Below are 72,089 nucleotides of genomic sequence, written 5' to 3'. Positions count from 1 at the left end.
ATCTTTTACCTCAGTATTACTATACAGATCCCTGTGCATTAGGTTGGATTCAATTATTTATTCCATTTTTTATTCAAACCTGTTGTGATCTACTCCCAAAGCTGAGTTGTTTAGTGTGACTGACGCATTGGCTTAGGAAAGCACATATGTTTTTGAAGGCTGTTGACACCTTTTTCCAGTCAAGACACCAAAATCTTACACTGTTATTTTTAGTTGTGTAAAAAACACTGTTTTGTTTGGGAGTCAAATGAAGAAAACAAACACCCCTGTATGATGGCAGAGTTTAACAATGCAGAGCAACAGCCACAGAGCAGGCCAAAGTGGCACCTGCCTGGTGTCCTTTAAGTATCCATTCTCTAACACTGGCTGGTGTGTTGTAGTGGGTTAACATTTCACACACACAATGTCGATTCAAACTTTCTATTTCTCTGAAAAGGGAGAGGGGGGAGTGAGGGAGGGGAGAGTGAGGGAGTGAGAGAGATTTATGTTGTGTAGACTGTTGGTGGACTATAGACATGGGGTGCAGATTCAGTTGAAGCGGGGACTGGGAGAGGAGAGTGTTTTAGAGGTGGCGAAAGAGTGTGTAAACACTGCTTGCTTAGGAATGTAGCACTACTCCCCCCTTCACACTCAACTATTAGACTGTGTGTTTGTGCATTTTTGTTTGTGTGTGCGCCAGTGCACACTCGGCCTGACCACCATAACATCAGTTCCTGATAAGTTGTGTTCTGTCTACCTGTGTGACATAGCAGCTGTTGTGACTTCCTGGTTGTCAGGTGGCTGCTGCCCCCTGGTGGTTGCCTGTCAGAGGAGCAGACTGGAGGCACCCTGAGGGCCCCGACTCCAGCATCACAGACAGGTAGGTGTTACATCGCTATACTGGCTCATTCTAATGAGATCCAGTGTCTACCAGTATCTGTATGTCACAGATGGGTAGAGGTCTGTTGATAAACTGATGGTTCTTATGACTCAGGTTGAAGTTGTGTGTTTGGTTCCTGCTTGAGCCAAATGTACAAAGTATATAGTATGTGTTGCTATACTACTAAATTACCATGTATTATGATGTTATTATTAACCATAACCTGGTTGTGCTAGCAGGCTGGACCACCCTGTGCTGCATGTGTCATGGCAAGACGCTGTGGCCTACTGCTCCTGGGCCCACAAGAGACTACCCACAGAGGCTGAGTGGGAGTACGCCTGCAGAGGGGGCCTACAGGAGAGGTAGTGTAATGTGTGTGTGAGGTAACAACCCCACTACTAATATATATAGATTAAGTATATTTAAGCAGTACGGCATAAAGCCTGAGGGGGTGTGGTGTATGGCCAATATACCACGACTAAAGGCTGTTCTTACTCATGGCGCAACACGTAGTGCATGGATACAGCTATGAGTCATGGTATATTGGCCATATACCACAAAACCCTGAGGTGCCTTATTGCTATTATAAAATAGTTACCAATGTAATTTTTAAAATGTTTACTTTTATTTAAGTAGGCAAGTCAGTTAAGAACAAATTATTATTTTCAATGACGGCCTAGGAACAGTGGGTTAACTGCCTTGTTCAGGGGCAGAACGACAGATTTTTACCTTGTCAGCTAGGGGATTCGATCTAGCAACATTTCGGTCACTAGTCCAACGCTCTAACCACTAGGTTACCTGCCGCCCCACTAATTAAAACAGTACAAATATTTGTTTTGTCATACGTGGTATACAATCAGGTATACCACAGTTGTCAGCCAATCCGTATTCAGGGCTCAAACCACACAGATTATAATATGTTATATGCCATTATTCCTACAATACACCTTTTAATCCTTGCACAGTTCTAGTAGTGCCTATCTTTATCCACTGCCCTGATCCTATGTTCCTCTATTTTAGACTTTACCCGTGGGGGAACAAACTGAAACCTAAAGGACAGCACTACGCCAACCTCTGGCAGGGAAAGTTCCCCACACACAACTCAGAAGAGGACGGGTACACTAAAACCTCACCAGTAAGAGATGGGGAGACACAGTTACTGAGAGAGACCAAGACAGAGAATGAGAAAGAATGAGACTTAAATACAGTATGTAAAATTGACTGAAAGACTATGACTTGACTAAAAGACTGTGAAAACAAAGTGCTCAGGGGAGTCTGTTTACTCCCATGTTAGGGAGGCAGGGTGGCCCTTACCCACAATCCATTGTGATGAAACAGGAAGTTGATCTCTGATTCAGCCACTGATTACCAACAGGAACTGTGTGTCATTGGAGATTAGAGAGATAATCAAGTTAAGAATGTCACAACACCAGCGGCTCACGGCTGCTCTAGATCACATGAATAACATTGAGAACATTCATGAATTGCATAGTAATAGTGAAATTATACAATTTGATATGATTTGTCTCACTTCAATGGCTGCTGAGATTTATCAGCTCCATTCTTTTACAGGTCTTTCAGGGTTACACTTTCTATGATGTATACATTACCGTTAAAAACGTAGAAATGTCCTTGTTTTTGAAAGAAAATAACATTTTTTGTCCATTAAAATAACATCAAATTGATCAGAAATACAGTGTAGACATTGTTACTGTTGTAAATGACTATTGTAGCTGGAAATGGCTGATTTCTTTTTATGGAATATCTACATAAGTCGCTCTGGATAAGAGCGTCTGCTAAATGACTTAAATGTAATGTAAATGTACAGAGGCCCATTATCAGCAACCATCACTCCTGTGTTCCAATGCCACGTTGTGTTAGCTAATCCAAGTTTATCATTTTAAAAGGCTAATTGATCATTAGAAAACCCTTTTGCAATTATGTTAGCACGGCTGAAAACTGTTGTTCTGATTAAAGAAGGCAATAAAACTGGCCTTTAGACTAGTTGAGTATCTGGAGCATCAGCATTTGTGGGTTCGATTAAGGGCTCTCTGTACGCCTATGTAGGTATTCCATTAAAAAATATGCCGTTTCCAGCTAGAATAGTCATTTACAACATTAACAATGTCTACACTGTATTTCTGATCAATTCAGATTTGATTTGTTTTGCTTTTCTTTCAAAAATAAGGACATTTCTTAGTGACCCCAAACTTTTTGTTTTTACACATGCAAAAAAACATACTGTGTTGCATGTCTGGAGAAGTGTTTTATTCTAAAATGTTCAAATGTGATGTTTAATTATCCGTTTATAGCTCTTTTTAATATGCTTCCCATGCAACAGTTGCAACGCTATTTCAATAATTTGGGACTCCTTATTGGTGTAGAATGTGAAATTATCTTTCTCATATCTTTCTATGTCTGCAGGTGAAGTCATTTCCTGCAAATGGCTATGGCCTGTATAACATGGTAGGGAATGCATGGGAGTGGACATCTGACTGGTGGACTGTACACCACACCACAGATGAACGGCACAACCCGGTAATACACACACACTTTTTATGTCACATTTGTGAGGATTTCCTCTTGATGTTTTGATATTTTCTCTCCTCCCTTTTGCAGGCAGGTCCACCATCAGGCACAGACCGAGTGAAGAAAGGAGGCTCCTACATGTGCCATAAGGTAACCTTCATGCAATTACTATTTCTATGGCCACAAGCACTGTTCATCACACAAACTGTTCACACCCCTTTTGATGGCGGAGAGAACATTTAGCAGGTTTAAAGCTCATTTTCTTGCAATTCTATACATTTTCCCATGTCTAATGTGTATTCATGTGATATTTGAGTGATCTATGGGCTAAAAAACATTAGCTGACATGGGCTAGTTGATTTGTACATTTCTGACAAGTTATACATTTTTCTCGAAGGTATCCAATGACTGACATGACAAGAGGAAAACTAATGGTGCACTAACCAATTTCAAAATTGCAACTACAGAAGTCAAACACACACCTACATACCAGAGCCTAGCCGGTCTCTGAAAAAAGCAGTGGTACCCAAACTGTGGGGCGTGCCCCCCTTGCCGACCCCTCGCACCTCCCACAGTTTGGGAACCACTGCTTTAGCCTACTGCAATCAAGTACAGTGGGATACAACCATCCCAGCTCTGCAGATTTTGCTGCAAAGAGACCGAGCCTTTAAATAAATTGTTTTGGTACTTTCAATATGTAGCTTGTTTTTGGTTGCAGGTTAATGAATGGCTGAAGAATTACAACATTTATCTAGAGTAACTCTTCAAATAGCACTGCTGGGTGATTTAAAAAAAAGTCATAGTCAATCGATCAATAATATAATAATACTCATATCAAAAATGTTTCTTTAATTTACAATATGTAAAAACTATGAGAATAGAAAGGTTGTGAAATATCGAAGCATAGTTGAAAAACTTATGGCAAATTGAAATCAAAACTAGATGGTCTTCTGAGATGGGAGTGGGAATTACATTACTGTTGTAAAATATACTGTGTCTGTAAAATGTATATAGTATGTATAATCTGGAAGTAGAAGCCTAAGTGTTGTCCATTTGTTTACTCCAATTAGGGGAGGGGTGGTAGGGTTAAGGGAAATTATAAAGAAAATATATACAAAAAAAAGTTTATATTTACAAAAAAAATGCATGGGAGATTGGAAATGATGCAGACAATTACATTGATGGAAACCATCATCTATTTGCAATATTAAAGCTGATCTACCCACACACAAAAAAGTTCAGTGGGCCTTTCTGTTTGGAGGGGTGTGTTGTCTGTGTGTGGGTGGTTCAGAGACCGGCTCTGGTGTGTAGGTGTGTGTTTGACTTCTATGCCCATGTAGAAGAGTCTTTCAGCTTGAATTATACAACGTACTGTTGTAATTAGTAACAAAAGGGAGCTGTATACAATCTCCACCCGCTTAACAGCAAAGGGGGGAATGATTTAAGGGGAAAAACATACTTCTACTTTTCCTGGTACAGTTGCTAGGTGATCCTCTGGGAGGCCCAATATGCTGTCTTCTACAGTAAACTGAGCTATTAGCCCCGCCTCCTCTGGTTTCCTTGGTGTTGCGATTGACAGCATGCAAAACGATTCCCAAGCACCAACCTGGGTTTGTTTCATCTGAGGGGGTCATGTGAAGGAGGAAATGATTTCAATCTAACGGACTTTGTGATTGTAAAACAAATGTTGGCCCTGTTTAAATACTTCAAAATACAGTACCAGTCAAAAGTTTGGACACACCTTCTCATTCAAAGGTTTTTCTTAATTTGGACTATTTTCTACATTGTATAATAACAGTGAAGACATCAAAACTATGAAATAGCACATATGGAATCATGTAGTAACAAAAAAGTGCTAAACAAATCTAAATATATTTTATAATTTAGATTCTTTAAACAGCCACCATTTTCCTTGATGACAGCTTTGCACACTTTTGGCATTCTCTCAACCAGCTTCACCTGGAATGTTTTTCCAACAGTCTTGAAGGAGTTCCCACATATGCTGGGCACTTGTTGGCTGCTTTTTCTTCACTCTGCCGGTCCAACTCATCCCAAACCATCTCAATTGGGTTGAGGTTGGGTGATTTTGGAGTCCAGGTCATCTGATGCAGCACTCCATCACTCTCCTTCTTAGTCAAATAGCCCTTACACAGCCTGGAGGTGTGTTGAGACATTGTCCTGTTGAAAAACAAATGATAGTCCCACCAAGCGCAAACCATATGGTATGGGGTATCGCTGCAGAGTGCTGTGGTAGCCATGCTGGTTAAGTGTGCCTTGAATTCTAAATAAATCACAGACCATGCCACCAGCAAAGCACCATCACACCTCCTCCTCCATGCTTCAAAGAGATCATCCTGCGTCTCACAAAGACACGGTGGTTGGAACCAAAATCTCAAATATGGACTCATCAGACCAAAGGACAAATTTCCACTGGTCTAATGTCCATTGCTCGTGTTTCTTGGCCCAAGCAAGTCTCTTCTTCTTATTGCTGTCCTTTAGTAGTGGTTTCTTTGCAGCAATTCAACCATGGTCTTCACACAGTCTTGAGATGTGTCTGTTACTTGAACTCTGTTAAGCATTTATTTGGGTTGCAATTTCTGAGGCTGGCAACTCTAATGGACTTATTCTCTGCAGCAGAGGTAACTCTGGGTCTTCCTTTCCTGTGGCGGTCCTCGTGAGAGCCCGTTTCATCATAGCGCTTGATGTTTTTTGCGACTGCACTTGAAGAAACTTTCAAAGTTCTTGACATTTTCCGGATTGACTGTCCTTCATGTCTTAAAGTAATTATGGACTGTCGTTTCTTTTTGCTTATTTGAGCTGTTCTTAAATACCACCCCTACCTTGTCACAACACAACTGATTGGGTCAAACGCAATAACTTCTTGACGCACCCATCCCGTTAGTGGGATCATTTTCTTCAACATCTGCTGAATTGCAGATCGTCAAATTCAAATTAAATTACTAAAAATATAAATTTTTCATGAAATCACAAGTGCAATATAGCAAAACACAGCTTAGCTTGTTGTTAATCCACCTGGCGTGTCAGATTTCAAAAAGCTTTTCGGTGAAAGCATACCAAACGTTTATGTAAGGACATCTCTCTCCGCAGACAAAACATTACAAACAGCTAGCAGCAAATTAGATTGGTCACGAAAGTCAGAAAAGCAATAAAATGAATCGCTTACCTTTGATGATCTTCAGATGTTTGCACTCACGAGACTCCCAGTTACACAATAAATGTTCCTTGATCCATAAAGATTATTTTTATATCCAAAATACCTCCATTTGGTTGGCGCGTTATGTTCAGAAATCCACAGGCTCGAGCGGTCACGACGAGGCAGACGAAAATTCCAAATAGTATCTGTAAAGTTCGTAGAAACATGTCAAACATTTTTTATAATCAATCCTCAGGTTCTTTTTACAATATATAATCGATAATATTTCAACCGAACTGTATCTTCTTCAATAGGAGAGAGAGGGAAAATGTCTACTCCACTCTGTTGGCGCATGCAAAACGTTGCTGGCACCCAGCTATGCACTGACGCGATGTGATCTTTCTCGCTCATTTTTCAAAATAAAAGCCTGAAACTATGTCTGAAGACTGTTCACACCACGTGGAAGCCATAGGAAAAGGAATCTGTTTGATATCCCTTTAAATGTAATGAAGACATGCAATGGAACAGAGAGCTTTCTGGAAAAACAGCATTTTCCTCAGGTTTTCGCCTGCAATATAAGTTCTGTTATACTCACATACAATATTTTGACAGTTTGGGAAACTTTTGAGTGTTTTCTATCCTAACCTGACAATTATATGCATATTCTAGATTCTGGGCCTGAGAAATAGGCAGTTTCATTTGGGTACGTTTTTCATCCAAACATCAAAATACTGCCCCCTACACTCAACAAGTTAAGAAGGGAAGAAAATCCACAAATGAACTTTTAACAAGGCACACCTGTAAATTGAAATACATTCCAGATAACTACCTCATGAAACCTCATGAAACTGGTTGAGAGAATGCTATTACATTGATGGAAACCATCATCTATTTGCAATATTAAAGCTGATCTACCCACACACAAAAAAGTTCAGTGGGCCTTTCTGTATGGAGGGGTGTGTTGTCTGTGTGTGGGTGGTTCAGAGACCGGCTCTGGTGTGTAGGTGTGTGTTTGACTTCTATGCCCATGTAGAAGAGTCTTTCAGCTTGAATTATACAACGTACTGTTGTAATTAGTAACAAAAGGGAGCTGTATACAATCTCCACCCGCTTAACAGCAAAGGGGGGAATGATTTAAGGGGAAAAACATACTTCTACTTTTCCTGGTACAGTTGCTAGGTGATCCTCTGGGAGGCCCAATATGCTGTCTTCTACAGTAAACTGAGCTATTAGCCCCGCCTCCTCTGGTTTCCTTGGTGTTGCGATTGACAGCATGCAAAACGATTCCCAAGCACCAACCTGGGTTTGTTTCATCTGAGGGGGTCATGTGAAGGAGGAAATGATTTCAATCTAACGGACTTTGTGATTGTAAAACAAATGTTGGCCCTGTTTAAATACTTCAAAATACAGTACCAGTCAAAAGTTTGGACACACCTTCTCATTCAAAGGTTTTTCTTAATTTGGACTATTTTCTACATTGTATAATAACAGTGAAGACATCAAAACTATGAAATAGCACATATGGAATCATGTAGTAACAAAAAAAGTGCTAAACAAATCTAAATATATTTTATAATTTAGATTCTTTAAACAGCCACCATTTTCCTTGATGACAGCTTTGCACACTTTTGGCATTCTCTCAACCAGCTTCACCTGGAATGTTTTTCCAACAGTCTTGAAGGAGTTCCCACATATGCTGGGCACTTGTTGGCTGCTTTTTCTTCACTCTGCCGGTCCAACTCATCCCAAACCATCTCAATTGGGTTGAGGTTGGGTGATTTTGGAGTCCAGGTCATCTGATGCAGCACTCCATCACTCTCCTTCTTAGTCAAATAGCCCTTACACAGCCTGGAGGTGTGTTGAGACATTGTCCTGTTGAAAAACAAATGATAGTCCCACCAAGCGCAAACCATATGGTATGGGGTATCGCTGCAGAGTGCTGTGGTAGCCATGCTGGTTAAGTGTGCCTTGAATTCTAAATAAATCACAGACCATGCCACCAGCAAAGCACCATCACACCTCCTCCTCCATGCTTCAAAGAGATCATCCTGCGTCTCACAAAGACACGGTGGTTGGAACCAAAAATCTCAAATATGGACTCATCAGACCAAAGGACAAATTTCCACTGGTCTAATGTCCATTGCTCGTGTTTCTTGGCCCAAGCAAGTCTCTTCTTCTTATTGCTGTCCTTTAGTAGTGGTTTCTTTGCAGCAATTCAACCATGGTCTTCACACAGTCTTGAGATGTGTCTGTTACTTGAACTCTGTTAAGCATTTATTTGGGTTGCAATTTCTGAGGCTGGCAACTCTAATGGACTTATTCTCTGCAGCAGAGGTAACTCTGGGTCTTCCTTTCCTGTGGCGGTCCTCGTGAGAGCCCGTTTCATCATAGCGCTTGATGTTTTTTGCGACTGCACTTGAAGAAACTTTCAAAGTTCTTGACATTTTCCGGATTGACTGTCCTTCATGTCTTAAAGTAATTATGGACTGTCGTTTCTTTTTGCTTATTTGAGCTGTTCTTAAATACCACCCCTACCTTGTCACAACACAACTGATTGGGTCAAACGCAATAACTTCTTGACGCACCCATCCCGTTAGTGGGATCATTTTCTTCAACATCTGCTGAATTGCAGATCGCCAAATTCAAATTAAATTACTAAAAATATAAATTTTTCATGAAATCACAAGTGCAATATAGCAAAACACAGCTTAGCTTGTTGTTAATCCACCTGGCGTGTCAGATTTCAAAAAAGCTTTTCGGTGAAAGCATACCAAACGTTTATGTAAGGACATCTCTCTCCGCAGACAAAACATTACAAACAGCTAGCAGCAAATTAGATTGGTCACGAAAGTCAGAAAAGCAATAAAATGAATCGCTTACCTTTGATGATCTTCAGATGTTTGCACTCACGAGACTCCCAGTTACACAATAAATGTTCCTTGATCCATAAAGATTATTTTTATATCCAAAATACCTCCATTTGGTTGGCGCGTTATGTTCAGAAATCCACAGGCTCGAGCGGTCACGACGAGGCAGACGAAAATTCCAAATAGTATCTGTAAAGTTCGTAGAAACATGTCAAACATTTTTTATAATCAATCCTCAGGTTCTTTTTACAATATATAATCGATAATATTTCAACCGAACTGTATCTTCTTCAATAGGAGAGAGAGGGAAAATGTCTACTCCACTCTGTTGGCGCATGCAAAACGTTGCTGGCACCCAGCTATGCACTGACGCGATGTGATCTTTCTCGCTCATTTTTCAAAATAAAAGCCTGAAACTATGTCTGAAGACTGTTCACACCACGTGGAAGCCATAGGAAAAGGAATCTGTTTGATATCCCTTTAAATGTAATGAAGACATGCAATGGAACAGAGAGCTTTCTGGAAAAACAGCATTTTCCTCAGGTTTTCGCCTGCAATATAAGTTCTGTTATACTCACATACAATATTTTGACAGTTTGGGAAACTTTTGAGTGTTTTCTATCCTAACCTGACAATTATATGCATATTCTAGATTCTGGGCCTGAGAAATAGGCAGTTTCATTTGGGTACGTTTTTCATCCAAACATCAAAATACTGCCCCCTACACTCAACAAGTTAAGAAGGGAAGAAAATCCACAAATGAACTTTTAACAAGGCACACCTGTAAATTGAAATACATTCCAGATAACTACCTCATGAAACTGGTTGAGAGAATGCTAAGTGTGCGCAAAGCTGTCATCAAGGCAAAGGGTGGCTACTTTGAAGAATCTCAAATGTAAAATATATTTTGATTTGTGTAACATTTTTTTGGTTACTACATGATTCCATATGAGTTATTTCATAGTTATGATTTCTTCACTATTATTCTACAATGTAGAAAATAGTAAAAAATAAAATAAATAAACTCTCGAATGGGTAGGTGTGTCCAAACTTTTGATTGGTACTGTACATCCTTCCCATCCTACATTCTATATTCTATGGAGTAATAGCTGATTTGCCGTAACTCTGGATTGGTGAAAGCTAAAGGAAACCCTACTTTCCAAAATGAGCACTTTTAAAAATATATATTCTTTGTGTCTTGGATGCTTTCAGTCTAATGCACATTGCTACCAATCTAATGTACATTGACGTATGATTTTCTGTTTCTCTCCCTCTATCTCTATACCACTCCAGTCATACTGTTACAGGTACAGGTGTGCAGCACGGAGTCAGAACACCCCTGACAGCTCTGCCTCTAACCTAGGGTTCCGCTGTGTCTCCCAGGAGCAGCCGTAACCTTTCACCCTTGACCCTGACATGGGTAGTCTGACTTTTCCTTTTTTGTACCATTCCCCATTGGCTCTCGTCTAGGGTACTAACTCTGCCTACCTTGCCCGCCAGGCGAAACAAATCGAGTGCACCTCTTCATACAGCCAGTGATGTCAGTGTTGTTCATGAAATGCAGGATTACCGCGTGACATGTGGAGATTTATGGAATATATTTTTTTGTAAAATATTTAAAAAATGTCTATGTGAATGAATAAATATTCAAAGGGAACATGTGTGAGGTGACTTTGTTTTGGTATGAAGACATTTCACAGATTGATTTAGTAGAAGTTATTATGTAAACTTTAGCCAAGTCTTCTGTTCTTGCTATGAAATAAAGACAAAAACTCACATATTTCCTATGCTCTTTATATCCAATGAACAGAATATCTGGTACAATTATAAATAAAATGAACCAAATGCATTTAACATTATTTGTCAAAAATCTCAATATTACCTATAAATTGCCATCAACTATTGTGAAAATACACTGTTGTTTATTATGCTCTCATTACGTAGTCACTCTGTTAGACAGTAGAAATTTGCCACTATTTAAATAGGCACAGACACAACCATTGAGAACTATCTGTGATCAATGGAATAGAACATCCTCTTTTAATTTGTTTATTTTTATTTCAGAATGAAATGGGATTAATTTATATTTAATTCCATGTACACATGTGATATGCAGATGCAAAACTCTCCAATAGTGTGTGATTGCGGCCCGCAATTCGGCGTGCTCCTGAATGTGGGCATTCACATTCAGGCCCCCCTTCGAGCATCCCATTGGTTCCTGCAAGAACGCCCTCAAGCATCGCATTGGTTCCTGCATGAACACTTCCACTTGAGCGCGCCATCTTCATGCTTGTGTGAGACTTTTGATATTTTGGATTTCCCTTGATTGTCTAAGCAATTAAAATGTGGGTCAAAAGGGAAATAGTATTATCCATGTTTTTCAGGGGTGAAGGACACTATCTACCTGTGTCCTAGCTTGCTAGCTACCGATGTCGCTCCCGCCTGCTGTGTACCGGAGACCTAGCTAGCTAGCACACAGTGTCCTTCGCTTCCGCCTGCCGAACACCTGCCCTCTGCATTAACACAAGTGTGGGAAAGCAGTGCCCGACAGGCACCCGCGCGAAGATATTACGAGAATTTTGTTCTCAATGTTCTTAAACTGAACTTCAATTAAACTACTCAGTCAGCAACCCAGAGTTTGTAAGATTCTGGTTGAATGAAACAGACAGAGTCCCAGCTTAAAATAGTCTAAATGTTTATTCACGAGAGCTCTAAAAATCATACAATGCACATGGCCTTTTTTACCTCACATTTGGTCATGACATACACTTTATAAATGCCCCTCTCATCTAACTCTGTCACAATGTTCAACTTCGATAGCTCCTTCGGTTTAACTGGGTTCCTGTATCTACATGTCTGCAACTGACTGGTCGAGCTCTAAACAGGAAACCTCTGCGGTTACCCAGTGCCTGACTGACTTCTCTTCTCGGGACACAGTCTAGTCTATAAGGTCAAATCCTTACAGACATGTTCCATCCTAGAATTGTTCATATTTCTCTAATCTACCTTGAATACACACACACACATGTTAAATGTCCCTTTCTATTATTTGGCGTTCACTCAATAAATGAATGCTTTTGTACAAGTCTTCTCTAACTGGTCAGTGCTTATCATATTCTTCAACATGTTTCTTAATCTACCACAAGCCTAATGGCTCTTTCCCTCTGGGTGAGGAGACCCCCTTCCTCTTCTCAGTTTCACAGATGTCACAATACATTGAGTGGTTGTTTTAACTTTTAGCCCTTAACTTATATAGTTTCTATATCAGAACACTGTCTACTGATGTCCTAGCTAGCTACGTATCCCGCCTCCCGCCTGATGTGTACCGGATTCCAGTGTCCTTCGCTCCCGCCTGCCCTCACCATTGTTAACAAAACTGCGGGAAAGTAGTGCCCGACATGCAGTCCCGAAAGACACTAGCTGTGTTCGAATTCTCATTCTAACCATACTATTTGTGATGTAATTTGAGTATGTAGTATGCTTATCGGTCATAGTATGGATATAGTTAGTATGCCAAAAGTTCCCAGATGTCGTACTAAATTCGCCTAAATATGGAGTATTTCAATAAATCAATAATTGGGTGTGTTTGTTAATTTAGTCTGGAGTGCCAGAGTGTGCTCTTGGCATTCGTAAATTCTGAGCATTTTGCTCTCGGAGCGTTCAGAGAGCTCTGGCCGAGGAGTAGGGTTGATCCGAGCGTTCTGACCTCACAACGGCAGTCAAGCACCCTAGCTAACAGGCTAACGTTGGCTACAATGTGTCTGTGTCTTTTTGTTGGGGGAGGACGTGGTGGGGTCTGGGCTGGGCTGGCAATTGCTAAAAGGAATTGGCAGTTATGGTTGGTCGGGGCTGTGCCCAGAGTTGGTGCTGGTGTTGTAGCTTGGACCGGGAATTGTGCTGGGACCGGGGGAAAAAGGAACCAGGTACCGGGATTTGGGGCTGCTGCAAGTGCTGGGTCGGGATCTGGGTCTATAGAGGGGAGGAAGGATAACAGGAGGAGCAAGCAGACACACAAAGGAGCCCTAGACCGAGATGTCAATGGTGGTACTTCCCTGTGGTCCGCTCGCTCCGAGTGAAGGTTTGGTGTTGTGTCTCCACACCTCGTATGGTGGGTTGATGCTGGAAACTGGGATCTGGACTGGTGCTGAGTGCAGAGGGTAGAGGAGAGGAGCCCTAGACCCGGAGATCATTTGTGGCATTTCCCTTTGGTCCCGCGAGGCTGGAAATGAAGACAGGAGGACGGGTCTGGGGTTTGTCTTGGTCGGCTGGAAGGATAGTGATCCTCCACCTCAGGGTCGTTCGCTCCACAGTTTGTTGCTGGTAGACCCTGATGTACTTTTTCTCCCACAGGACCTGCTTGATGGTACCGATGATCCTCCACCAGGTGGACCGTTCAGGATGTTCTTCGCTGTCAAGTGAGTTATGGTCAGCATCCTGTTGAGGGAGACAGAGGGAACAAACGGGGCCCAGACCCGACTGGCCATAGTGCACTCAGCAAACAGGTGGTAGATGTTTTCAGTATCAGTACATCCATGGGGGCAGCTCTCTGTATGTGCTATGTGCCGTCTATACATTAATTTCCTAGTGGGGAAGCAACTATGAACAGCTATCCATGAGATGTCTTTCTGTAAGTTTGTAATGCCATGGTGATTGATGTTTAACCATACCTGTTGTGGGTCCACGGCTGAGCTGGTTCAAAGGTGTGCGATGGTGTCCTTGGAGCGGATGTGGGTCATGATGTCCTTGTACTTCCAGGATGCCAGACCAGCCGAGGGCAGACCTGACCTGCAGGCAAGATATCTCCACGTCTTGTACACCTGTGGGGGGTCCCAGGGTACAGTGTGGTCGATGGTTCCGAGGATGCGGGTAGCAAAGTACTGTTTGAAGTAGATGGCTTTTCTGTCTGTCTTGTGGATGTTGGTGACCAAATTGGATAGTCCCTGTGCCCTAATGATGTTGAGGATGTCTGGGACCCCCTTCCCACCGTTCTCAACTGCATTGTAAAGTGTGCTGCGCTTGAGTCACCATCTGTCTCCCCCAGAGAAAGGTGAACATCATGCATTCTATCTTCTTGCTGATGGCTCTGTCTGGGGGAAACACCCTGCCTAGGTACAGGAGAATGGGGAGAACGATTGCCTTCAAGAGCAGGATCGTACCCGTCATTGTGAGGGATCATGCGCTTCATTCACAGTCTTGGACATGGCGGATGGTCTCCTCTCAGCTGACGGAGCCATCTCCATCCCTCTGGAAGGTGACCCCAAGCAGCTTGATGGTGTCTGTTTTGACAGGGAAAGAGGTGGTGAGAGTCTCATACCAGTAAAATAAAATAAAATGTTATTTGTCACATTCACATGGTTAGCAGATGTTAATGCGAGTGTAGCGAAATGCTTGTGCTTCTAGTTCCGACAATGCAGTAATAGCCAATGAGTAATCTAACCTAACAATTCCAAAACTACTACCTTATACACACAACTGTAAAGGGATAAAGAATTTGTACATAAAGATATATGAATGAGTACAGAATGGCATAGGCAAGATACAGTAGATGGTATCGAGTACAGTATATACAGTGGGGCAAAAAGTATTTAGTCAGCCACCAATTGTGCAAGTTCTCCCACTTAAAAAGATGAGAGAGGCCTGTAATGTTCATCATAGGTACACTTCAACTATGACAGACAAAATGAGAAATAAAAATCCAGAAAATCACATTGTAGGATTTTTTTATGAATTTATTTGCAAATTATGGTGGAAAATAAGTATTTGGTCACCTACAAACATGCAAGATTTCTGGCTCTCAGAGACCTGTAACTTCTTCTTTCAGAGGCTCCTTTGTCCTCCACTCGTTACCTGTATTAATGGCACATGTTTGAACTTGTTATCACTATAAAAGACACCTGTCCACAACCTCAGTCACACTCCAAACTCCACTATGGCCAAGACCAAAGAGCTGTCAAAGGACACCAGAAACAAAATTGTAGACCTGCACCAGGCTGGGAAGACTGAATCTGCAATAGGTAAGCAGCTTGGTTTGAGAGGGGTCTGGTTGAAGTTATTTATTCCAAAGCTGATCTGACCTATTTGGATAACAAGTTACTAGCTAGACATTTTACGATTTTGGGTGTGTTTGTAAATTCAGTGCCAGAGTGCACTCTGAGAGATCGTAAATCCAGAGCGTTGTCAGATTGTCCGTTCGTGAATTCAGAGCATTTCGCCACAATTGACCTCCGGGTCTAGGGCTTCCTTGAGTGGGCGCTTTCTCCTCAGGTTGTCCTTCCTCCCCTCTGCAGATGCAGCACCAGTCCCAGCACCAGACCACCAGACGAGGCGCAGAGGAGAGACCAAAAATCACACCTTCACCCTAGAGCTAGCATGCCACAGGGAAGTACCACTATTGACCTCTGGGCCTAAGGCTCCCTTGTGATTCTGCTTGCTCCTCAGGTTGTCTTTCTTCCCCTCTACAGATCCCAGCCCAACAACAGTTCCCAGTTCCTGTTCTCTCCCAGGCCCACAGTCCCAGCACCAGACCCAGCACCAAACGCTGGTTTTCCAGCCCTGGTCCCAACACAATTTCCAACCCGGCCCCAACACCAACCCAGGTTTTCCCGGTCCCAGCCCCAACACCAGCACCAACCCTGGACAAAACACCGACCAGACACAACTGCCATCTTCATCCAGCAAATGCCAGCTCAGACCGCCCACTTAACACAGCGACATACACTCCACCAACCACTCCACCAGACCAACCATGACTGACTGACCGACTGATTGACGCTGATGATTATTACATTATTTGAACAAATGCATTTGGTTTATTTTATTTATTTTTTTGGTAATTGTTTGTTGATTTTTGATTTGATTAACTTAAGTTGGATTGATAATTTATTGTTTTAATTGTTTATTATTTTTGAAGATAAACTTTAGTTAATTTTAACATTTTAACATGTATTGACTTGGAATAACCAAATAAATATTCCTTAAAATTAAACTATGCCAATACAATACGTATAGCATAAGCCTTCACTTTGGTGGTCTAGTTTTACGCTAACACAGTGGTATTAGAAAACTCCTGGCTTACAGGCCAAAATCAGGGTTGAAAGTCACAATATGATGTTGCAAGCCACAAGTGATGAGTAATTCCTATTGGAATCCAGCAAGAGTGAGGATTTCAAACAGTTTGAATTTTTTGTCACCCGTATCCTGCATTCAGAATGACTGTCAGTGTTAGGAAAGGTGAAAAGAAGACTACCGACACCAGTTAAACTGGAACAAACATTTCAGTAACTGGTGCAATAAATCAAACTAACTGATTGGATTTAGTTTAGAAAAATATGTTATTTATCTTCATCTTGCATAAGATTAATCTATCAATCAATGTACATTCAAAAACATAGATATTAAAAACATTCAAAAATAAATCTACCCGCAGTAGAGTATAATGTGAAATATGACTGATTGGCGTGGTTTTGATGGGACTGTTTTACTTTCCACAGGGTAAAATAATAACTCTGGTTATTAACACCAACACTTTTACACCACTGAGGGTTAGTTTCACTCTTACAGAATGAATGTAACTCTTGAATCGACACTAGACATTTTACACTGAAAAAATCAACACTGGCCAATTTGCTGTGCAGGAAATATTTCTGAATATTTATATAACTCAATAACCAAACCAATTAAACCACATGTTTGTGTTGCTTTTAGTGATGTTTTCTTTTATCATTTCGTGACAGAGAGCTGAGGTCATTCAGAACATCATATGTCATGTGAGGTGTTTATAATGGATGTTATTAAGTATTTATTACCACTAGCCTGGGTTTTTCAATTATCTTTATTCTTCTTTCATATTTGATGTAGTTATGTATAAACATGATGAGGTTATAAACCCGTTAATATATTAGCTTTTTCAATTATATAAAAATATGTCTGCCTATATTATGTCAAAGCAAACATTGCCTGTTGATGTGTTAGAGCTCTTTTCCCCACTCTATTTATACCCCACATAAATGTTGATTGGTTAACACATATTTTGTATCTTTGCTTTTATTAAGATAGGTCAACTGTGAAAAAGTTGTCATCCAATCAGCTAAAAGAGTGCCGGTATGTTACTGATCCATCGCCTGGCAGCATCTTTTCACATTTTCATGATCTAGTTTCACTGAATTTCTTGTGCAGGTCCACATGAGCATGTTGACTCACCCAACATATTGCGACCATAAAAACACAAAGATAGCACCTTATTTTACAATACTGTTTCCACTGTTTTTACCTGTGGATAATTTCTGGTACTACTAAGAATGAATCACAATTGATAAACATCTGCTGCTTATTTCAATAGATCCAATGAAAACAAAATCCATTTTTACTTTGAAATATCTCAGTAAGAACCTGATAATTACTAACTAAGTGCTGTCTACTGAGACAGCTCACCATGATAAACAAGTCAGGACCGCCAAGAAACAGGCGAACAGCTACCACTAGTGGCTGTTCAGGCTACATATTAATCTGATCTTCAGTTCTCAAGAAATGAAACTAGATTTCCTGTAAGTGGGGTGTGGTTATGGGAATTAGGCTCAATAAATACACCTACACACATTGTGGACATTTTATCAAGGAGCTGCCATAAAGTAGTGGGGAGCCATCCACCGATGCCAACCAATCTGAAACTCTATAAACAAAGTAAGTTACTGGGCCCTATCTTCAGCTGGTACGTAAATTTGCAATTTCGTAATGTAAAAACTGCACACTGTAATGATGAGCGGCTTGACTCATAACCCGGTATCCTCGGTTATATCAGTGGGGCGGGCGGGTTTAGGATAACGAAATATTGTATGGATGAAGGGTGGGATGGTTGAATAAAGAAAAAATAATATATTTAAAAAATCCAGAAATGCATCGTTCTTGTGGAATGTAATATCAGTAGGCTACATTGAGTTTTCTTTCATTATTTTATGTGCTGGCATTTGTGCATAAACCTAAGCTTTAACTGTACGTGTGCCAATTAATTTTAGCCTACACGCCAATCGCCAAATGCGAATGGGCACAAAAAGTTAACGTCGATCCACAGAGGCAAAACAGACAATGGTGTAGGTCAAATCAATAAGAGAAAAGCTGCGAAATAGAGAGTTGAAAATAAAGAGAAAATAGGGCCAGAAATGTAATGTTTGGGAAAGATTTGGTGAAGCAGTAAAATCAGCTGATAGAAGTGCCAGCTATGTTATGATTGTGAGGAGCTACACAAATTCGACAGTCATACGATGGGGACTTTAAATAGGCCTATGGCACATCAATGGAACTGCAGCCTACTACGAACAGTCATTCAGATGTAAAACAGCCTTTTGATTGACTAAAATATCACCTATAATATTTTTGGGGAGCTAGCACAGTGAATCTGTGCCGATTTCGGCTGAAAGTCGGGGCACTCGGCTGATGTCATGTGGCCCTGATGTCTGGGCCGCCTTTGGCAGTATTACTTATGGCAAGGATGCGGGGATTAAGATCGGGCCGATTCCAGTGTCAGTTTTCTGGCCCAAATGTATTACTTGAGGCTCGGGCAGATTGGGGCAACTCTCTGGCAGATGATTACACGGGCTGCTTTATATAATGAACATTCCATTATTTATTTATTTTTTCTCTCCATATTTTCCTCATTGTTTGTTTCTGTGATCAAAAAATACAATTAACATTTAAATTAAATTCTTTAAGGGTCATGTGTAGTATTTTAGTATTTTGATACTTTGTGGAAGGCAATTGATAAGCATTAATAACTTTGTGGCTGGAACTTCCCGAGTGGTGCAATGGTCTAAGACACTGCATCGCAGTGCAAACTGCGTTTCTACAGATGCTGGTTCGAGACCCATGTCATTCCGGCCGTGACCAGGAGACCTGTGAGGCGAAGCACAATTTGCCCAGAGTCGTCAGAGTTAGGGGAGGGTTTGGCCGGCCAGGATTGTCCTTGTCCTATCACTCTGTAGTGACTTCTGTGGCGTGCTTAGGCGCATGCGCCCTGACACGGTCACCAGGTGTATGATGTTTCCTTTGACACAATTTTTTTTTTTGTGGATGGGTTTACTTTGTATGTATAAAATGTATAATAGTCATATTTAAAATGACTTAATCGGTTAATTTTGTATACATTTATTTAAATTAGCATCGGGTCGCTTCTGGGGGGATTCTGGTAAGATGCTGGCAAAGTCGGCGGAATTCCGGAAGACGGAAACGGCCCGATGTACTTGGGCCGATTCTGGGCAGTCATTTATTTTGATTCCGGACTGAGTACGACACCTGATTGCAGGCCGATTCAATCAGTTCCGGGCCGCTTCGGGGCCGATTCCTCATTGCTGGCTGGGAATGTACTTTTTCTTTCATGGCTAACTGCCAGGAAGTTTAAAAATACAGGGTGAGTGAGCAGGGAGGTTATATTCATGAGCTCGTCTTGACTGACAGTTCTTTGAAACGCCTATGTCAAGAAACTTGGATGCAGTGAGCAGTGTTGCAGTAAAATCATCTCAAGCAAATGTGGTTATACACAAAACAACTCAAACACTGAAATTGCATCAATGATGTCCTTTTATTTATATAGATCTCCCAGTTGGCATGTCTTTTGTGATGCAGTTCACAACACCAGACACAGATGAAAGGGGAAGTAATATCTTTGCCATAGATGAATAGTGTCAACTTTTAATGATATTTGCTGACCCTACAGTCAAATTCTGGCATCAGTAGAGTAGCTATTTAGCTATATAAACCACGGCCCTCTGCAAACACGCCTTCTCCGATTTTGGTTTACAGTGCAATAATTATTTAAATTAGGTAAGAGAATGCTATGTTACCATTGGTGTATTAAAATGAGCATAATGTCACTATCCCCTTAATAATCATACATTTGACATACATTTATGATCAAACTTTATTAACGTAGAAGCAACAGTCATTTTTCATACTTTGGTCATCGTACTTTGACCTGGTTTCATCTAAAATATTACGGAAGTCCAGAGAGGACATAGTAATAAAAATAATATTCCCTCGTTATCTCAAGATCACAACGTATTTATCTCATCATCACGACGTAACAAAAGTTGTTTTGTCGAGATCACGAGATAAACTCTATAAATAGGAGTGGACATACTGATGATAGATTGACAGTATGGCTGAGGCAACAGCGCATATGTTTTTATTGATCGCTTCGCTAAGGGATGGTACATTTCAAGTCATAACATCATGTTTTCATTTGTGTTTGGAGCTCATTATCAGTTTATAAGTTAGAATGTTAGCAAGCTAAATGTCCCTTACCTTGAGCTAAGAGCTCTTGGAGCATTTTAGCCTCGTGGGGCATTTTAGCCCTGAACAATGCCTGACAGTTATTATTTAGGCCTAAATTATTTAGGCTTGCCGTCACAAATTATGGGGTATTGTGTGTAGATCAGTGACACAAAATCCAAATGTAATACATTTTAAATTCAACACAACAAAATGTGGAAAAAGCAAAGGGGTGTGATTGAATACTTTCTGAAGGAACTGTAATGACAGAGGAGAAGCTGCATGTAGGCCATATCTAATTATAGACAAGTTGACTAACAAATAGTCTACCAAAATGCCGGAAATTCTAAGCAGAAACATAAAAAATATATTTTTTAAATCCTGCCCCCCCTGGAAAAACATCACTCTGCCATCTCTTACTGTAGCATACAGTGCAATTTCTATATTAGCGGGTTAGGGTCAGGTGCAGGTCTCATATTTTCACTTTATCACATATAGCCACATATTGTGAAGCGTGATTCATCACTTCAGAGAACGCGTTTCCACTGCTCCAGAGTCCAATGCCAGCGAGTGTTATACCACTCCAGCCGACGCTTGGCATTGTGCATGGTGATCTTAGGTTTGTGTGTGCGGCTGTGCTCGGCCATGGAAACCCATTTCATGAAGCCGTTATTGTACTGACGTTGCTTCCAGAGGCAGTTTGGAACTCGATAGTTTCGTGACGTGACTTTCATTAATCTGATGACTGTTATTTATTGAATCAACTAACTATGTTTAATTGTTGCTTTATTCAATTGATCAAGTAATAATTAACTCATTAGGATTTGGGGCACCGCGGAATAAGTTGTTTAAAGAGTTACCATCTCCCAAACTCTAAAGGTCTTTACCTACCACATGAATAAAACAGACAACGTATTAATCATTACCTCTTATCATATCATCATTCTGAACGCCTGGGACTTAACACCTCCCTCTGCAACTGGATCCTGGACTTCCTGACGGGCCGCCCCCAGGTGGTAAGGGTAGTTAACAACACACCCGCCACGCTGATTCTCAACACAGGGGCCCCTCAGGGGTGCGTGCTCAGTTCCCTCCTGTACTCCCTGTTCACTCATGACTGCATGGACAGGCACAACTACAACACCATTATTACATTTGCCGATGAGACAACACCCCGATAACAATGAGACAGCCTATAGGAAGGAGGTCAGAGACCTGGCCGTGTGGTGCCAGGACAACGATCTCTCCCTCAACGTGATCAAGACAAAGGAGATGATTGTGGACTACAGGAAAAAGAGAACCGAGCACACCCCCATTCTCATCGACGGGGCTGCAGAGGAGCAGGTTTAGAGCTTCAAGTTCCTTGGTGTCCACATCACCAACAAACTAACATGGTCCAAGCACACCAAGACAGTCGTGAAGCGGGCACGTCAAAACCTATTCCCCATCAGGAGCCTGAAAAAAATTGGCAAGGGTCCTCAGATCTTTAAAAGGTTCTACAGCTGCACCATCGAGAGCATCCTGACTGGTTGCATCACTTCCTACTATGGTAACTGCTCAGCCTCCGACCACAAGGCACTACAGAGGGTAATGCAAACGACCCAGTACATCACTGGGGCCAAGCTTCCTGCCATCCAGGCCCTCTATACCAGGCGGTGTCAGAGGAAGGTCCTAAAAATTGTCAAAGACTCCAGCCACCCTAGTCATAGACTTTTCTCTCTGCTACCGTACGGCAAGCGGTACCGGAGCGCCAAGTCTAGGTCCAAGAGGCTTCTAAACAGCTTCTACCCCCAAGCCATAAGACTCCTGAACATCTAGTCAAATGGCTACCCACACTATTTACATTGCCCCCCTCCCCTCTCCACACCACTGCCACTCTCTGTTGTCATCTATACATATTCACTTTAATAACTCTACCAACATGTACATACTACCTCAACTCACCGGTGCCCCCGCACATTGACTCTGTACCGGCACCACTGTGTATATATTGTTATTTTTTATTGCTGCTCTTTAATTACTTTTATCTCTTATTCTTATCTGTATTTTATTTAAACTGCACTGTTGGTTAGGGGCTCATAAGTAAGCCTTTCACTGTGAGGTCTACCTGTTGTATTCGGCACGTGACTAATAAAATGTGATTTGATTTGATTTGTATACTCCTTGCATCTGCAAAAACCCCAGCCTTACTCCTGATCCAGTACTACACAAATTGGTTTAATTATTTATTTACTAGTTAACTAAAAAATAACACAGAATAAACATACACACTTAATACGTGAGAAAAAGGTCCCTAGCGGACTAACAACAACATGACTGCTTGTTTACCAAAACAGGAAGGAGTAGAGAGAGAGACAGAGGCACACACGTTAATACATGTAGGAACTACTCTCACCGTAATAATTTACTTTGCACATGAACCACCACCCGTTTGGAGTAAGAAATCATGAATGTATTTACGTGTGAATGCCTTAGTTCGTCTTCTATCTCTGTCGAAACCAAGCATGCTTGTTTGAAAGGGGTTTGGTTGGGTCTCCTGTGGGTGTACGTCTATGATTGTCCACAAGAGGTCACAATGTCCTTCTTTTTAGTTGTCTGGTCTCCAGTGGGGTCTTTCCTCAGAACTTCTTCTTAGCCATACCCGTGATGGTCTGAGAGGGGATTTTCTCCTTTCTCCACCTTGTGTGGATAATCAGAGTTTGAACCACATATGCACAACTTGACAGATAAAGGGGATATACTTTTCAAGTTACATTATTTCTGTTATACCATTTTAATGACATCACAAAATAGACATTAGTTTTCCATAGACCATCTCTCATCATTCCCCACATTCTTATGTTAGAAATACTGTTACGGTATTCACTTTTTGGATATTAGAGTTTTGGGCGGCAAAAGTTTCTGGGGACGAAGGACATTCCTTTAGCCAATACTGGATGGTAAAGATAGAGTCTCCTTCTCCTTAAATTTAAGACCGGACGTGAGCTGTCTCTTCTGTGGATGAGAGAGGGTCTGGTTATTGTCAACCATTGCCAAGCTGATCTAAACCATTGGATCCTCACAAGACAGTCATGAGAGTAGTGAGTGTTGCAACTGAGGGACAGACGATTTTTACTTCAGCAATCACCAGTCCCGTTTTGTGAGCTTGTGCGGCCTACCACTTCCCGGCAGAGCCGTTGTTGCTCCTAGACATTTCCACTTCACAATAAGAGCACTTACAGTTGACAGCGGCGCTCTCGAAGAGCAGAAATTTTACGAACTGACTTGTTGGAAAAGTGGCATCCTATGACGGTGCCACGTTGAACGTCACGGAGCGCTTCAGTAAGGCCATTCTACTGCCAATGTTTTTCTATCAAGAATGCATGGCTGTGTGCTCGTTTTATACACCTGTCAGCAGCGTGTGTGGCTGAAATAGCCGAATCTACTCATTTAAAAGGGTGTCGACATACTTTTGTATGTATAGTGTACATCATCAATGACGTCCGAAACTGAGATCCCACGCATTACGTCGCGGTTCTGGGGCTTTTTTTCAATTCCAAGCTGCTTTCATACACCAAGCTCTACTGGGCACCGTACTTACAAATATAGTTTGGATTTTATACATGTATTGTAGTTTTTAGGTATTTTAGCAGGTAGAGTATGGAACTATGGAACAATCAGGGATGTGAGGGTATGAGGTTGAATCCTTTTAAAAGCATGCTATTATGAAAATATATTTTATGTGAAACCACACTTTCTGCGCTATTGTTCAAATCAGTTGTTTTATTTAGTATAGTATATGTGTCTATCTTAAGCATCCTAAATAATGCCAGAGATTCCATTTTGAAAAATAGTCAACTTGAAGGCAAAAAAGGGAAGCATGATGTAAGATGCAAATGACTCCAACAACTTACCGCTACGAAATAGAGTTTTGATGAAAACAATGGAGGAAAAAAAGTATATCTGATAATTCCACTAAAACGTATTGTGAACAGATAATGAAGCCCTGTGTTATGAACCGTTTTTCAGCACAATTTGGGTGAACGCTCCAAAGCATTCAGAAAGCCTCGGTTTCCCATCACTAATGATCACCATCCACATGAGCGTGCCACCCGCCTTCAGGCCATGAATGAGGCATGCAATGACATCAACCCAGACCAGTGTCAGGCTTGCAACGCTAAACGTTTTTTCCCCAGGTGCATGAACAATGAAGGCATGCTTGATGCAAACTAGTACCTGCTATCTAGTTTCTTTCATTAATTTATTTTGTTTCATTTAATTTGTTACATTTGATTACTGTACACCTATGTTGTACTTGTAATTATATCAGAAAAATGTAATACATTTGTTGCATCAATGATTGTGGAAGATGTCATCAATGATCACACCTTTGATCACACATGGGATAGAAATGATGGACATTTTCATGGGTAGTACAAGTGTATAGCCTAATGTGAAAACAGTGTAATGTACTGTAATTTACTGTACTGTAGCATATCACTTTCAGCACTTCAAAGGGCAATTTAGAAACAAGTATCTTGCATTGTTTGCTATTGGATTAGCTGGTTGTTGAAACAACTAAATTGAGAAGATATCATTATGTTGTATTTTGGTGATTAAACCAATTTTTTCATATTTCACAGCAAAGTCATATTTTCGATCAATGGTTGTGTGGCCAAACAAAATGAATGCGCACGGAAAGGTTTTGAATGTGTTACCAGTTTTGTATTTATAGTTTTGGAGATTCACCACATTGTGAAAATAGAACCAAAGCGATTGAATAGAAAATACAAAAATTACTGTGCTGTTTGGATACATACTGTTGTTCAGATACTTTTATTGAATGTCTGATTTAACTACTTTACAGGTAATTCACTCATTGTGGAGTGAGAAGAGCTATCTACATCTACCAGGCAGCAAGTCTTCCATCGCCTCCACCAAGCAGCTATCTTCAAACTTGAAAAGAAAGGTAGATCATGGTATCATGGTAGCAATGAAAATCTAATTCAAGAGTGAGTGTGTGTGTGCATGCATGAGTGCGCATGTGTGTGTGAGAGAGGCCATATTTGTAGCCTCAGAGAAGAGAGTACAGAATGTAATGTTTATAAATGTGTTATTTCTTTCTTAGGGAAATGAAGCGTACTAATCCAAGACGTAAAGAAGAGATTTATTTCAGTGGAGAGCATAAGAATATCACCACACTGAAAAATGAGGCGATCCTTAATACAAATGGGTACATTCATAATCCCATTCCACTATACCCAGAAGAACCTGAGTTTCACATATCCAAAGTGGCCCATGTCACCCAAACATCTAAAATCGAGGACATCTTGGATTTAAATGGATTTAGGGGCGGGGATAGGAGTCTCCTGTGGTGGAGCCTAGCCATCAAGCATGATGATATCAGAGCTGCAGAAGACCGTTACCTGGAGAATATCTTCCCAGACAGAACACCAGGGCAGAGAGAGGCACAGCGAGAGATAGGTTCCTTCCTGAATCAGTTCACCACCTCACCTGCCTTTAAGCAGGCATCGCGTTATGGGAACTTCAGGTTCACTCTCAGTCTGTCTGATCTCCTGAAGATGTACAGCGAGCAGATATGTGGTGGAGAAAAGCCTGTCCTGAAAGTGTATGAAACCACTGTCTACAAACAGGAGATAATGTACTCTGTGCTTGTTCACTCTCCAAGTGTGGATGAGTTTGAGGAGTACCCATTTCTTGGTGATGGCAGTGATGATGCTGTCTGTGGTTACAGGGAAAACAATGTAGAGGGGGAAGGAAGAGGACACATTGTCTGGCGAGCACAAGCCATGTCAGCAACACAAAAAGTTGGGTTAACCATAAACAAGATGGACAAAATAGTAGAAACAGATGGTAAAGTTTACAATCAATGGTACATGTGGGACCATGTGACCCTGGCGCTCCACCTGCCAGAAGGCCTGCTCCTAAATGTTGATAGAGAGAATCTGATCGAAAACCTCACTGCTTGTGAGGCTGATGACCCGTTTCTTGGGGATGATCGCATGTCCCTCTTAGATGCTGAGACAAAAGTTCAGAACTTAAACAACTCTGAAACTGATGAACAAAATCAGTCAGGCAGGTTACATTAAATGTTTAAGGATAATCAATTAACAAACCATAAAAACATTATGGTATACCATTAACCATTTTCCCTTTTTTCATTTTTTTGCACTCAAATGAACTGTTTAGGGGGGAAATATTTGTCTCATTCAATATTTGTCCCACAATTTAAAACGCTTATGCCATATTTGTAAAAGCACCAGATGTCAGGGCTTTATATCACCCTATGTCGTGTGACGATTTAAATAATTTAAGCATCTATGCAGTTCTTATGAAGAAATGCTGAATGCCTTATAAAGCTTTTTTAACTTGTTATTTTTGTGGGACCAAAATGATGTTGTGTTATGTATTTTTAGGTTACTGTGTCATATTGTGGTCATTTATGGTCACTAATAGATTTAGTGTGATGGGACTGCAGTGGCAGTATTTACCACTCATTCCCACTTTCCTCTATACCTTTCTGCATGATGTATGTATATTACTGCTTTTTGTTGACACTCTTTGAGTCTCTGTATTGCTACATAACGATGAGTATCATGTAATGTTTTCTCCAATCTAATTGAACACAAAAAGGATGTTTTAAATGAGAAGGTAGGGCTTATCAAATGAAATGCAAGATTTGAACTGTTCTATTAACTGTTGTTTGTGTGCAAAGTTACACATCAAATCCACACTGTTTGCCTTCTTTGGGAATAAATTATGTAAATGTCATCACAATATTTTCCTGTCATATGTTTCCCTCTTCTGTGAGGAAAAGTTTTATTACACCATTCTGTGACAAAAACAAACAGAAAACATAATGTATGAGTAGAGCAGAGTTATCAACAGACTCCTACTCATACCCTCCCAGATGGAACCATCCCAAAAAATAATATGTAAGAACTTTATATCTGCTGTTATATATATCATTAGTATTTATTGAATAATCTTCATCTATTGTTTTCCTGAAAAATCACTCATAGTCAAGTATTCAATTTTTAGGGATTTCTGAGGCCTTAAAACATCCCCAGTCGCACGCACATTAGTTCTCATGGTCAATTCTTAGTGCCCACAAGAGCTGTCTTGTAACACCCACTAGAGGGCAGCACAGACTCAGAAGTCTATTTGATACGTGGTATTAAAAATATTATCAAGAGCTGCACTGGTCTCTTTCATTTCGATCAGAGCAGTATTGGCTATTCTTCTTACACCGTCAAGTCATAACCCCTGTCTCCTCATCTACTGCTTGTATGAAACTCACAGAGCAACAAGACACCTATAAACAGACAGAAGGGGATTGATGGTGTGCAACTAGTGCATAGTACACAGGACACAGGCCTACATCAACAACCCACCACATCTACAACCCCCTGCTACCCTCAATCTGGTCAGACCCTTCCTCAATTCCCCCTCACATCCTCTCTACAGGTATTCTACTATTCTCTCTGAGATCTCCCCTGGCATATTAATAGCCGTTTCTCTCTGCATGTTCATAATGTGGGCGTTGTGAGAGGAGTGATTTAGTCAGAGGAAACTGGAGGGAACAGTACAAACACCATCTGTTGTCACATGTTAAGAGTCAAGGTGGCTTGTTGCATGATATTACCCCCAGTTCCTTCACTAGTGAAACACTGACTGATGATGTGTAATGTGGTAATATAGTGGAATAACATTTTTATTCTCTCTCACTCTGATATAGTGTGCACACATGCACTCACTCACGCACTCACAAACACAGACGTAGAGCAGAGCAGACAGGGAGGGGGGTGGGTAAAGCTGACAGGATCTGTACTCTCTGTATGGCTGATTAGACTCAGGGGAGTGGGCTCTGCTGCACAGTGTGAGTCTGAGCCGTGAGCTCCATGCTAAGATACTGCTTATATTCTGCTGAAGCACATTAGAAGTGAAGTGGAACCGTGTCCTCAAGGAAAAATAACCAGAGCCAAGTGATCAGAGGTCAAACAGAGGTATAGTAACAGGTCATGGGCTGCGCAATATAATTTCTACTGAGAAATTACTAAAACAGTTGAAATAAATATGCAACAACTGATTGAGAGACATTTATATTAAAAAAACAAAAATGTTATTTATTTCAACTTCTTCCTCATATACAACATTTTGCATGTTAAAATCACAACAAATGTAAGTGTTCAGCAACAGATTTGAGCAAATAAGAAATAAATAATTGAGAGAGAGAGTAAATTTAAAAAAGCTACTACTGTACCTAGTTATGTTATCAAACATTCACATTTCTAGTTTTACAGCACATTTATCAGCAAACTAATTACAAAAAAAGAGTTTAAAATGATAGTTGATTCAACATTACCGTACAATCGCTAGAGTTATTCAGTAGACAGTATACAGAGTCTAATCCCCTTAGTCAGCTTTTAATTGAAGTCCATACAAATTCATTTACATTTCAGTGCACAACAGATGACCTGATTTACAAAAGGAGAGAATAAGCACTGCAATCCCTAACATTGCCAGGGGAACCTTTACCTAGACTAATAGTACCTGTTGCTGCATCAGCAACAAGACAAAAAGCTGTGCTATCAAAAACGCATCACAGAAATAAAATGCAGCAACTAAGACAATCTGGAAGCTAGACACAGCTGCCATCTTGGAATAGTCCAAACGATAAAAGAGAAAAAGAGAGAGTCAAACAAAGGCGATACGCTATACTAATAAAAATCCTGTCCTTTATCACTCTGCCATGTGTTAGCAAAGCAGAAAAATACAAAAACAAATGTTTTATGACTTTTATATGACTTTTGCCCCAAAATGGCAAAAGTGTGTCTGTGTGTGCTGGTGGAGGGGTGGCCTGGGCCAGGCCTGCTTCACCACATGTAGTAGCTGCGTGTGGTGTCCACGGGGGAGGGCTTGCTCTCTGTACCGCCCTCCTTGTCCTTCTCACTTTCTGCCTCCCATAGGTTGATGAGGGGCGGGTAGAGCTCATTGAGGGGGATGGAAGAGGTCTTCTGCATGTACTTCTTCAGGGAGTGGTGGTAGTTCTTCCTCTTCCAGCGCCGGGCCACATACACCCCCACAGTAGCCAGGCTGAGGAAGGCCAGCATGGTGGCCATGACGGCTAACAGGGCGGCACTAGGTCTCTGGTCCAACACGTCCAGGGTGAAGGTGACGCTGCGCGTGGTCACGTTGACGCACGACTTGTGGGTCTGCAGGTGAATGTTGGAAACAGTGAGGCACACCTCGTACTCGGTGGCCGGCTGCAGGTGGGTCAGGTTGTACTCATGCACGTCGACGGGCACGCGTGCAGTGTAGGTGATGTGGGGGTTGTCAATCTTCATGGTGGCCGATGCCCACTTGAGGTTGGAGGTCATGACGTTGGAGTTGATCTTCCAGGAGACCAGAATGGAGTGGGACTCGGTCTGCTTGACGTAGATCTTCATCACCTCGGCGCTGTCCAGCAGGGTGCCATTGACGCGGATGGTGGTGACGCGTGTGTCGGCGCCCTCTGTGTTCTGGGCTATGCAGGTGTAGCGACCGGAGTCCTCCACCTGGACGTGGGACAGTCGCAGGGTGCCCTCACTGCTCAGGTGGTACCGCTCCGACACCGTGTCCACTGTTATCTTGCTCCCCATAGGAGACACCCAGTATATCTCTGGCTCGGGCTCAGCAATAGCCCTGCAGTCCAGGCTGACACTCATGCCCAGCTCAAGGCTCAGGTGGCTGGGGAAGGTGTCCTGGGAGATGAAGGGCAGGCACTGCTCTGGGGAGTCCGGCAGCTTCACCTCTCTGACCCGCTGGCCCCGGAGCTCGGGCGGCGAGGTACACAGCATAGCCAGGGGCTCCATGAAGCGCACGCTGGTCCTGTTGGAGCTCATCCACTGGATGACACAGTCGCAGCGTAGTGGGTTGCTGTGCAGGCTGATCTCGCGGAGGTTGGGCAGCGCCTCAACGGTGTGCTGGTAGACAGAGTTGAGGGCATTGTTGTTTAGCATCAGGCTCTCCAGGGAGGACACGTCCCTGAAGGCCGTCCGGTGCACGTAGGACAACTTGGGGTTGTTAGTGGCCTCCAGCTTGGTCAGCTCAGGCAGGTTGTCCAGGGCGTAACAGTCGATGGATACCAGGTCAGCCATGTTGTTGATACCAAGCTCCTTCAGACGCAGCATGTTCCTGAAGTCTCCCTCATGGATCTTGTGCACTGGGTTCTTGTTCAGGTCCAGGAATTTCAGGTTGGGCACTTTCTGCAGGGCCAGCTGGGGCACCCGGACCAGCTTGTTGTCGTAGAAGGATAGGCTCTCCAGGTTATCCAGGCCCACCAGAGCATTCCCAGGAATGTCGGTGAGGTCCATGCAGGCCAGGACCAGGCTCCTCAGGCTCCCCAGTGGCTTGAAGTTCATGTCCAGGATGCCAATGACAGGGTTCTCTCCGATCATCAGGATCTCCAGGTTGGGCGTTGCCTCGAACCAGCGGTTGTCGATAACCCGGAGCCTGTTGGAGTTGAGGTGGAGGCGCAGCAGGCTATGCAGACCGGAGAAAGCCCCGGGGGCGATGGTGCTGATCTGGTTGTGGTTGATGTAGAGCTCCTGTAGGTTGCTGAGGTCCTGCAGGCAGTGGTCAGGCAGCTGGCTAATCTGGTTCTCCTCCAGGTGAAGGGTGGTAAGCTGGTTCATGTTGTCCAGGCCCACAGCCTCCATTGTGCTGAAGTTGTTCTGGGACAGGTCCAGCTCTGTCAGGTTGAACAGGGCCTCTAGCTCCCCGCTGGTGTGGGCGATGGAGTTGCTTTGGAGCAGCAGCACCTGGGTGTCAGAAGACAGGTTGGAGGGGATGTGTGTCAGCCGCAGGTCGTTACAGTCCACCGTGGCCGCCTCCCTGTAGGTGGACTGGGGGGTGAACCAGGGGCGCACCTCACACACACACAGCCGCGGGCACTCCCCGCCCTGCACCAGGGGCAACAGCAGCCCCACACACAGCCATGCCAGCGGGGGCCAGAGGAGGGGGCTTGGAGCCATGTTGTCTGCTCTCTGTCTGGTCACACTGAACTTAGAGGAGAGGCAGGGTTCCTGAGGACAGCCTGGAGGATAGGTGTGGGGTCATGGGCATCAGTGTCCTCCCTGCCTGTAGTGTTTTTTTTCTAGAGCTGCAGTCCATCCACAGTTAGTGTGAGTGTGCGAGCAGTCCGCGATGATTGCAAGTGTGTGTGCGTTTCAGAAGGGGGCCAGGGGATGTTCAGGGTTGTCCTCTTCCTCCACTCACATGTTTTTCTCTCTTCTCACAATTCTGCTGAATAAGTCTGCAACACAAAAACCAAGAGAGGTATTAGAAGTCTGCAACAATGGTGAATGCATTACATTGTTCCATTATCATCCCGAAACAGATGGTGATTTAGATAAAGAATAGATATAGAGGGAGACTGCGAGATAGAGGCAGGCGGTGAGGGATTGAGAGTTCCCGGTGAGAGATAAAAGCCATCCAATTTGTAAGTCGCTCTGGATAAGAGCGTCTGCTAAATGACTTAAATGTAAATGTAAATAAAACATATCAGACAGTGAGTTGCATTTCATTAAACACAGCTGATATTGACAAGGCTTCCCAGCTAGCACATAACATTCTGAGAACCTCTTACATCTTGGTGAGAGCCTGGTTGTCCTATGGTTATTTTGCATACAATCTTCCCACAACTTTCTGAGAATGGTACAAGATAGTTGCTTGGCTTTGGAACATCCTTAGCCCATTTAGGGACTTTTCAAAAAACTTTATTTTCTTGGTATTTCATTACTTTAACAGAATATTTCTTAAAAGTTCAAACATGGTTACATTTAAAATAAATGTAGGTTATGTTCCAGGAATGGTTTGACATTGGGAATGTTCTCAAATAGTTCAGAGACCATTAAGAAACAATGTTCTTCTGTGGGAACTGTATTATTTCAGCATAACATTTCGTCATGGGTCTATTCAAAGTCATGTTCTCAAATTGACGTGAAGAAAACATTCCATAAAAACCACAAGAAAACTTCAGTTATGTTCAGAGAATGTTATTTTAAAACATATACCATTCTCAGAATCAACAAAACTCTTTCTATTATCTTGTTAAAGATGCACCATGACATTTTCTGGTTGCTAAAATTCTATAAACATTTTTGTCACAAATTTCAGTTAATGTGACAAAACCAGCAAGTATAGTGTAGAGAATCTTCGTACCATCTAAACCACTGTGAAATATATATTTTTTTCATTCAAAATATTGCATTTTCAGCTGTTTGAAGCTGGTGTACAAAATCGAAAGAAAAAGATGCAAAAATGAAACATAAGAACGGCAAACATATAAATAACGCACATACAACAGATTTGACTGTTAAACAGTCATCACTAGCTGGCCTCCGCCCAGTCCTCTGAACCTTACACTGAACCCAAACGCGTGAGTGCGTCTCTTGCATAAATTGATTTTGTCCCCCTACACAAAACGTGATCACGACACGCAGGTTAAAATATCAAAACAAACTCTGAACCAATTACATTAATATGGGAACAGGTCGAAAAGCATTAAACATTTATGGCAATTTCGCTAGTTAGCTTGCACTTGCTAGCTAATTTGTCCTATTTAGCTAGCTTGCTGTTGCTAGCTAATTTGTCCTGGTATATAAACATTGAGTTGTTATTTTACCTGAAATGCTACTCAGACAATTAATCCACACATAAAATGGTCAACTGAATCGTTTCTACTCATCTCTCCTCCTCCCAGGCTTTTTCATCTTTGAACTTATATGGTGATTGGCATCTAAACATTCATAGTATTACTACACCAACCGGCAACACAGTTCGTCTTTCAATCACCCACGTGGGTATAACCAATGAGGAGACGGCACGTGGGTACCTGCTTCTATAAACCAATGAGGAGATGGGAGAGGCAGGACTTGCAGCGCGATCTGCGTCAGAAATAGAAAGGAGTTCTATTTTAGCACTTGGCAACGCAGACGCTCGTTGACACGCGCGAGCAGTGTGGGTGCAATAATTGAATAACATAGATTTCTACATTTATTTTGCAACACTCGCGCACGCGACGCGAGTGGTGTGGTCAGCCTATTAGACTGCTGCCCTATGTACATAGTCATTGAACACTATGTGTATACTGTATTCATGTTATATAACTACTGCTGTACACACCTTTTCTATTCACATACTGTCTATACATACCATTCACATACAGTACATATATACACTTAGTGGCCAGTTAATTAGATACATCCATCTAGTACTGGGTCGGACACCCCTTTGCTTCCAGAAAAGCCTGAATTATTCGGGGGTTGGAAATGTTGCTCAATTGGTATCAAGGAACCCAACGTGTGCCAGGAAAACCTTCCCCACAACATTACACCACCGTCACCAGCCTGTACCGTTGACACCAGGCAGGATGGGGCCATGGACTCTTAAGCCAAATCCTGACTCTGCCTGCAGCATTACGAAACAGAAACCAGAATTCGTCCGACCAGGCTTTGTTTTTCCACTCCTCAATTGTCCCGAATTGGTGATCATGTGCCCACCGGATCCACTTCTTGTTTTTAGCTGATAGAAGAGGAACCCATTGTGGTCGTCTGCTATAATAACCCATCCTTTACAAGGACCGACGAGCTGTGCGTTCCGAGATGCCGTTCTGCACACCACTGTTATACAAAGCCGTTATTTGCCTGTTTGCGGGCCCGTCTGTGAGCTTGCATGATTTTTGCCATTCTCCTTCGACCTCTCATCAACTAAATGTTTTCACCCACAGGACTTCCGCTGACTGGATGTTTTTTGTTTGTCAAACCATTTTCGGTAAGCCCTACACCCTACTCTGCGTGAAAAGCCCGTAAGAACCGGCCAATTCTGAGGTACTGGAACTAGCGTGCCTGGTAGGCACCAACGATCATGCCACGCTCAAAGTCGCTTAGGTCACTTGTTTTGCCCAATCTAACATTCAATTGAACAGTAACGGAATGCCTCTCTGCCTGCTTTATATAGCAAACCATGGCCACGTGACTCACTGTCTGTAGGAGTGAACCATTTTCGTGAACTGGGTGGTGTACCTAATAAACTGTCCACTGAATGTATATTTATATTCCGGACTCAGGTCTGGAAGGTAATTTCCTGAAATTCTATCCATTTTGCCATGGGGTGTTGTACTGGGTATTTAAAGGGTAACTGCACCTGCTGATTTGGCCACATTTCTTGGCTTGCTTCTCAAGAAATCCTGGCGGCCATGACAAAAGCCAAATGTGAGTTGGCTTGGGGGTGTGGTTTGATGTCTGTGTTTCTTGGGGGTGTGTCCTTGCCATCACCAAGACACACCTATCTGTCAGACCTTTCCAGCAGCTGTTTCCCTCTACTCAATCATAACAAACAAACCTCCTGCAGGTTGAGTTGAATAACTACAGGCAGCTGTATGGTGAGATGACGGAGGAAGCTTTGAATAGGTCAGTAGCCTACAGAGTAATATGAAAAGAATGCAATTGCTGAATTTATGTAGATATTCTAAACTAAGTGTTTTGCTAACTTTCAAATGTAGCAACAGGTCCGTGTTGAATAAACAACCACTTACATCATACCATAGAAGCAATGTTCTGCTAATATAACAATGGACACCTTTCACCTTTTATTGTCATGCCCAGCCGATACAGATACAGTGCCAATCAACATTTTGTCTGGTGGTAATGGGGCTACCTTGGCAAACATGTCAGAGTGGTCATACCTTCCAATGTTGTTTTCCGTATACAACAGGAGTTCCCCGATCCTGGTGCAGAATACACAGGGTTTCTCCCTCCCCATATTGACTGATACCATTCAATAATTTAAAAAAGACAATACAAGTAAAAGTTGTGACAAGTAAAACATTTATGCCGAGTGCCAGGTCTCTCGCCATTCAGAGCCATCAGTATCAAGCCCGTCTGTCAGCGTGGACGCTAGTACCAAGACCCTGTTCTACTACCAATGGCAGTTAGTATATTTTTGTTTGTCAGATATCACCTATGCTAACTGCCATTGGTAGTAGAACAGGGTCTTGGTACTGGCGTCTCTGAATGGAGAGAGACCTGGCGCTCAACACATCCACAGTGTGTGACTGAAAGTGATTACTCCATTCATAGTGCTGCTCACAGAGAGGGCATGTCTGAATGATGCTGATGAGGGCTCTCTTGCTGGTCTTCTCTATGATGCATGTTCGGCTGCAAACTGGACAACTGCAGCAGGCCATCTTATGAGGTGGTGTTGACTGGGAGGGCCTGTGACAGGGTGATATAATACAGTCAAGTGGTAAATTGCATTTTGTTCTAAAGAAAGGACCAAGCTTTTTGCTAATGCACTTCACAACAAAAACGACTACCAGTTGTATCTGCTTGACTGGGGAATTAGCCTACTGTACAAAAATATAAACGCAACAATTTCAATGATTTTACCGATTTACAGTTCATAATAAAATCAGTCAATTTAAATTAATTAATTAGTAACTAATATAATTAATTAATTAATTAATATATGGATTTCACATGACTGGGAATACAGATATGCAATTAATTAATTAATTAATATATGGATTTCACATGACTGGGAATACAGATATGCAATTAATTAATTAATTAATATATGGATTTCACATGACTGGGAATACAGATATGCAATTAATTAATTAATTAATATATGGATTTCACATGACTGGGAATACAGATATGCAATTAATTAATTAATTAATATATGGATTTCACATGACTGGGAATACAGATATGCAATTAATTAATTAATTAATATATGGATTTCACATGACTGGGAATACAGATATGCAATTAATTAATTAATTAATATATGGATTTCACATGACTGGGAATACAGATATGCAATTAATTAATTAATTAATATATGGATTTCACATGACTGGGAATACAGATATGCAATTAATTAATTAATTAATATATGGATTTCACATGACTGGGAATACAGATATGCATCTGTTGGTCACAGATACCTTAACAAAAAAGTAAGGGGGTGGATCAGAAAACCAGTCAGTATCTGGTGTGTTCACCATTTGCCAACGCGACACATCTCTTTCGTATAGAGTTGATCAGGCTGTAAATTGTGGCCTGTGGAATGTTGTCCCACTCCTCTTTAATGGCTGTACGAAGTTGCTGGATATTGGCGAGAACTGGAACCCGCTGTTGTACACGTCGATCCAGAGCATCCCAAACACACTCAATGGGTGACATGCTTGGTAAGTATGCAGGCCATGGAAGAACTGGGACATTTTCAGCTTCCAGGAATTGTGTACAGATCCTTGCGACATGAGCCTGTGCATTATCATGCTGAAACATGAGGTGATGGTGGTGGATGACTGGCACGACAATGGGCTTTGGGATTTCGTCACGGTATCTCTGTGCATTCAAATTGTCATTCATAAAATGCAATTGTGTTTGTTGTCCGTAGCTTATGCCTGCCCATACTATAACCCCACCACCATGGGGCACTCTGTTCACAACTCTGACATCAGCAAACCACTCGTCCACACGATGCCATACACACTGTCTGCCAACTGTACATCCGGTACAGTTGAAACCGAGATTAATCCGTGAAGCGCACACTTCTCCAGCGTGCAAGTGGCCAGAGAAGATGAGCATTGGCCCACTGAAGTCAAACCCACAGTTTCATCAGCTGTCTGGGAGGCTGGTTTCAGATGATCCCGCAGCTGAAGAAGCCGGATGTGGAGGTCCTGGGCTGGGGTGGTTATACGTGAGCTGCGGTTATTAGGCTGGTTGGACGCACTGCCAATTTCTCTAAAACAACGTTGGAGGCGTATGGTAGAGAAATGAACATTCAATTCTCCGGCAACAGCTCTGGTGGACATTCCTGCTGTCAGCATGCCAATCGCATGCTCCCTCAAATCTTGAGACATCTGTGGCATTGTGTTTTTATAGTGGCCTGTGGCATTTATAGTGGCCTTTTATTGTCCCCAGCACAAGGTGCACCTTTGTTCTGAACATGCTGTTTAATCAGCTTCTTGATATGCCTGTCAGGGATGTAAACAAATTTGTGCACAACATTTGAGAGAAATAAGCTTTTTGTGCATATGGAATATTTCTGGGATCTTTTATTTCAGCTCGTGAAACAACACTTTTATATGTTGCGTTCATATTTTTGTTCAGTGTAGTTTATCAAGCCGGGTATTTTTTAATACAACTTTTCATATAACACACATTTCCTGTTGTTGTTGATGAAGCCGCCTGTGTCGTCAGGAAAGTAACTCTGGTCACTATTTGAGGCCTCATGATGGCGTGTCCAGGAGGAATTTTAACGTCTGTTCTCAGGAGGTTTAAAAAACGTTCAGTTTTACCGGTCAGGAAATATATGGCTTCATTCCCACACCATAGGAAACCAAAAACATAAGTTCCCACAACTTCCAAGGAAACAAATGTGCTAGCTGGGTTTTAACCTAAATAACAGCATGAATAACAAATTCATATCTGCTAAATAGGCTACTGACAGCGCAACATTTCAGTGAAACTGAGAGTAATAGATTTAGTTTGCTGCTGACAAAGTGAAAATAAACAGTCACACCGGTATGTTAGAATACATTTATGAGTCAAATACATGCACACCAGGTTTTGTACAGACCTGGTTTCAAATACTATTTGAAATCATTTTGAATACTTTAGCTGTGTTTGATTGACCTTGCCTGTTTCAATGGGAACAATAGACAAGTCCCAAAAGTAAAAATCCCACCCAAACAGCAGATGTTTAAAATATTTGAAAGATTTCAAATAGTATTTGAGCCCAGGTCTGGTTCTATGTTTGGACTGAAATGCCTGACATTCTGTATAGTTTCTCAGCGGAGGGTTAGGCTGGAGATATCACCCAGCCTACACAGCACCAGCCTGCAGACTTCTCGGGGACTCAGTTGATATGGCTAACAGGGTAGAATACATCTGTGAAATTATTCTTGTTGCTGTGCTTTTGTGCAGAGGTTAGTTTCTGTCTTTTAATGAGCTTTTACTCAGCCAAAAACAGGTGAAAAAAAGCCAACACTGAGTTGAAGTTAATCAGTCCGAATGTCAATCAACCTGTTAGGGGCAGGTTACCTCTGATGAACAAAAGCTAGAAAAAATGAAAGTGAGTCAGAGATTTCAGTAAAGTACTTCATCATATCGGTGTCCTCCTAATTCTCCTCCTTTTTATATCAAATAAGGAGCATACTACATACATTAACTGTGACATGTACTAGTCCGGCTGATCTAACAGCTGGGTGAGTGAAGGGTGTTATAAATCATACTGCACATCCAACAATAAGCCTATACAATCTGAGTTGACATTGTATTGAATTTGTATTAAATACACATTGTGTGCATATGGCTCACTTTTTCTCTTTTTTTCCACCTTTATTTAACCAGGTAGGCTAGTTGAGAACAAGTTCTCATTTGCAACTGGCCAAGATAAAGCATAGCAGTGTGAACAGACAACACAGAGTTACACATGGAGTAAACAATTAACAAGTCAATAACACAGTAGAAAAAAAGGGGAGTCTATATACATTGTGTGCAAAAGGCATGAGGAGGTAGGCGAATAATTAAAATTTTGCAGATTAACACTGGAGTGATAAATGATCAGATGGTCATGTACAGGTAGAGATATTGGTGTGCAAAAGAGCAGAAAAGTAAATCAATAAAAACAGTATGGGGATGAGGTAGGTAAAAATGGGTGGGCTATTTAGCGATAGACTATGTACAGCTCCAGCGATCGGTTAGCTGCTCAGATAGCAGATGTTTGAAGTTGGTGAGGGAGATAAAAGTCTCCAACTTCAGCGATTTTTGCAATTCGTTCCAGTCACAGGCAGCAGAGAACTGGAACGAAAGGCGGCCAAATGAGGTGTTGGCTTTAGGGATGATCAGTGAGATACACCTGCTGGAGCGCGTGCTATGGATGGGTGTTGCCATCGTGACCAGTGAACTGAGATAAGGCGGAGCTTTACCTAGCATGGACTTGTTGTCTTGTTGTTCAGAAAATGTTTAATATTATGGTCCAGAATTGTAATGCATATCAATGTATACAGTGCCTTCAGAAAGTATTCACACCCCTTGGCTTTTTACACATTTGTTTTACAGCCTGAATGTAAAATTTATTACATTTAAAAAAAAATGTCACTCGCCTACACACAATATCCCATAATGTCAAAGTGGAATTATGTTTTTCGTAATTTTGACAAATTATTAAAAAATGAAAGGCTGGAATGTCTTGAGTCAATAAGTATTGATTTTGTTATGGCAAGCCTAAATATGTTCAGGAGTAAAAATGTGCTTAGCAAGTAACATAATAAGTTGCATGGACTCACTGTGTGCAATAATGTTTTTTAACATGATATTTGAAGGACTCACATCTCTGTACCCCACACATACAATTATCTGTAGGGTCCCTCGGTTGAGCAGTGAATTTCAAACACAGATTCAACCACAAAGACCAGGGAGGTTTCTCAACGCCTCGCAAAGACGGGCATATATTGGTAGATGGGCAAAAAAAAGCAGACATTGAATATTCCTTTGAGCATGGTGAAGTTATTAATTACACTTTGTATGGTGTATCAATACACCAGGTCACTACAAAGATACAGGCGTCCTTCCTAACTCAGTTGTCGGAGAGGAAGAAATCGCTCAGGGATTTCACCATGATGCCAATGGTGACTTTAAAACAGTTACAGAGTTTAATGGCTGTGATTGGAGTAACTACAACAACATTGTAGTTATGCCACAATACTAACCTAGTAGGCAGAGTAAAAAGAAGGAAGCCTGTACAGAATACAAATATTCCAAAACATGGGTCCTGTTTGCAACAAGTCACTAAAGAAACACTGCAAAATATGTGGCAAAGCAATTTACTTTTTGTCCTGAATACAAAGTGTTATGTTTGGGGCAAATCCAAGACAACATATTATTGAGTACCACTCTCCATATTTTGAAGCATAGTGGTGGCTGCATCACGTTATGGGTATGCTTGTAATCGTTAAGGACTGGGGAGTTTTTCAGGATAAAAAATGAATGGAAAGGAGCTAAGTGCAGGCAAAATCCTGCTTTCCACCAGATACTGGGAGATGAATTAATCTTTCAGCAGGACAATAACCTAAAACACAAGGCCAAATCTATACTGGAGTTGCTTACCAAGAAGATACTGAATGTTCCTGAGTGGCTGAGTTACAGTTTTAACTTAAATCTCATTGAACATCTATGGCAAGACCTGAAAATGTTTGTCTAACAATGATGGACAACCAATTTTACAGAGCTTAAAGCATTTTGAAAACATTATGGCAAATGTTGCACATTCCAGGTGTGGAAAGCTCTTAGAGACTTACCCAGCAAGACTCACATCTGTAATTGCTGCCAAAGGTGATTCTACAAAGTATTGACTCAGGGGTGTGGGGATATTTCTGTATTGTCATTTTTTTTAATGCTAAAATGTCTAAAAACATGTTTTCATTTGGTCATTATGAGGTATTGTGTGGAGGTGGTTGAGAAAAAAAATGGGATTAATCCATTTTGAATTCAAGCTGTAACATAACAACATGTGGAATAAATCCAGGGGTATGAATACTTTCTGAAGGCACTACATGTATATTAGTAGACTAGAGAGTGGTAGACTAAATGTATGATGCATATTTGATATGTATATTTGTTCCTATCAGAGGTTTATTGTGGATATGAACTCGGCCACTCTGATGTACAATATTCTGTGTCCGACTCTTCAGAGATTACCTGAGATTACATGTTGCTCTCTCCCAGGGGAATATCTGCCTATGCTACCGGGCCGGCACAGTGACAGAGGAAGATCCTTTTGGTGTGGCAGCAGCAGCCAGTGCTCGCTGATCTGACTGTGGGCACATTACTTACACAACCAGGGTGGGTAGAGAGAGGAAAAATGCTTGGCTCGACATAGTTTTAAAGGGAGACTCGATTTTCAAGACATGTCTCTAGAAAGCACCCGGCAACACAGGTGGGTAGAAATCAATTAGAGGCCTGGAACCTCTGGCCTGTGACTTTGCCAGCACCGGGCTGCGCCCAGGGTGGTGGGATGGATGTGGGTGGACGGGCAGGGCTGAGGCCAGCGTGTTGGTACTGGCAGGGCTGGTCTGACAGGTCTAGCCCCAGAGGACAGGGAGCATTCAGAAGCCCTTCACCGCTACCGTGCTAGCGCCTCACATCTATTTCAGATGAGCCACTGGCACTGCTGCGGTCTCCTCTTTCCCCAACACATTTAGGAGGCCCAATTATGGAAATGAAACACAGCAGTTTATTCTTCTTCTCCATTTAAACAGTCAATATGTGATCGTAAGGCCTGTCAGTGGGGAAATATGTTTTTCCTGTATCAGTTTGGTGCTGTCAGTGATAAGGGTATTTCCACTGTAGTGGTGAAAACCTCTGTGCTGCTGTGAGAGTAGTGTTCTCAGCAGGTGACAGGTCAATGTAGGTATGATGGGGATGAACTACCATGTACAGTATGATCTGCACATGATCTATGACTATGCCTCTTCTCTGCCTGCCCTGCCTGGGGATATTCAAATCAGTGACAGTGGAAAATAACACTGCATTATCATAAACAGACATGACAGTGATGAGCACAGAGCAGGCCCTAGTAACTCCTATCCATTTGAGCATTTGAGCATTTTTCTCACAAATGAAACCAAATCCATCGCTATCCAGGCTAATTTGTTTTCAATACTGGGGAAAGGGATGATTACATCCCAGCCTTTTAGGCAAGGTGAAACACTTTGTATCTGTTCAGGCAGGATTCAAGTGGGTGTGAAGATATTACAGCTGAGGATGGCAATATATCTCTTCAACCTGGAGGAATAATCATCCTCCCAGAACTCTCCTGGTCCTGTGTTCTCTGGGTCCTGCAGCTCCTACACTGAGAATAAACCACAGTGTTCCTCAGCCTCCAGTCTAAGTCAGATACTCATAAAATAACACATTGATCCTCAAAAACACACTCCGCACAGCCTGAAATGGTGTGTGTGTGTGTGTGTGTGTGTGTGTGTTTTTACACATCAAAACCTGACAACCAAGTCTCTGAGTTTCAATATTAACATAGAACAGGTTTTGTTTGATTTCTCTCTTTTCTTTCATGTGTGATTTCTCATCTACATTCAGCGCAAATCTGGCAGAAACACAGAGCACAAGGATGTGAGACTGACAGGAACTCACAGCTTTGATTCAGCATATTGCAGGTGTGGTATTTATACTGACTCAAACAAAACGTAGTAATACAGAACATATAACAGAATGTCAGTCCCAGTGTTTCACGTCTGCATATTTTAACAATGATCACAACATGGAATCTACATATCCGTAACCCAACGCCTGATCAAAGGCCTATCTGCCAGTACAAATTCTCAATTAGTTTTTCTAGTCAGTGTGGGAGAAACAAGGTTCAGTACTGTATACTGGATACAATATATACGATGTGAAGTCCATTAGAGTATCCATTATCTGGTGAGTATCCTATTTTTATGGCTGTTACCGTGAGAAACTCCCACACCTCTTAGATACCGTTCCAATAGCCATGATGATCCATATCATTATTCAAGTCAAATGCCCCGGGCACACAGAGAGCCATCTCACTGATTCATATACTGTGACTGAACTGGAACATCGGGGCTTTACATCCTCTTCCTCTTCTCAGGGCTCAGGAAAGGACAATATAGAGATCTGAAAGAAATCTCTCCCCCTCTATCCATCCATCAACCTATCTACCTATCTATGCACCTACAGTTGAAGTCGGAAGTTTACATACACTTAGGTTGGAGTCATTAAAACTCGTTTTTCAACCACTCCACAAATTTCTTATTAACAAACTATAGTTTTGGCAAGTTGGTTAGGACATCTACTTTGTGCATGACACAAGTCATTTTTCCAAAAATTGCTTACAGACAGATTATTATACTGTATCACGATTCCAGTGTGCCAGAGGTTTACATACACTAAGTTGATTGTGACTTTAAACAGCTTTGAAAATTCCAGAAAATTATGTCATGGCTTTAAAAGTTTCTGATAGGCTAATTGACATCATTTGAGTCAATTGGAGGTGTACCTGTGGATGTATTTCAAGGCCTACCTTCAAACTCAGTGCCTCTTTGCTTGATATCATGGGAAAATCAAAAGCAATCAGCCAAGACCTCAGAAAAAAATGGTAGACCTCCACAAGTCTGGTTCAACATTGGGAGCAATTTCCAAATGCCTGAAGGTACCACGTTCATATGAACAAACAATAGTATGCAAGCATAAACACCATGGGACCACGTAGCTGTCATACTGCTCAGGAAGGAGACGCGTTCTGTCTCCTAGAGATGAACGTACTTTGGTGCGAAAAGTGAAAATCAATACCAGAACAACAGCAAAGGACCTTGTGAAGATGTTGGAGGAAACGGGTACAAAAGTATCTAAATCCACAGTAAAAAGGAATGGGAGAAGGTCATGTGGTCTGATGAGACAAAAATAGAGCTTTTTGGTCTAAACTCCACTCGCCGTGTTTAGAGGAAGAAGAAGGATGAGTACAACCCCAAGAACACCATCCCAACCGTGAAGCATGGAGGTGGAAACATCATTCTTTGGGGATGCTTTTCTGCAAAGGGGACAGGACGACTGCACCGTATTGAGGGGAGGATGGATGGGGCCATGTATCGCGAGATCTTGGCCAACAACCTCCTTCCCTCAGTAAGAGCATTGAAGATGGGTCGTGGCTGGGTCTTCCAGCATGACAACGACCCGAAACACACAGCCAGGGCAACTTAGGAGTGGCTCCGTAAGAAGCATCTCAAGTTCCTGGAGTGGCCTAGCCAGTCTCCAGACCTGAACCCAATAGAAAATCTTTGGAGGGAGCTGAAAGTCCATATTGCCCAGCGACAGCCCCAAAACCTGAAGGATCTGGAGAAGGTCTGAATGGAAGAGTGGGCCAAAATCCCTGCTGCAGTGTGTGCAAACCTGGTCAAGAACAACAGGAAACATATGATCTCTGTAATTGCAAAAAAAGGTTTCTGTACCAAATATTAAGTTCTGCTTTTCTGATGTATGAAATACTTATGTCATGCAATAAAATGCAAATTAATTACTTAAAAATCATACAATGTGATTTTCGTTTTAGATTCCGTCTCTCACAGTTGAAGTGTACCTATGATAAAAATTACAGACCTCTACATGCTTTGTAAGTAGGGAAACCTGCAAAATTGGCAGTGTATCAAATACATGTTCTCCCCACTGTATATCCAAAATGTCCATTTATTTGGCGCGTTTGATCCAGAAAAAAACAGCTTCCAATTTGCCCAAAGTCACTACAAAATATCTCTAATGTCACCTGTAAACTTTGCCAAAACATTTCAAACTACTTTTGTAATACAACTTTAGGTATTTTTAAACGTTAATAATCGATCAAATTGAAGACGGGTCTATCTGTTTTCAATACAGGACAACAACAAACTGATGCTTCTTCTCTAGTCTGCCCAACACTCAACAGTGGTACACTGTTTCAAGATGGCCGTACTTCTTCATTTCACAAAGGAATAACCTCAACCATTTTCCAAAGACTGGTGACATCCAGTGGAAGCGGTAGGAACTGCAAACAAGTGCCTGAGAAATCCATTTCCCCAATGGAAAATCATTGAATAGACAGTGACCTCAAATGTTCTTTTTTCTGAATGGTTAGTCCTCTGGGTTTTGCCTGCTACATACGTTGTTATACACACAGACATGATTCAAACAGTTTTATTAACTTCAGTGTTTTCTATCCAAATATACTAATAATATGCATATCTTATATTATTGGAATGAGTAGCAGGAAGTTGAAATTGAGCACGCTATTTATCCAAAAGTGAAATTGCTGCCCCCTATCCCAAACAGGTTTTAAGGACAACAAAATCAGGGTATTGGAGTGGCGATCAGAAAGCCCTGAACTCAATCATATAGAAAATCTGTGGGCAGAACTGAAAAATCGTGTGCAAGCAAGGAGGCCTACAAACCTGACTCAGTTACACCAGCTCTGTCAAGAGGAATGGGCCAAAAGTCACCCAACATATTGTGGGAAGCTTGGAAGGCTATCCAAAAGGTTTGACCCAAGTTAAACAGTTTAAAGGCAATGCTACCAAATACTAATTGAGTGTTTGTTAACTTCTGACCCACTGGGAATTTGATGAAAGAAATAAAAGCTGAAATAAATTATTCTCTACTATTATTCTGACATTTCACATTCTTAAAATAACGTGGAGATCCTAACTGACCTAAGACAGGGACATTTTACTAGGATTAAATGTCAGGAATTGTGAAAAACTGAGTTTAAATGTATTTGGCGAAGGTGTATGTAAAACTTCCGACTTCAACTGTATCTATCGGTATGTCTGTCTATACACTGCATCTTTTATATCCAGCCATCTATCAGGCAAACTACTTTTTTGTCTCTCTCTCCCCTCTCCACTTTCTTCCTCGCTCCTTCCCTCTCTCTTCTCTTAAATTGGAGGAGACAGGCGAGGTAATCGCTGTTTTCACGCTGAAGCCATAAAACTCAGACACCTGGCACCAGGCTCCTGGAGGGCTGGCAGCTCTGTGGGGGGTTGTATCCGGTCTGACCGAACGCTACCACAGTGTGTGTGTTCATGCGTGTGTGTGTGTGTGTGGGGGGGGGGAGGGGGATTGATAATGACAGGGCTGTTTCGGTGACCGTTTTGCCGCCACACCGGCAGTCATGAGTCATGAACGCAGTCAAATTCCATGTAACCGTTTAGTCACGGTAACTGGTAACTAGGCTTCTCCAAGCTCTGATGCTGCTGATGGTCATTCGTAGCCTACCAAACCTGCTAACTGCCTGGTACTCGGCAATCTATTGTCCCTCGAACCACTGACATCAATGCAAATGTATTCGAAAATCTAATCAAACACTCCATGAGAGCCCAGGAGCTCATGTTGTGCCATATTTCTATTTTAAAAAATGTGTCTTATTTTTTTGTTGTTTACTTTTACCCCGTTTTCTCCCCAATTTCGTGGTATCCAATTGGTAGCTACAGTCTTGTCTCATCGCTGAAACTCCCATACGGACTTGGGAGAGGTGAAGCTCGAGAGCCGTGCGTCCTCCGAAACACAATCCAACCAAGCCACACTGCTTCTTGACACAATGCCCACTTAACCTGGAAGCCAGCCGCACCAATGGGTCGGAGGAAACACCATGCACCTGGCAAACCGTGTCAGTGTGCACTGCACCCGGCCCGCCACAGGCGCAATATTTCTATAGTCTATGCAATTGCTTGAGAAAACAGAGTTTTGAAGGCGGCCTCTATTAAAAAGAGAAGGATCCCATCAGCTTTCTATAGGCTAGGCCTACTATATTTATTTATCAACTTTCTTAACATGAAGCACATTGCTTTGCCTTACAACAGGAGACTAGCCTACCTGGCTGGCATGAAAATGAACAACGGGAAAAGTATCCTCAATTCACAATTTAGGTGCATAGATGACATGTATTTTTTTACCCATGCCCCTGTTACCGGGACAGGTGACTGAATGTTCCATTCTAAATCAAAACTCATTTCACACTTATTATTTAGTATATGTAAAGACAACATTGAATGAAGAATAGTCTGATGGGTGCCAATATTATCAGCTGATGTGTTATCACGTGTGAATGACGCCCAGCATGTGCAGTAAAGACAAGAAACAGTGCATTCATTTTTTGGCGTTTTTTTTCAAATCATAGTCACACACCTCATGTAGCGTAGCCCATAGGCCAAAATGTTTTGATAAGGTTTGTATCAAAACTAAAGTGGCCAAATAACTACTTAAAATTAAGCACATGAATCCGCTTTACAACCGTTGTAGAGCCTAACTGGCAATCATAGGCGGCGCATGAGTTTCAAGTTTGGGGAAGATGATTTTCACCATAGAAATGCTTCATTATAATAAAGCATTACATGTATAATCACATTTGCGGTCACTTTTGAGAACAGTGTTTTCCCACTAATTGATTGCATTTGGGAACGTTCACACTTATAGCCTACTGTTGTGTGCACATTGCTGCACTTATAATGTGAACAAAATAGCCTAATAGTTTATCAACATTTGAAGCTAAACATTCTGATCTGTTGCATCAGCCTCATTGCTTTTACGTTTTTTTGATGCGAGTGGTTGTATTCATTTGGGATATATATATACAGTTGAAGTCGGAAGTTTACATACACCTTAGCCAAACTAAGTTTTTCACAATTCCTGACATTTAATCCTAGTAAAAATTCCCTGTCTTAGGTCAGTTAGGATCACCACTTTATTTTAAGACTGTGAAATATCTGAATAATAGTAGAGAGAATTATTTATTTCAGCTTTTATTTCTTTCATCACATTCCCAGTGGGTCAGAAGTTTACATACATTCAATTAGCATTTGGTAGCATTGCCTTTAAATTGTTTAACTTATGTCAAAAGTTTCAGGTAGCCTTCCACAAGCTTCCCACAATAAGTTGGGTGAATTTTGGCCCATTCCTCCTGACAGAGCTGGTGTAACTGAGTCAGGTTTGTAGGCCTCCTTTAATCGCGCACGCTTTTTCAGTTCTCCCCACAAATTTTCTATGGGCTTGAGGTCAGGGCTTTGTGATGGCCACTCCAATACCTCGACTTTGTTGTCCTTAAGTCATTTTGCCACAACTTTGGATGCTTGGGGTCATTGTCCGTTTGGAAGACCCATGAGCGACCAAGCTTTAACTTCCTGACTCATGTCTTGAGCTGTTGCTTCAATATATTTATGAAATGTTCCTCCCTCATGATGCAATCTATTTTGCGAAGCACCCCCACAACATGATGCTGCCACCCCTGTGCTTCACGGTTGGGATGGTGTTCTTCGGCTTGCAAGCCTCCCCCTTTTTCCTCCAAACATAACAATAGTCATTATGGCCAAACAGTTATATATTTTTTCATCAGACGAGAGGACATTCCTCCAAAAAGTACAATCTTTGTCCCCATGTGCCTTTTTCCTTGCTGAGTGGCCTTTTAGGTTGTGTCGATATAGGACTTGTTTTACTGTGGATATAGATATTTCTGTACCTGTTTCCTCCAGCATCTTCACAAGGTCCTTTGCAGTTGTTCTGGGATTGATTTGCAATTTTCGCACCAAAGTACGTTCATCTCTAGGAGACAAATCGCATTTCCTTCCTGCGCGGTATGATGGCTGCGTGGTCCCATGGTGTTAATACTTGCATACTCTTGTTTGTACAGATGAACGTGGTACCTTCAGGCATTTGGAAATTGCTCCCAAGGTTAAACCAGACTTGTGGAGGTCTACCATTTTTTTCTGAGGTCTAGGCTGATTTCTTTTGAGTTTCCCATGATGTCAAGCAAAGAGGCACTGAGTTTGAAGGTAGGCCTTGAAATACATCCACAGGTACACCGCCAATTTACTCAAATTATGTCAATTAGCCTATCAGAAGCTTTTAAAGCCATGACATACTTTTCTGTAATTTTCCAAGCTGTTTAAAGGCACAGTCAACTTAGTGTATGTAAACTTCTGACCCACTGGAATTGTGATACAGTGAATAATAAGTGGAATAATCTGTCTGTAAACAACTGTTGGAAAAATGACTTGTGTCATGCACAAAGTACATGTCCTAACCAACTTGCCAAAACTATAGTTTGTTAACAAGAAAATTGTGGAGTGGTTTAAAAACAAGTTTTAATGACTCCAACCTAAGTGTATGTAATCTTCTGACTTCAATTGTAGCATCCCACAAGTGTCCCAGAGAATGTTTGGAATATTTATTTATTGCACAGAAGGACAAGTTGACCAATAGAATAGGTCAACTTTTGTACTATGGGGGATAGTAGATTGACATAGGCTAGCGCTTTTGCTATTCGTTAGGCCTACTCATCTTGTTGGCTGACGAAAAGTTGGCAAAATGTGGAACTACTTCTAAAATCTTCAATTTTGCAATGTGAGTGAGTGTGTTTCGGAGCACAGCAGCCGGGAGAAGGGAATTAGAATTATTATATTCAACCCAAGGGCACAATGGCCACTTTGGCTGCAAAGGGAATGGATTGTTTTAGGGGGCACTACGGCCACACAAGGGGATGACGCTGGTAAATTTGATGCCTGGTGAGAATATTATCAAGTGCTTGTGAAATTGTGAATGAGAGACTGATGAAGTGTGTGCAGCCAGCACAAGAAACTAAATCAGAGATCATGCCTTTCACGCTACTTTTTTTCACATCATCATTAGAGTTGCATCATGCAGCCTTAGAATGGATTAAAAATCAAAACATACAGCCCAACTTTTGTGTCACAACTAAAGTTGCATAAATAGCTCTAAATCAAGCATATAGGTGGACACGTTTCTTTGTTAACTGCTTAACACAGAATAACCGCATGTGTGCACTTCCTTGGAAATCATTTGGAGAATATATTATTTATATTTTATTCAGCTATGTTCAATTGTATTCTTTATACTATAAAATAATAAAAAAGAATGCCACGGAATTCTCAACAAATCTTGTCTGCTAAATGAATAGCTAAATGAATAAACTACATTTTCTTTATATCATGTTTCTTTAGACCTGTCTAAAATAAAGAATGGATTTATTGTGATGGTGTAGGCTATGTTAAATGGATTTTTATATAAAAATAAAAAAGTATGATGTTTCAAAGGTCTGCATCAGTGGCTAGTAGGCTATGTGTGAAAGCCAGGATAACGTGTTTATGTTCATTTACGGTCCATTACTGTGAGACCGGCAGTTATTTGCTTGACAATCACCGGCTCACAAAATGTCATGACTGCCACAGCCCTAGACACCTCACATGGAAACTGGAGGCAAACAAGGCCAGAGGTGCCCTCCCTAATCATCAAAGCCCTGAGAGACTACCAAGCTTTCCATTGGGGCCTGAAAACAGAACACTCTGACTGTCAGTGGTAAGTGTAATGAAAGTTGTCACACTAAGCAAAATGACATCTCCCCAACCCACAGAGTGGTCTGACTGAGGGGAACAGATGTTGCTCACATTGACACAGCAGCACTAGGCACTGTTGACAGGACCCCTTCCTCTCAGCTCCGCTGCTTTCAGATATGGTGTCTAAATGCTGTTTAATCCTGGATGGAAAAATCACCTCAAATCCTACAAACTATCCACATTCTGATGGTAATCCTTCAGTCAATCCACATGTTTTCTGGGGGTGTGCTCTCTGTCACAATCTTACCCACTAAAGTAAAATATATTTCCATTTCCTCTGGTTTGAGTGAAACTCTTCCACATAAGTAACCAATTAGACTGATATTCCTGTTCCTGTGAAAGTGGAACAGGAATACTGCTAAAAGAGTAGAACCATTATGGGGGATTAAGGCTAGTCTACGATATCATGCTATACTATTTATATCCTGTTTATACTCTTAATCTACAGGATGTACACAACAATGCCTCAGGAGCAGACATAACAAGCATTGTTTCGGGCTTCCTGGCCAGCAACCCCTAGTCAGGTGCAACACTTGTCTGAAGAGGCCAAACTGCTTAAACCAGATACACAGAGATTCAGTGTTCACACATTCTTTGAACTTAACCCAGAACAGCCCAAAAGAGGAAAAACAGGTAGAGGTGAGGGATAAAGGAGAGGGTGCAGAGATGCAGAGCAATGCAGAGCGGCTAGAGTGTTGGGCCAGTAACCGAAAAGTAGCTGGTTTGAATACCCGAGCTGACAAGGTGAAAAATTTGTCGATGTGCCCTTGAGCAAGGTACTTAACGCTAATTTGCTCCAGGGGTGCTCTACTACTATGGTTGACGCTGTAAAACAACACATTTCTCTGTGCCTATATGGTGATATGTGAGAAAAAAAATGGACTTGAATTTACACTCACCTATCATATCTCACTACACAAACAAATGCTTTGTCACAGGAGACCCAAGCCCTGCTTTAAACCTAGTTTAACTCTATTCCTATAGTGAGTGTCTTCAGGGGCCCTGGCATTTTGTGTGAGAGCTTGAGGCATTTGGGTACAGCAAATTGTCCAGTGTTCAAAAAACTTTACTGGGGTGCAAAATGAAGTGTCATTCCTATTGGAATCCAGCCAGTGCTGGAACTTGTTTTCACCTGCAACCTGCACTCAGAATGACCGCCAGGTTTAGGATCATTGAGAGGAAACTACCTACGACATTTAAACTGGAACAAACAACTCAGTAATGGGTGCAAAAAGTATAACTGATTGGATTAGTTTATAAAAATTCTATTTACCTTTGTGTCGCATAAGATTAATCAATCAATCAATGCACATGCACAAAAATAGATATTGAAACAGACAATTCTAAAACTCAACCTGCAAGAGAGCATGCTGAGAAGTATGATGGGTGTGGTTTTGGTTCAAAGTGATGTGTATGAGTTTCAGGCCCCTGTACTAGAGTAAAACTGGGCCTCAAAATATAGCCTTATGAAATACATATGGTATTGGGTTAAATAATAATAAAAAATAATAACATATCTGCTTGGGATCTCACTTAGTGAAGTCCATAAGACTGAAAACAGAAGAACGCAACAACCATGCCTGTCACTAACAAATACAGCCATGGCTGGTAACGCTACAATGTAATTGAAAGGCAAGGCACTGGGAAATATGTGAATAAGGCTTTACACTAAGCAGTGTGTTAATTTAACACTCTTCTGGTGTCTATAAGGGTCCACAGACTCAACACTTTCAGTGTTGATTTAACACTCTCAGTAGCTAGGTTTCTATCCAATTGGTGACAGATTTTCATGTGAATATTCAAAAATCCTCATAAAAACAATATGCCCATTTTCCCACCAGAGATGCTTCCATCAAATTGAACTTGTTGCGGATAGAAGGCTGAGTGTGATGACGTAGTGCACATAAAAATATGTTTTGCGGTTAAATTCCCATGTACCAAATAAAAAATACAAGTTAAATATGTTTCCATCGCATTTTCAATTCTACTGATGGTTTTGTCACAACAAATGTTGTGTTACATGGCAAACGTGCCCACTCAGGTCTTGGAACATGTGCTCTAGCCAACAGCTCGCAGACAGTGTGGGAAGGCTACCTACATGATGAGATTATTATGGATAAGAGCAAGATTATTTTTATTTGTCAAACGGCAGCCAAGCATCATCTGGTGGGGCGAACAACAACAAAAACAATTGGGGATGCATGCCAGCAAAGCCACTACACAACACTAAACAATATATTAATTGCACTATAACGGTGACAAACGGTGCCCACAAACTCTTAGGGCCTACATAAAGCTGTCCCAACAGCAGAGTCCCAACAGCAGTTCCAACACCTCCCACTGCTACACCTGGCTATCAGCGGAGCCTTGTCTGGCAGCGAAACAGTTCATTCAGCCTCATTTACTGCCTTTAAAAGAAATATAGCTGATAAGGCTTAAACAAATGTGGTTTCTAGTGACAATTGAGATGTACAAACTATGGCATAAGGGGATGACAAGCAGATAAGAGGCAATCCGTAATTTCGATGAAGACATTCATGATCGAGCTAGGGCGGACATAGTCAATATAACTATTTGTTCAGCACTTTTGAAAATGGACAGAATTCAGAACATGGGCTGTTCTTACAGTGTTATCCCTGTACACCAAGTCAGAACCGTAGGATAAATAAAGGGGGCATACAGTGGGGAGAACAAGTATTTGATACGCTGCTGATTTTGAAGGTTTTCCTACTTACAAAGCATGTAGAGGTCTATAAAATGTATCACTTCAACTGTGAGAGACGGAATCTAAAACAAAAATCTAGAAAATCACATTGTATGATTTTTAAGTAATTAATTTGCATTTTATTGCATGCAATAAGTATTTGATCACCTACCAACCAGTAAGAATTCCGGCTCTCACTGACCTGTTAGTTTTTCTTTAAAAATCCCTCCTGTTCTCCACTCATTACCTGTAATAACTGCACCTGTTTGAACTCGTTACCTGTATAAAAGACACCTGTCCACACACTCAATCAAACAGACTCCAACCTCTCCACAATGGCCAAGACCAGACAGCTGTGTAAGGACATCAGGGATACAATTGTAGACCTGCACAAGGCTGGTATGGGCTACAGGACAATAGGCAAGCAGCTTGGTGAGAAGGCAACAACTGTTGGCGCAATTATTAGAAAATGGAAGAAGTTCAAGATGACGATCAATCACCCTCGGTCTGGGGCTCCATGCAAGATCTCACCTTATGGGGCATAATGATCATGAGGAAGGTGAGGGATCAGCCCAGAACTACACGGCAGGACCTGGTCAATAACCTGAAGAGAGCTGGGACCACAGTCTCAAAGAAAACCATTAGTAACACACTACGCCGTCATGGATTAAAATCCTGCAGCGCACGCAAGGTCCCCCTGCTCAAGCCAGCGCATGTCCAGGCCCGTCTGAAGTTTGCCAATGACCATCTGGATGATCCAGAGGAGGAATGGGAGAATATAATGTGGTCTGATGAGACAAAAAAATAGCTTTTTGGTTTAAACTCCACTCGCCGTGTTTGGAGGAAGAAGAAGGATGAATACAACCCCAGGAAACATCATTCTTTGGGGATGCTTTTCTGCAAAGGGGACAGGACGACTGCACCGTATTGAGGGGAGGATGGATGGGGCCATGTATCGTGAGATCTTGGCCAACAACCTCCTTCCCTTAGTAAGAGCATTGAAGATGGGTCGTGGCTGGGTCTTCCAGCATGACAACGACCCGAAACACACAGCCAGGGCAACTTAGGAGTGGCTCCGTAAGAAGCATCTCAAGGTCCTGGAGTGGCCTAGCCAGTCTCCAGACCTGAACCCAATAGAAAATCTTTGGAGGGAGCTGAAAGTCCGTATTGCCCAGTGACAGCCCCGAAAACTGAAGGATCTGGAGAAGATCTGTAAAATTCCTGCTGCAGTGTGTGCAAACCTGGTCAAGAACTACAGGAAACGTATGATCTCTGTAATTGCAAACAAAGGTTTCTATACCAAATATTAAGTTCTGCTTTTCTGATGTGTCAAATACTTATTGCATGCAATAAAATGCAAATTAATTACTTAAAGATCATACAATGTGATTTTCTGGATTTTGTTTTAGATTCCGTCTCTCACAGTTGAAGTGTACCTATGATAAAAATTACAGACCTCTACATGCTTTGTAAGTAGGAAAACCTGCAAAATCGTCAGTGTATCAAATACTTGTTCTCCCCACTGTATAAGCAGACAATGAAAGCTCTGACAATTTTCGATGACTACATATCTCTAAAACAGGTTATAGGCTACATGCACCACCAAGTCAGAACATTAGGCGAAATTAAGAGGGGAAAATATATCAAATTATTGGGGTGAGGCACATGGGCTACTAACAGCTTACTACACAACATACACTTAATATTACTTGCTTAGCTACAGTATACATATCTCCCTGGCATATTAGATCATTTATGCAGCAGCATACAAGACATTTTTGGGCTCACCTTGTGCTGTGCTCACTTGAACAGGAAGGAGGCGCGGCGGTCCTTCATTGGCTAATTTTGTCATCAAAGTCTGGCATTCTCTGAATTTATGGTGCTTTCAAGACAACTCTGAAAAAAACAAGGTCGAATCATGATGACGTCAGTGATCTTCAGGTCGTAGCTCTAGAAAGAGCCCTGAGTTCCTGACTTGCAATTCTGAGTTGGATGACCAAAACATATTTCCCCAGTCAGAGCTAATTTTTTCCCAAGTTCCCAGTTGTCTTCAACTCACTGAAGTCAGATTTCCCAGTTCCGAGTTAACAGTTGCTTTGAGCGAGGTAGAAATCATGCTGGATTGACAGCATGGCTAATGTTGAATGTTTAACATTTTAAACTTGGAAAAGAGACCCTTAAACCCAGACTTGGGAACACAAACCCACTTAATAGCAGGCTAGTGATTGCTTTGAAATGCTTGCAGTTAGCCACTGATTCTTTCCAAGCCACTCATTGTTGAGTTTGCGATTTCCAACTTGTTGTGTAATGTTTATGTCCAATACGTTGTATCTATAATTTCTTTTAATTATTTATCTTCATATGACAAGTATTAAAAATAATTTTCCAGTTGATTGTCGACTTGATTCATGATGATGACTGCTAGCTAAGATTTTGAAAGTATGATGTTGATATGATCAGTCCAATCAAAGCTACTGTAGATATAAAGTGATTTGACGTCATTATATCTGTGACCAATGACCTTGAGCCTTCTTGAATGGGCACTTCTAATGTAACTCTATAGCAGCACCCAAGGGACTTGAATTTTCGAGCTCTACCCTTAGATTTGGTGGTGACGTAGTGTCCCCATGAGTGACAGAACACTGAGCCAATCATGTCGTAACTAGAGAACATTACCAACCCCTACGCTCCGTATTTTCCGCTGGCTGCTCCACCACCACAGAAAGCACTGAGCTGAGCTGAAACACCTGCATTTTGGAGCTGCCATCCTCAAGAAAGCAAAAAAGAGACAATGTTTGTTTGTATGCCGCTTTTTTAACTCAATGATTTTAGATTTTTTTTTTACATTGTTTGACAACTGATATGTGACATGTATTAATGCCAAAATAAAATGCTTTTTTTGTTGATAAAATTGTGGGGCTCAAGCTCTGCCCAACCTCCTGTGAATGATGGGTCGCCACTGCCTGAGTGCCTGAACCATGACGCTAATCTCACAGCCTGGGGAAGCACAGAACAGCACACTCATTTACAGTTTACACGGAGGTACACACACAGGCACGCACAGACACACCGATTATGCTCACACACAAGCTCACAAAGGCCTGCATACACACACATAACTCATTCAACAATACACACACACACAAAGAGTTTAAGAGCTATACATACAAACATACATAAAGACGTATACCACAACATGAACACAGGCACATCATCAGCAAACCAGTGCCTGAGAATCATGAACACCACCACCCACTCATACTGTACATGCTGTGGTTGTACATAAATTGCATACATAGTCCTGGTCCTAGTACTGGTGCACAAACAGTTTCTTTCACACACACTCCTACTCACACCTCCACAAACCAGTGGTACACTGAAAGGGCAGAAATCCCTCATCCAAACACTATCCAGCTGGTTTAGAGCAGGCCTCAGGCATGCAGGGGGGATTTACTCTGCCTCTTCCTTCTGTCACAGCCTTCCTCAAAACACACATGCATGATCACGCACACCATACAGAAAAGCTTACAAACTCACAAAACACGCAAACACACAAACAAACACAAACACACAACCATTCTGTACACAAAATCATACACCAAACACACACACATTCACACCTCATATACCCCTGTAAATATTCAATGGGTTCAATTCTCGGGCCGGCTCTCTTCTCTGTATACATCAATGATGTATTGCAAAAATCAGAAACTTTCTGTCCAAAAATGATGCAGAAAAATTAATCCATGCTTTTGTCACTTCTAGGTTAGACTACTGCAATGCTCTACTTTCCGGCTACTCGGATAAAGCACTAAATAAACTTCAGTTAGTGCTAAATACGGCTGCTAGAATCCTGACTAGAACCAAAACATTTGATCATATTACTCCAGTGCTAGCCTCCCTACACTGGCTTCCTGTCAAAGCAAGGGCGGATTTCAAGGTTTTACTGCTAACCTACAAAGCATTACATGGGCTTGCTCCTACCTATCTCTCTGATTTGGTCCTGCCGTACATACCTACACGTACGCTACGGTCACAAGACGCAGGCCTCCTAATTGTCCCTAGAATTTCTAAGCAAACAGCTGGAGGCAGGGCTTTCTCCTATAGAGCTCCATTTTTATGGAACGGTCTGCCTACCCATGTCAGAGACGCAAACTCGGTCTCAACCTTTAAGTCTTTACTGAAGACTCATCTCTTCAGTGGGTCATATGATTGAGTGTAGTCTGGCCCAGGAGTGGGAGGGTGAACGGAAAGGATCTGGAGCAACAAACCGCCCTTGCTGTCTCTGCCTGGCCGGTTCCCCTCTTTCCACTGGGATTCTCTGCCTCTAACCCTATTACAGGGGCTGAGTCACTGGCTTACTGGGGCTCTCTCATGCCGTTCCTGGAAGGGGTGCGTCACCTGAGTGGGTTGATTCACTGATGTGGTCATCCTGTCTGGGTTGGCGCCCCCCCTTGGGTTGTGCCATGGCGGAGATCTTTGTGGGCTATACTCAGCCTTGTCTCAGGATGGTAAGTTGGTGGTTGAAGATATCCCTCTAGAGGTGTGGGGGCTGTGCTTTGGCAAAGTGGGTGGGGTTTATCCTTCCTGTTTGGCCCTGTCCGGGGATGTCCTCGGATGGGGCCACAGTGTCTCCTGACCCCTCCTGTCTCAGCCTCCAGTATCTATGCTGCAGTAGTTTATGTGTCGGGGGGCTAGGGTCAGTTTGTTATATCTGGAGTACTTCTCCTGTCTTATTCGGTGTCCTGTGTGAATCTAAGTGTGCGTTCTCTAATTCTCTCCTTCTCTCTTTCTTTCTCTCTCTCGGAGGACCTGAGCCCTAGGATCATGCCCCAGGACTACCTGACATGATGTCTCCTTGCTGTCCCCAGTCCACCTGGCCATGCTGCTGCTCCAGTTTCAACTGACCTGAGCCCTAGGACCATGCCCCAGGACTACCTGACATGATGACTCCTTGCTGTCCCCAGTCCACCTGGCCGTGCTGCTGCTCCAGTTTAAACTGTTCTGCCTTATTATTAATCGACCATGCTGGTCATTTATGAACATTTGAACATCTTAGCCATGTTCTGTTATAATCTCCACCCGGCACAGCCAGAAGAGGACTGGCCACCCCACATAGCCTGGTTTCTCTCTAGGTTTCTTCCTAGGTTTTGGCCTTTCTAGGGAGTTTTTCTTCTACACCTGCATTGCTTGCTGTTTGGGGTTTTAGGCTCGGTTTCTGTACAGCACTTTGAGATATCAGCTGATGTACAAAGGGCTATATAAATACATTTGATTTGATGTTGCTCTTGCTGCTGGTGATTATCTGATCCACCTCTACGCAGACAACACCATTCTGTATACTTCTGGCCCCTCTTTGGACACTGTGTTAACTAACCTCCAGACGAGCTTTGATGCTATACAATTCTCCTTCCGTGGCCTCGAACTGCTCTTAAACACAGGTAAAACTAAATGCATGCTTTTCAATCGATTACTGCCCTCACCTGCTCACCCGTCCAGCATCACTACTCTGGACGGCTCTGACTCAGAATACGTGGACAACTACAAATACCTAAGTGTCTGGTTAGACTGTAAACTCTCCTTCCAGACTCACATCAAACATCTCTAATCCAAAATTAAATCTAGAATCGGCTTCCTATATCGCAACAAAGCATCCTTCACTCATGCTACCAAACATACCCTTGTAAAACTGACCATCCTACCGATCCTCAACTTCGGTGATGTCATCTATAAAATAGCCTCCAACACTCTACTCAACAAACTGGACGCAGTCTATCACAGTGCCATCCGTTTTGTCACCAAAGCCCCATTCACTACCCACCATTGCGACCTGTACGCTCTCGTTGGTTGGCCCTCGCTTCATACTCCTCGCCAAACCCACTGGCTCCATGTCATCTACAAGTCTCTGCTAGGTAAAGCCCCGCCTTATCTCAGCTCACTCGTCACCATAGCAGCACCCACTCGTAGCACGCGCTCCAGCAGGTAAATCTCACTGGTCACCCCCAAAGCCAATTCCTCCTTTGGTCGTCTTTCTTTCCAGTTCTCTGCTGCCAATGACTGGAATGAACTGCAAAAATCTCTGAAGCTGGAGACTCATAACTCCCTCACTAGCTTTAAGCACCAGCTGTCAGAGCAGCTCACAGCACCTGTACATAGCGCATCTGTAAACAGCCCATCTATCTATCTACCTCATCCCCATACTGTATTTAATTATTTATCTTGCTCCTTTGCACCCCAGTATCTCTACTTGCACATTCATCTTCTGCACATCTACCATTCCAGTGTTTAATTGCTATATTGTAATTACTTTTCCATCATGGCCTATTTATTTTATGTCCTTAACTTACCTCATTTGCACTCGCTGTATATAGACTTTTTGTTTTCTTTTTTTCTACTGTATTATTGACTGTGTGTTTTGTTTATTACATGTGTAACTCTGTTGTTGTATGTGTCGAATTGCTATGCTTTATCTTGGCCAGGTCACAGTTGAAAATGAGAACTTGTTCTCAACTAGCCTACCTGGTAAAATAAAGGTGAAATAAAAAAATAAAAAATATGTTCACCCAGCTTAGTGCCTTCCCTTCCAGAAAGGATAAGGCAGGCAAGTAGGACGAGAAGTCATTTAGGTATCATCAGCCCTGTCTATTTGATGCAAAAGGCCTCGTAAATGCATGTATTACCCGAGTCTCCAAATAGCACAGGGACTAATGAAGCTCATCAAAGCCACAGCAGCAGCACACAACCAGGAGAAGACAGATCTGGTCCCGTACCCAGGTTTAGGCTGTGTTGGTCTCTCTCTGTACCCACATAGAGCTCATTGGTTCTGGGGGTAAGAAGCTAACAGACACCCTGTTTAGAGCTCTGAACAGAGGTCTGGAAGTCTTAGACCAAAGATGGATGCTCTTTTTCCTGTCCTGCTGAGTTTTTTGTAACAGCATTAGGTTTCCTTGAGCGGAGTCCACTCTGCCAACATAAGCACTCTGTTCCACAAAGACATCAATAGCTAAAACCTTCTCAATCACCGAATCTGGACACCAAAATACACAAAGGCAAGCATATGAATAAAAATGAGCCAAATTGCTTTTTATCCATTGGTGAGGAGACCGTGTATACAGAGTGCCTGTCTTCAGTATCCGTTTTGCTCAGTGACTTAACCCTCGGCTTTCAGATGCTGGCTGGCACTGCCAAGAGGAAACTGGGTCTAATGAGAACACGATACCACTTTTCACAGGGAGGAATAATGTGTTTCTCTTCATTCATTCGGCCCTTTTCATTGGGCCTCAAATGTGAGCAGTGTTTCCCAATCAGCAGCCACACAACAGGCTCCCTCACATTCATGCCGTCACCATGGTGACCGGCTATGCCACATGTCTGTTTCATACCCAAATGAGGAGACAGCTGTGTGTGCCATTAGGCGTCGTAGAGCGAAAAGCGAACAAGAACTACCACTAGCACGAGATCACAACGATAAACATCCATATGCAATGACCGGATTAAACATCAGACACCATCAAACGAAAAGTCTGATAATTGCCATACCAGCAGACAATGGCTCCCACTATAGCGTGGCTACGTTCAGTCTTCCGCTACCACAACAAACAAACAAGGGTCTGCTGTTACCTAGTAGATTCTACTGACTACATCTACAAACGCACCGCAGCATGTCTCCTTCCCAAACAACAACTATTACTGATGAAACATAGCATATCACAATACAGCAACCACAGCCAAACCTACCATTCCATCACTATTATTCGTTTTCAGTCACAATACTCCTATATTACAGCTCCATACACGAGTCCCCAGCTCCGCCATGTGCTGCTGACAGCCAGCCGGCCTGCCAGGCGTGTGTAGCTGATGGGCACTGCATGTCCTTGCTAGGCAATTCCACGGAAACAGAATTAGACTTTGACTCCGATTTTTCACTTTAAAATGTATGCCAACCAAATCCATTGATTTCAAAGTGGAACAAACTATACAACTCTATGCACAAGGACTACTTTGAACAATTTACACCGAAAATTTCACAAAAAAAACACATTGACTGGAAGAACTATGCTGATGCAAAGTGTGGTAAGATTAAGATTCAAAGATGTCTGCAGAAACAATGGGGTGTCAGCTGTGCTATGATATGACACCTTGAGTTAAATGCTTTTTGGGGTAATTGAACTACAGTAGGTGAAGTGGATTTACATCCGGTAACGGAATTACGGGAACAGAATTACATCATGGGTCCCTGATCTGTACTATATAGAAATGCATAATTATGGATATGAATATCATTCTCTTCGTGGTTATGTATCCTGAATAGGTACACAAAAGTAGAAATATGCAATATCCTTCTTTTGCATATTTGAGTATTGTTCTACACACTGGCTAGTATTGTAATGAGCTCGGCCCCCAAACAAGACCACATTTGGTTGGTCCGGACCAGACCTAATCTGAAACAATCATAGATGTCTATGCTTCACAAGTTTGGACACCCCAGTAGAGCACAGCAGAGTACAGTTCAGTAAAGTAGTTGAATACAGTACATTATACTGTAGTCTACGTTAATGCCCTATAATGTACTGTACTCTATTCTACTGTACTTTACTGTTCTCTACTACGCTCTACTGTATAGTACTGTGCTTTCCAAATCTGTGAAACATAGATGCTGGTGCAGGCTGCCAGTGCAGGCTGACCAATTTTAAACTACTTTTCACCCGGTGTCGGTCGGTGCTCAGTGGGTGAGGATGCTTGTAACAGTAAATGGAAAGAGGGTCGGTGTCAGTAAGAGCCGGGAGAGGTGACATTAACTGGAGAGAGTGAGAGAGCGAGCGAGACGTCTATACTGTTTTTACAGTCTTGGTTTGACCACCAGATAACAGAATGAGAAGGAAAAAAACGTATGAGCTAGGCTTGGGCAGTAAACCGTATATATACCGTATACCACCAGGGTATTTGGAAATAGCCATGGGGTGATTTTTCAAAATGGTCAATACCATTGATAATATATGAAGTGTTTTCATAAATGTTCATATTTGTAGCTAGTTTTTTAAGTAAATACCTGCAGTCAACTTGTGCAATATGTTATGAGATGAAGAAGATTGCGTTGTTCATTTCATTTGTCACATAATTTTGTATTATAAAGTATTATTACTGGCGCATAGTTTGTTTACAAGCACACAACGACAAGAGACCAGAGTCTTGTGAGTCACTCACTGTTGTGCAGCAAATGTCGGGTGATCTAGTTACAGTATGGAATTCACAACTAAGTGTTTGCCAGCTTGATATCTTACAAATATTAAGTTAATTGTGCAAAAAGCTCTGCCGTTGTACATTTGGTTTCCTAATTTAGTAGCTAGTTATATATCTAGCTAGCTAAGTAGTTGGCTTCTTCCAAAATCAAGCTTCGCTTGGTAATACCAGAGGATCCCCTCCTGGATCAAGAGTCTTGCTGTCTAATATTTGTTTTGTGCATGCAGCAAACTATGAGCAGCATTTCTGAGTTACATGTATAACTTTATGAGCTAGGATGTCTGTCTTGCAAATAGTTTCGGTCAGAGACTGTATAAAATGTTTGCAAATGCATTCTCTATGGGATTTTACATGTACTTGTTAGCATTGCTAACCTTTGCATTACAGAGGCTATGTGGGGTTTGAAAATAGCACCCCTTGTGTTCAGTGCTGGTATGACCGGATATCCTGCTATGGCACAAGGTTGGTATGAAGGTATGACAAACTGGATACTGCCCAAGCCTATTATGAGCTGAACATACAGTAACAGTATGCCAGTGGAAGGGAGTACAGTAGCAGGTGACCCAACTGTGGTTTGTGACTACTATGATTTCCCATTGTAGCCAATTCAACTGCAGTAATTCCCTTACCGATTTTTCAGTAATTTGGTAACAGAATTACAAGTTTTAATTATTTATAAACATACTTGAAATTAAAAAAACTATAACTAATTGGTGGGTCTTCCTTTACTTGCTGCGTCTGTGAACGTTCATTATCCTTCCTCATCATGAGGGAGAGAAATTAGAAAAGATCTTTGATATGTGGGTTTTTGGTAACAGAATTACAAGGTAAAAGGCATTGTGTCTTAAACTTAATTCATCCAAAACTAAATATGTGTTGATAATAGTTGGCAGGGGTCTTTGATTCAACATGATTGTGTTTTGATGTATTTCTAATATCTTTTAAGACTTTTTCTGTTAGATGTTGTCTAAGACCCCTTTTCCATCTGTTTGACCAGAAATTAAAGCCTTTGCTTATCCTGGAAAATGGTTGAAAAATGTATATATGCCTTCAATTCTCAAAAATATAGACTTAGCTTCATTTGACACCCAATTTGACATGCTCCGATGAACTTCACTTGAAAGTGCTCATAGGTTTATTTCGCAGCAGTCATAAAACATACAAACAAAATTAAAAATTAAAGAACAACAGCAAATAGCAAGGGATATTTACAACCAAGTAGCCTGGGTAAGTGCATTTTCATTAGTCTGAGTGAGAGGCACCCTGTTCCTCCTGCATTGGCCTACCTGAGAGGCACGCTGCTCCTCCTGCATTGGCCTACCTGAGAGGCACGCTGCCCCCCCTGCATTAGTCTGCCTGAGAAGCACCCTGTTCGGGCCCCATTAGTATGCAGGCGTCCCGCTCCACATCACACAGGGCTTTGGTGCAGCTGGTGGAGGCAGAGCAGAGGTGTGGAGCTGAGAAGAGGAGGAGGAAATGTGTCTGTTCAGCCAGAGAGAGGAAGGAGGGGGAGGGGACTGGGGAGCAATTCTCCTTCTGAGGAGCACTACTGCTTCTGAGCCAATAGGAATCCTTCTCTGCTCTGCTCTTCCATAAAGCAATTGGTGGCCTCTCAGGGGTGTGTGCTTAGTCCTCTCCTGTACTCCCTGTTCATCCATGACTGTCTGGTCACGCATGGCTCCAACACCATCATTAAGTTTGCCAACGACACAACAGTGGAAGTCCTGATCACCGACAACGGTGAGACAGCCTATAGGGAGGAGGTCAGAGACCTGGCAGTGTGGAGTCAGAACAACAACCTCTCACTCAATGTCAGCAAGACAAAGGAGCTGATCGTGAACAACAGGAAATGGAGGGCCGAGCACTCCCCCATTCACATCGACGGGGCTGCAGTGAAGCGGGTTGAGAGCATCAAGTTCATCGGTGTCCACATCACTAAGGATCTATCAGGGTCCAAACACACCAACACAGTTCTGAAGAGGGCACGGCAATGCCTCCTCCCCCTCAGGAGATGAATTTATTTTGCCATGGGTTCCCAGATCCTCCAAAAGTTCAACAGCTGCACCATTGAGAGCATCTTGACTGGCTGCATCACCACTTGGTATGGCAACTGCTTCGCATCCGACTGCAAGGTGCTACAGAGAGTAGTATGTACAGCCCGGTACATCACTGGGGCTGAGCTCCCTGCCACCCAGGACCTCTATACCAGGTGGTGTCAGAGGAAGTTCCTAAAAAATAGTCAAAGACTCCAGCCACCCAAGTCATGGACTGTTCTCTCTGCAACCGCACGGCACCAAGTCTGGAACCAATAGGGCCCTGAAAAGCTTCTAACCCTAAGCCATAAGACTGCAAAATAGTTAGTTAAATATTTCACCAAATACGTAGCTACCTGGACTGCATTGACCCTTTTTGCATGAACTTTGACTCCTCACAAGTTGCTGCTACTACTGTTTACTATCTATCACTTTATTCCTAGTTATATGTACATATCTACCTCAAATACCTCGCACCCCTACACATCGACTCGGTACTGGCACCCCTTGTATACAGCCAGGTTATTGTGTATCTATTATTACTTTTATTATTACGTGTTTTATTTTTCTATTATTTCTCTATTTTCTTTCTCTCTGTATTGTTGGGAAGGGCCCGTAAGTAAGAATTTCAATGTTAGTCCACACCTGTTGTTTATGAAGCATTTGACAAATAACATTTGATTTGTAATGGTGATATCACTTTTAACAAGATACAGATAAAACACATATAATTATGCTAACAGCATCTAATGTGACAAGGTTTAATGAATACTTTTGTTAGAGTAAGCTAATGTGAGGCAGTCTTGTATGTTTCAGTAGCTGAAGCTATTCAGATCCAACATGGGCGTTTCACAAATGCCTAATTCCCTATGGACAGAGATGGTGCTGACAGTAACAATTTCTCTCTCTCACACAATCTTTCTCTATATATGAGAGAGAGATATCACAATATATAAATAAGATAGAGAGAGACAGAGACGAGATCAATATATATATATATCTTCTGTCTTTCTCCTATTTTTCTCCTATCTGCAACGACAAAGAAAAGCCAATATGTCCTCTGAGCATGGATCAATCATGCTGACTTTGACAAAGTCCTTCAACATTGCACCAATAGAGAGACGCACGTCAAATATCTCAAAAGATACTCATGTGGGACAAAGCCTAAAAATATCACCACAGCAGTCAGGCATGTAGATTACGCAATAAAATTCTACTAAGTAAGCATTTTCCAATAGATTGGTGGCCCAATAACACTTTACGCATTAATATACTAGTCCAATCAGAACTTCTCAGTCCATATTCTGATTCTGAGTACCCCAATAACAGTAAGTGCTCTTTGTAACCAGAAATATAGTAGAGATGCTAGGATCCATTACCAATCCACATACAGTGGTATGAGAGCAAAATCAAGCAGTCAGCATCTCTGAATGCCCATTCTCTCTGAGATTTGAGTCATAGCAGCTGCTTGTCTCAGAATAATGGCCATTAATTCATTCCCTACCCAAACATTAGATGGGTAGAGTTTGATAATCAGCTGCCTCAGTCAGAAACATCTTTACAAAAACCTCACAATGGCGTGACATATTTCCCTCACCCCTCAACTTGCAGTCACAATGGGAGCGGGTCGAACTGGAGCACCTAAGTCATCCCCCCTCAAACACCCCACTGAACCCTAAAATTAGAGCCCAAAGAGCAGAGTCAGTCCCAGGCTCTCTCAATGGGTCTCAACGACTTGTGTTGTGAACACATGCACACATGTGAGTGCGCACACACACATCGTGTTAAACACGTCTTTGAGTTGGCTGGTTCTCACGACTCCTGAACTGCTGGCGGAGAATACTGCTTTGTGCGTGTGGGTGGGGGAGGGCACGGCATACTCACTGCCTGTGCCAGGCCTTCTTCCTAAAGCGGGTTATACCTAATAGCTTCTTCCGCCTCCTCCCTCACCACTCTGGCTAGAGTACATCCATATATGTCAGCATTCTCAAAGTTTTCCCAAGACAAAGCCCTAGTTCAGTTGGCAAGCCCAAAGAGGACAGTAGTGAATAACAGGATAATTTAAATCAACTGAGCCTCGGCCAATGGATTTCGCACATTGCCTAATCAGGCTCAATTGAATAAAAATGACCGAAACTGCAATTCCTTGAAAACAATAGCCTTAAACTGAAAAACGAAACCCTGCTTAACTTTTATGTTGATTGTCTCTGTAACTGTAGGACTGTTCATCAAACCAACTATTACAACTTATGATCCAGCTTTTAATCCAATCCTCCACATTACCAAGACTTGACTTGTGAAGGTTTGATTGAATGTGGCCCTGAGTCACTCAAAGCATATTTAGCTCTGTGGCTTTAGCTTCAGAGAGTAGTAACAGGTGCCACGGTCACGCAATAGCTGCAACAGACCCGATGAGGATGAGAAATCAATTTACAAAGGTGTCCCACATTTCTTTGGCACCTCCCCTACCAGCTCTGTCCCCATTGTCTTTTTCTTTTCCTCTGAAGACTTCTTGTCGAATTTCTCCACAGAGTAGTCGAGACATCTGCCAGGATCCTCACACTTTCGTATGCAAATTAACGTGATAGGGCATGAGAGCCGCCAGTCAGCTGTTTCAGCTGCTTTCCCTGTGATCGTGTTGTGTGTGGCAATAATATAGGCGACATTATTGTTTAGCATTTTGTTTCTGCTCTTGTTTATAAAGCGGTTTATAGTGGGTTATTTTACTGTGAGTGCATGTTTGTCCACAGTGTTAAATCAACACAGAGTGTTACAATTAACACTGGTTCAGTGTCTATACAGGTCCACACTTTTCAGTGTTAAATTAACGCACTGCTTAGTGTAAAGCCTTATTCCCATATTTCCCAGTGCCTTTCTTGTGAATTCATTACCACCAATGACTGTATTTGTTAGTGACTGCAATGGTTGTTCCACTCAGCCATGTTCATGTTATCTTTAAAGTTAAATTACTTGTAACACAAAGATCCCTTTTTTGTTTGTCCATTTCACTTTATTCCAAACTTACTCTGTCTAACATGAACATGGCTGAGTGGAACAACCATTGCAGTCACTAACAAATACAGTCATTGGTGGTAATGAATTCACAAGAAAGGCACTGGGAAATATGGGAATAAGGCTTTACACTAAGCAGTGCGTTAATTTAACACTGAAAAGTGTGGAATAAAGTGAAATGTAGTGTGGACCTGTATAGACACTGAACCAGTGTTAACTGTAACACTCTGTGTCTGTTCTTTTTCCCATTGTAATCTTTTATTTTTATTGGCCAGTCTGAGATATGGCTTTTTCTTTGCAACTCTGCCTAGAAGGCCAGCATCCCGAAGTCGCTTCTTCACTGTTAATGTTGAGACTGGTGTTTTGCGGGTACTATTAAATGAAGCTGCCAGTTGAGGACTTGTGAGGCGTCTGTTTCTCAAACTAGACGCTCTAATGTACTTGTCCTCTTGCTCAGTTGTGCACTGGGGCTTCCCACTCCTCTTTCTACTCTGTTTAGAGCCAGCTTGCGCTGTTCTGTGAAGGGAGTAGTCCACAGCGTTGTACGAGATCTTCAGTTTCTTGCCAATTTCACGCATGGAATAGCCTTCATTTCTCAGAACAAGAACAGACTGACGAGTTTCAGAAGAAAGGTCTTTGTTTCTGGCCATTTTGAGCCTGTAATCGAACCCACAAATGCTGATGCTCCAGATACTCAATTAGTCTAAAGGCCAGTTTTATTACTTCTTTAATCAGCACAACAAGTTTTCAGCTGTGCTAACATAAGGGTTTTCCAATGATCAATTAGTCTTTTAAAATGATAAACTTGGATTAGCTAACACAACGTGCCATTGGAACACAGGAGTGATGGTTGCTGATAATGGGCCTCTGTACGCCTATGTAGATATTCCACAAAAAAATCTGCCATTTTGTCCATTAAAATAACATAAATCACCTTTGTAAATTGATTCCTCATCGGGTCTGTTGTCGCAGCGCAGCTATTGACAGTGTATCAACTGGATGCCAGTTGGTGAACCCTGTCATAAGGCCTTATTTTAAGGGCTTAGTTTTACTCTAATATAGTGGTCTGAAACTCATGGTTTATAGACAAAATCAGGCCAGCAAGTCACATTACACAGGCTTGTAAAGTGATGTGTAACTCCTATTGGAATCCAGCCGGAGTGGGGCTATCCAACGTTTGGAATTTTTATTCAGAATGACTGCTAGGATTGGGAAGACTAAGATACCTAAAGCTGTAAACTGGAACAACCATTTCAGATACGGGTGCAATAAGCACAAATAACAGATTATTCGTTTCTAAAAAATAAATGGTATGTATATTTGAGTAGCATAACATGAATTGAATTAATCAAAAACACACATATTGAAACAAACAATTAAAAAAATCTACCTCCAATAGAGCATGCTGGGAAATTTGATAACGATTGGTGTGGTTTTGGTTTAACACTGGTTATTATCACCAACACACTGGTTATTATCACCAACACATTCATTTACATCAATGACTGTTAATTTAACACTTACAGAGTTCATTTAACACCTCAATCAACACTAGAAATGTGACACTGAAAAATCAACACTAGGTAACACTGTGCAATTTCCTGTGTCAGTGTGTCATCCCTCAGACAAAATCGATATGAATTCGCATTCTCAATTGATAGTAATTCATTAATTATATGCACACACATATCAGACTACATCCTCCATATTATTTGTCACATGTGGGCTACTGAATGCGGATCACAGTGCCCTTGCAAATCCAATGGGTGCACTGATGCTGTAGCTAGCCCTACCATTTGATGTGAGATTCAGCCAGCTTCTACAATATGAATATGAACAGCAAGGGTTCCGTAGACCTAAATAAACAAAGAGCTTAGCCTACATATTTTATTTGGACGATATATGCCAATTGTGCTGTCACCACCACATTACAAAGAATAATGCAACATCTTTCCTCTCCTCAATGACAGTCGCATTCACTTCAATACGTGAGGAGTGCAGTGAATATAGGAGGCATATTTGTTTGAATCCTTGGCAAGGCGCAGATCATTTCAGAAATAAAATATTCAGACCATGCCTAATTATTCCGAAATTACCGTTTCCAATTAAGTTCATGATTTTATATCTGTGAATAATATTCAAAAGCTAAGCATGCGATTCTCATTAATTGACTTATTTCACAATGGTTAACCAGATATGTAAATTGTAGCATAGGTCCTACATATGAAAATGAGCAATTGGTCTCACCTTAGCATTTTATCAACCACAAGAATGCCTCTCCCCCTGTACACATACTTAGCTGCCACAGGAAAAAACAGGCAATTCGAGCGTTCAGTCTTGAAAGATAATATTACTATATATATGAAAAATTAATAATACAATATTTAACTTAGCAAAAAGCGACGTCTCTTCACAGAGGTTTAGTTTTGATTTCTTCAGCCGCCGTTCTTCTGTCCTCTGTGCTTCGCCCGCGGCTGACTGAATAGCTTTACCATCGCCACTGGTAACCCGAGCACAGCGCTTGCCTTGAGCTTGCGCTTCTCTGAGCTCGTACCCTCCTCCAAGTAAACATACAGAGAGCACCTGGCGCTGACCAGAGCTGCGAGTCCTGTCAACTGATTTCAAACGCGAGATTGGTCGTGCGGCAGTGTATGTCATCACAGCCTGGTGCCCAACTAGACGACCTCACCATCTGCTCGAGTTCTGCTGTGATGGGAACAAAAGAAACTCGCTGTGGGAAACTAGAAGCAAGGGTGAGGTTGGCTTGGCAAGGGATGAAAGGGTTACATTTTTTACAAGTTCCAGTGTTTGTCAGAAAGTGTCCAATGTAAGGTGAAGTGAGTCAATGACCTCTAAAATTAACTAATCTTGCATGAATCCAAAAACCTAGCCTACACTGAATCTACATAATGACCTTGGAAAAGGTTTGGTGGCATATAGCTCAGTATCGGGCAACTGGTTTTGAGTTATGTTGAGGTGTACAGTAAATCTAGGGTGTGGCAATATTTTGATGTCAAACTATAGGCCTAATTCCATTCTGTCTGGATGTGTGATGTCTTGGTAATCTGTGACTAAAATATCACTACACAGCTATGATATATAACTTTACCAGCACACAATATAGAGAACATGCACATGTGTGCCACACACACACAGTAAAATTACATGTATGTTCTCTCTCCACCTGTCAACATTCTCTCCTCTCTTTCTGCTTCCTTCCTTCCTTCTTCCCCTAGGATAGCTTTGAAGTGACAGTGCTTCATCACATTCTGTTTCATCTCTTAAAGCTGCCTGCTTCCACCTGAGCTGATGCATTGAGCCTGAAGGACCTTGCAAGGCACAAGTGGGATCATTCTTGTGCTTGAGACAGACATGATAGGATGAGTGCAGCTTTTCTCCTGTTTGTTGATATTGTACTGGCATGTTAGGTTGCACTGTTGAGTGGTAAAGGGTCACAGACTTCGGTGGAGAAATCACATGAAGTCAGAACTTTCCTGACATCATGTGTGAGAACATAAATCTGATAGACCATTTCAGCGATTGTCAGCGATTGTCACACTTTTTCCGGTCATTGATTCAATGTCTTGAGCCCTCATACTAACTTTTATTCACATTGAACATCATCGTCAAATCAAAATGTTATTTGTCACATGCGCCAAATACAAATACGACCTTATAGTGATATAGCTTCCTTACAAGCCCTTAAACAACAATGCAGTTAAGAAAATACCCCCCAAAAAGTTACATAAGTAACAAATAATTATTTGAATCAATATTTCGCTTTCTCTAGCGTTTGCAATGTATGATCAACAAATGGATCCATACGAGACAACTCCAGAAAGGAAGAGCAAGAGCGGTGGTTTTCACATCCCTATTTAAGCGCCCACACCAACAGAAATCCAATTTTTTGAGCTGAAAGACAATTGCCAGAGCTTACCCATCATGTTGTATAACGATGTATGTCAATAGGTCATCATTTTAGTCAATGTATCATGTATTTGCTCTTGAAGAGAGAAATCTGAAGTGGGACATTCGTGGAAATCCGTGTCAATGCCCTGTCTTTTCCTATGGGATGACGTGCAAATTCTTTTCAGCCTATGTTTCATTTCAGGGCTAGGTTTTATTTGATTGTTACCAGTTACCACCCACCTGTATGGCCTTGTTTATTAATCAGAAACAGCTGCAATGTTCTTCCTCTTCACAACTGAGCTGAACCAAACAGCCTTGTGTCCACTTGGTCACCTGAGCAATGGAGCAAATACACATAGGGGGTCCAAATGTTTTTCACTTATTGTTGAGCTAGTCTGTGTAAAAAATATATACAGTATACCTGACTATTTTATAAATGGTATAAATACGTGATATGATTGAATTTTGCAAACCCTAGTCCCCCAAGATGAATGGTTTTGACCGCTAAAGTTTTTCTTCACTACACTCTTGGCTCCACTGCTTTGATTGGTGCAGCTA

The 72,089-nt window shown here is 41.9% G+C and overlaps 3 protein-coding genes across 7 annotated transcripts in view; 2 read left to right on the top strand and 1 right to left on the bottom strand.

The window, feature by feature from the left end:
* The window catches only part of sumf1 (sulfatase modifying factor 1), a 15,197-nt gene extending 4,008 nt beyond the window's left edge, over positions 1 to 11,189 (top strand). The window contains exons 4-9 of one of the 2 annotated variants that reach the window (XM_029683203.2): positions 777 to 859; positions 1,099 to 1,221; positions 1,880 to 1,994; positions 3,284 to 3,397; positions 3,479 to 3,538; positions 10,703 to 11,189. In XM_029683203.2, coding sequence (XP_029539063.1) covers positions 777 to 859; positions 1,099 to 1,221; positions 1,880 to 1,994; positions 3,284 to 3,397; positions 3,479 to 3,538; positions 10,703 to 10,804 — 597 coding nt within the window. In that variant the 3' untranslated portion in view covers positions 10,805 to 11,189. Of the gene's footprint in view, positions 1 to 776; positions 860 to 1,095; positions 1,222 to 1,879; positions 1,995 to 3,283; positions 3,398 to 3,478; positions 3,539 to 10,702 lie in introns of both variants that reach the window. The other variant, XM_029683202.2, reaches the window with a different exon arrangement.
* A 6,773-nt stretch (positions 11,190 to 17,962) lies between these two features.
* Positions 17,963 to 27,445, top strand: LOC115143107 (uncharacterized). 3 transcript variants are annotated; one of them, XM_065001793.1, is made up of 3 exons: positions 17,963 to 18,088; positions 25,515 to 25,634; positions 25,776 to 27,445. In XM_065001793.1, the coding sequence occupies exons 2-3, from the start codon at positions 25,624 to 25,626 to the stop codon at positions 26,755 to 26,757; spliced, it is 993 nt and encodes a 330-aa protein (XP_064857865.1). In that variant the 5' UTR covers positions 17,963 to 18,088; positions 25,515 to 25,623; the 3' UTR covers positions 26,758 to 27,445. The 3 variants fall into 3 exon arrangements, with proteins under 3 accessions (XP_064857865.1, XP_064857866.1, XP_029539054.2); XM_065001794.1 differs by having other exon boundaries at positions 17,963 to 18,116; XM_029683194.2 differs by having other exon boundaries at positions 17,965 to 18,088; positions 25,515 to 25,616.
* A 1,328-nt stretch (positions 27,446 to 28,773) lies between these two features.
* LOC115143106 (leucine-rich repeat neuronal protein 1-like) lies at positions 28,774 to 70,320 on the bottom strand. 2 transcript variants are annotated; one of them, XM_065001792.1, is made up of 3 exons: positions 69,870 to 70,320; positions 55,126 to 55,233; positions 28,774 to 31,964 (listed from the first exon to the last, which is right to left on the bottom strand). In XM_065001792.1, exon 3 carries the CDS (start codon positions 31,681 to 31,683, stop codon positions 29,545 to 29,547), a length of 2,139 nt encoding a protein of 712 aa, XP_064857864.1. In that variant the 5' UTR covers positions 31,684 to 31,964; positions 55,126 to 55,233; positions 69,870 to 70,320; the 3' UTR covers positions 28,774 to 29,544. The 2 variants fall into 2 exon arrangements, with proteins under 2 accessions (XP_064857864.1, XP_029539052.2); XM_029683192.2 differs by lacking the exon at positions 55,126 to 55,233.
* Between the last annotated feature and the right edge of the window lie 1,769 nt (positions 70,321 to 72,089).

The sequence above is a fragment of the Oncorhynchus nerka genome, linkage group LG15 (genome assembly GCF_034236695.1).
Source record: "Oncorhynchus nerka isolate Pitt River linkage group LG15, Oner_Uvic_2.0, whole genome shotgun sequence".
NCBI lineage: Eukaryota > Metazoa > Chordata > Actinopteri > Salmoniformes > Salmonidae > Oncorhynchus > Oncorhynchus nerka.
The sequence above is the reverse complement of the archived record's forward strand: the minus strand, read 5'-3'. Positions and strand labels throughout refer to the sequence as shown.

Coding starts and splice junctions, on each gene's coding strand:
- LOC115143106 (XM_065001792.1), bottom strand. CDS start 31,683: ATGGCTCCAAGCCCCCTCCTCTGGCCCCCGCTGGCATGGCTGTGTGTG.